This window comes from Papaver somniferum, unplaced genomic scaffold, assembly GCF_003573695.1.
Source record: "Papaver somniferum cultivar HN1 unplaced genomic scaffold, ASM357369v1 unplaced-scaffold_19, whole genome shotgun sequence".
NCBI classification, from domain to species: Eukaryota; Viridiplantae; Streptophyta; class Magnoliopsida; order Ranunculales; family Papaveraceae; genus Papaver; species Papaver somniferum.
Genome location: NW_020628818.1, coordinates 19,183,567 through 19,255,655, shown reverse-complemented (window position 1 = coordinate 19,255,655; position 72,089 = coordinate 19,183,567). Strand labels below are relative to the sequence as shown.

Sequence of the window (72,089 nt, the reverse complement as noted above, 5' to 3'; positions counted from 1 at the left end):
ATGATCTTCACTTTTATTTTCCTCAAACTCAATCTGCATGTATATGTAAATGACGAATCTTTTGAGCCAAATTAAGAATCAAACGACCAAGAATAATAATTGGAAGATGAAAATAACCAGGTACACGCTTTACGTGGTGAAGATAATGATTTTTGCATGTTTAAATCGTCAAATGATGGATAATGTTTTTTTTTTGTTTTTTGTTGCCCAGTATCGTTTTTACGGTAGACAGTTTTTTAACCTTGACAACTACTATCGTCGGTTTGTTGCCAAATGTTGTTAGAGTATAGCTCGGTTGAACTCACCAAGCGTTGGTATGTCAAGTTTGGTTGTCATATTTTAGTATCAAAACTCATCTAGAGTCGCTTGATTAAATACTAGAGTCAACTTGATTTATGTTAGACTAGAAAATCTAGGAATGTTGAGACATAAAAGTATGACTCCAAAGACCTGAAGAATGTGAAGAAATAATGAATACATCGATGACATCATCATTCCACTTGAGGTTAATAATATTGACTTGAACTTGTTTCAATTCTTATATAACGTATCTTTCAAGTCGTGCTATATTGAAAACATAACATGCAAAGTTGTATATGTGTATCGTATATTATACTCTAGTGGAGAGACATGATCATAATAATATGATCACGGTATTAAGGAATTAAACTATGAAGTATAACGCTTATCTTTTGAACTTCATAGATATGACATCGACATAATTTTCTATATATTTTTATGATTGTGTGTATGGATGTATGGTGAAGATTTCATCCAAGGAAAAATTGTTTTACATTTGTTTAAAGGAAGTACATTTATGAACTTGTTTCATGAATCGAAAGGGAAATCAATAGGTTTATTGGTCCGGCTATTCATTGCATATTTTTTGATGACCAATATTTTGGAGTTAGTTGAACCAATCTTAACTCCGATTATGTATCTTGGCATAATAAATCACAATACTAGACTTGTGATTTGATATGACCGGTCCTGGTAATTTGTGTAACCGATCCTAACTAATCACCATGAGATGGTATGATTGATACTTGTAATTGGTGTGTCCGATTTTAGTGATTGATGTGACCGATCATAAGAGTATGTGACCGATCCTAGTGACTGGTGTGGCCGATCCTAGTGATTGGTGTGACCGATCACAAGTAGATACCATGTATAAATAGAACCGATTCTAGTGATTAGTATAACCGATCTGATCCGATGTATGTGACTTGGCAGGAACGATTACAACTAACCATTGTGACTTGGTATGAACGATCACATAGTAGTCTTGGAAGTCTGGTAGAACCAATTCTAAACTTGTTTGGAAGTGTGGTAGAACCGATTCCAAGATGAAAATCCATGTAAATATGAAATAAGAATTTGTAGTGTAAAAATTTCAACATTCTTTGAGCACGAGCAGTAACTCTTATCATTTAATGTTCAAACATATTCCTTGGTACTTAAGGTGATCATGTGCCTAATAAATTAAGAATCTTTTAATTAAGGTTTACGATTAATTTTATATGCTTTAATACCAGTAATTAATATATAGCTCTAAATAATATAATTGAGTAATGTACATTTACTAATTGGAGATTTTCTATTGAGATATTTCGGAAATGTTAAACAAGCATTTATTGGAATTAGGAAAACCGAATTTGGGAATTCATTGCATATCTTGAGAATATTTTTCGGTTTTGGAAATTCCTTAGTGTCCAAACATCCTTGGTCTATAAATACTTAAGTTTTCATTTCTAGCAAGCCATCCTAAGATCCAGGCAAACTTGATTTCTTGTTTTTTTTGGTAGAGTCGTCTAATCGGAGAGGAAAGTATCATAATTAGGTGAAATATTTTACGACCTCTCGTTGAAAGACTTATATGGGATCAATAAGATGTACGAGTATCGTCGGTGGGAAACTAGATAATTGCAGTGTTATTAGTTTTAGATTTGATTTGAAACTCTGATTTCACCTAGTTTGTTTATTCTTGAGAATCTTCTCTTCTGATATAAGATTCACTCAGACTAGACCAAGTATCAACGGGATATGTAGAATTGTTTTTATATCTAAACACATCTTGTGATAATCCATTGTTAACAAGCTCCGTTCTGTGTGTGATTGATCATAATAGGATTCAAGTGTTGTTGCAGGTATTTTAAAGAAATAGAAGATTTGAAGACGAAGAAGATTTCTTATTAGTTTTCATATCTTGTGGATCTAGTGCATCTGTGAATCAGGTTGGGATCCAACAAGAATCGGTGTATCTTTGATAGATTGATTGTATAGTTGCGTGAGATCGAAAACAATCATTTGGTGGCATTCTTCAGTGTCCAAATATGATTTGTTTTAAATATGAACTTGACTATTTTGATAGTTATTGGATAAATTGATGTATACCCGATGAATGAGTTTATTAGATTAAACGGAAGATCTTTTTTCAAACTCAAATTACAAGTTTGAATAGAGTTGATACCAAACAGATTTCCATCCTTTATTGTTTGGAATACAGTCCAAAGGAAATTATGATTCACGCCCGTGACTCTATAAGTCGAAGTTGCAGAGATACTAAGGGAACTAGCTAGGGGTAGTCCTCTTAGTCTCAACTATAAGAAGTTGCTATTGGATTTTTTATAGCGGCTTAATTCTGAAAGTATTCAAAACTGGACTAGGTTCCGGAGTTTTTCTGCATATGCGGTTTCTTCGTTAAAAAAAATATTGTTGTGTCTTTTACTTTGTTTTCCGCATTATAATTGTTATTATAATTAAGTAAAATACACAAGTACGCTAACTCCATAACACTTGATATTTATCTTATAGAGTTTAGGTTATTACTGAACTTATTATCAAGTGAACACTTTGTTGTTGTATTGTCTCGATCTCATATCCATAGACAATCACACAAGGTGTGGTCTCGACGGTGTTCTTGAAATAAAAATATTGTGGTGTATTTGGGTACCTCGTCTTTTCAAATGTGACGAATTTTCATGAGTCATATTCTACCAAAAACATTGGCCCTTGTTGAAGTCGTTACGGTCAATAATGTAAACCATGATGAACAAATGTGTTTCATAGCACAGATAACTGTGTTGTGAATTATATTCTGGTCGACAATGTTTGTATATGTCGTCTGTGCCGACTGTTTTTTGGTCGTCGATGTTTTTATATGTCAACTTTTCCGACTATTGTTTTGTCGTCAATGTTTTATATATCTAACTTGTGATATATATATATATATAAAACGATCATCCTAAAGCTTACAGTGTTAAGGGGACTCATACTTTCGCCTATTATGCTAATGATTTAGAATGGTCGTCTAAAGACGAAGGAATGGACTGGTTTATTGAGAAACCAAAAGAGAAGATATACGTTCAATTGATAACACCCAACAAAAACCTACGCGAATTGAAATGAGTTGTTATTGGTTTTCATAACCATAAAGATCTGCAAAGTGTTGTTGGACCCACCATTTCCAAGTTAAAACCGCACGAGTTCAATCAAGTAAGGAAAAGTTGGGGAATTAAATGTGATGACCTTCCCTTCCACCGATACTATCCCCACTTAGCCACTGCGGATATCCGGGATTGTGGGGTTTTTAATGGTTATCTCTACGGTAATCCAACAACAACTTTCCGGATGGTCACCCATCCTTGGATTACTCCCGCCCGAGCACGCTTTACTGCAGAGTTTTCTGCCAACTCTGGAGCCAACTGTGCTGAAAAAGGCCTCGGTGATAGGAAAGGACAAACCATTACTTAGAATCCATTCGGTCAACCACTGTCAAATATCGGGGTATTACAATACCACCACCTTAAATTGGAATCGTCCTCGCCTCCAGAATATATTCGCAAGCCCAGATCTCCGATGTTCCATGCCCTTCATGAGAAGCACCTGGACCAACCCCGTCCAACGTGCCATCCCACCCTCGACAGGTGAACCCTCGTCGGCTCTGATACCATTTGTAATGACCCGTCCCTCCATAGATATTGTCCCCACTTAGCCACTGTAGTTATCCGGCAGTGTGGGGTTTTCAACGGGCGTCGCTGCGGTCATCCAGCAGCAACTTCCCGGGAGGCAATCCATCCCTGGATTACTCCCGCCCGAACATGCTTAACTGCAGAGTTTTTTGCCAAATCTGGAGCCAATTGTGCTAAAAAGGCCTCGGTGATAGGAAAGGAAAAACCATTACTTATATTCCATTCGGCCAACCACTGTCGAATATCGGGGTATTACATTAAACCAATTGAGATCCTGAGTAATTTCAAAAGGGATGAAAAAGAATAACCTTTCTTCATTGAAAACAATTTATGTGGCCAAAGTAACTATCAGAAGGTTTGAATGGGATGGTAGGAAGGTAAAGCAATAATAACAATGGTTGTTACACAAACAAAACTACACATTGAGACACCATAAAGCATTAAATGGAAATGCGGATCGTACTTTACTTGCGCATCTGAAGATGATTGAATTGACTCGGTGGTTTTACCAAGTTTTTTTTATGGATTGTACTTATAAGACGAATAGGTACAACATGCGTTTGTTGAACATTGTTGGAAAAATCGAAGAAAAACAATCAATCACGACGGCATGTTATTTTATGGATCGTGATAAGGTTGACAGTTAATTTTGGAATTGGAAACCTTGAAGCTTCTCTACCACGAAAACGAAAATCCTGGGATTGCAGTGACCGATAATGAGCAAGAAATAATAAACGCCGTGAGTTCCCAAGGAACAAAATTTTCTCTGCACGTGACACATACAATATAATCTTAGAAAACATTGTAGGCATCATATCCAAAACACAAAGGTAAAGAAAGTTAATAAACGTGCAAAAGAGGAAGATGAACATCTTAGAAATCTAACTCAAGAGGAGAGAAAGGAATATAAAAAAAGAATAAGATGAAGAATGGAAAAAATGTGATATTATTGACCGCGGGAAGTGGGGGATAAATTGGATTGTTCAATGACCGCGGGAAGAAATGAGAGAAACTTGAAGAAGTTTGAGGATGATTGGGACATTAATTATCCCAAAGTAGTGGCATATTGTGAGATACAATGGTTGAGGCCACACAAAGATAGGTTTGTGTATGATTTTACTTATAATTATAAACATTTCAATCTTGAGTCCACAAGTATAGTAAAGCAAGATCATGTAGACTAAAAGGTCTACTTTTCACGAGTCAAAATGGGATTGTGTCGGTACAACATGCTATCCATGAGGACACTAATAATGATCTCGATAAGATAAATAAGAAATTTGAAGAAAGTAGGCAACGCAAGTTGAAGAGTTATACTGGGGAAAATTGGTTTATTATGGAATGCATTACAACGTTTCTCATTGGGAAATACATTTTATGATTCAAGTTGTATCAAAAGTACGATGACCTGACCACTCATTGCAATTGTAGGATAATAAAGCCTATCAGACTTCCTTGTCGTCATATGCTTGGTAGGTATAACTCCTATTTCTATTTAGGATATTGATTCTTATTAGAAGCAATTATATTTTTTAACGAGAAAACCGCAAATGCAGAAAAATCCCGGGACCTAGTCCATATTTGAACATCATAATGTATTAAGCCGCTACAGACACTAGCCTACTCCAAGTTAACTTCGGATTGGAATGTATTTTAGACCTATTAAATCTCACACTGATCAAGGTACAGTCACATTCCTTACGTCTCTGAATCCCAGCAGGACTCTGCGCACTTGATTCTCTTAGATGATCTCACCCACAACTAAGAGTGGGTACGACCCAAAGTCGAAGACTTTAATAAAAAATCTGTCTCACAAAGAAAAGTTTATTGAGATAAATAAATTTGTCTCCCATAGAAATACCCACAAGCGTATTTTGATAAATCAAGGTGAACATGAACCAATTGATATATCAGACTTATATTCCCCAAGAACAGCCTAGAAATATCAATCACCTTTCAATAATCTTAATCGTATGGTAGCGAAACAAGATATTTTGGAATCACAAACAATGAGACGAAGATGTTTGTGACTAATTTTTATCTTGCCTAATGGATGTTAAATCTCGAGAAAATCTTAGACAAGATGGTACTCAATCACGATAGAAAACAACAAGATCATATCATACAACTACAAAGAAAATTTTTGGGTCTGACTTCACAATCCCAATGAAGTATTTAAGTTGTTAACCTATATGGTTTTTGGAAAAACCTAAGGTTGAAGGAGAATCGACTCTACTCGCAACTAGCATCACACATGAGGTGTGGGGATTAGGTTTCCCAGTTGCTAGAGTTCTCCTTTATATAGTTTTCAAATCAGGGTTTTAAATCTAAGTTACCTTGGTAACCAAGCATTCAATATTCATCGTTAGATGAAAACCTGATTTGTTTCAAGCTAATATCTTTTAAACATTATATTGAACTTAGCTTTTTATACACAAATGAAATGTGCCTTCTTTTAGGTATGGGTAACCATATATAAACGTGTACACATGGTTGGTTCAACAATAGTTAACCATAGTTAGCATATGAGCACTTTCATATTAACCTTGTTCATCCCAAACACAACTAGTTCAAATGACTCAAATGAAACTAGTTATGGAGTTTTTCAATTGTTTATACTCTCGTATAAGTATACAAGACACAATCTAAGAAAAATCAATTTTGATTCACATCAATTCATGAACATTATAGCCAAGGTTTTAAAAAGATTGCATTCCTTAATATAAAAATTTATTAGTTCATTAATAAACCGATTTTAGCACTTAACTTACTCATGTACGCATACGGGTACACATACCTAAGTGGTATGGGTACGCATACCACCAACCTCAGTTGAATTTCGGAACTTGAAACCACACCAGTAAGCATACCACTATGCATACTTAAGTTCCCAAACTTTCACTAACCAATCAATACGCATACTGGTATTCATACCATGGTTCCCGACTTTCACCATACCAAGCAGTACGCATACGGATATGAATACCATGGTTTTTCGGATATGGACAACATATATGCAAGTACACACACTATACAATATCCAATCATTGTTAATCATTCTAAACTCCATTTTCAATCATTGAAATATTCTTGGAAAACGAGAATAGATGTCTCACACAAACTATTAGCTTCAAAGCAATTTTCAAGTGATCGAATGATCGGTACAAAACATTCCAAGCCTACATCAAATGATTGTCTCCCACAAATCATGTAAGATGTTACAAGGAAATTTACACATGATCATCTTTTGACTTGCGTCAAGAACACAAGATGAACTTGGTTAAATCAAAAGCTTATCAACACATATTTCGAGAAATATGCAAGCGAGTTAAACTCAGCTCGAAATATCAAAAATGTATAAACTGAAAACTATATCGTTATACGACTTTTGTCTCAAGAAGGATATAGAGTAGAAATAGACTTTATGAGTGATAGATGAGTTCAATTCTTCACATACCTTTTGTTGATGAAGTTCCACAAGCTCGCCTTAGTAGTTCTTCGTCTTCAATAGATGAACGCCGTGAAGTATAAAGCTCAACTACACAATCTATCCTAATCGGAGACTTAACTGTATGTAGACTAGAAATCAATACTTATAGTTTTGAAAACTAAACTTGACAAACAAGCTTGAGATATCAACGCTTGCGAGTTCGACTGAGAAATGCTCTAACAATTCGTTAAGTCTATTATGTCTTTATGCAAATATTGAAGAAAATAGAATGAACTTTTGAATATCTCGCAGTATTGATCTTTCCCTGATCCACTTTTATGTGAAAGTATTGTATGGCTCCGTAAGTTTTCTTATGTTGAGTATTTCCGATTAAATTAATCATTAAGGTCCTCTTGTGGTTAACTTATTCGAGTTTACCGGATAAAAATCCATGTGATTTGTTAATGTCCAAAGAAATCCTTCTTTTCTCGTAAAAATAAGGTCGCTCATGTTGTTATATTGGGAATAACATCATATGGGGGAGAGTTCTTAATTGAACTTGTGCTTAATTGCCATATCTTTGTGGGGAGTACGGCCGTGTAACATTATAGGAGTTATATTTTATATTTATAAACTCCTTGATGAATATACTAAGTTTTGACAATGTGAAATCATCGAAACAAGTTGATATGTTGTTCCTTTTTAGTCATGAATTATCTCTTTGAGAATTTCATTATGATCCCATAGTTTTCGTACCTTTGCCAATTTATATTGACAAAAGGGGGGAGAATTATTTGGTATTTCACGCTACCTACATATGGTTTACGGATCATTATATAAAAGGGAGTGGTTTTTGTTAGAGAATTGCTCGGTTGAACCCACCAAGCGTTGGTATGTCAAGTTTGGTTGTCATATTTTAGTGAATCAAAACTCATGTTAAGAGTCGCTTGATTATGTACTAGAATCAACTTCGTATAGGTTAGCTTGAAAGTATTAGGATATGAGACATTACTAGTATTGCGAAGTCTTGAAGATGTGAAGAAGCAAGGAGCTACAACGACAACAATCATCCTTCCACTTGAGGTTAGTGATATTTGACTTGAACTTTTTCATTCCCTAACGTATCTTTCAAGTCGTGCATATTGAAAACAAAACTGCGAAGCATATTTGAACTCTAGATAAACATAGTATTAAGGAATACAATACGACGTTTATTGCTTAACCATTAAACTTTGTAGATAAGACATCACCATAATCATTTGAATGATATTGTGATTATATATGGGTATGAGGTGAGGATTTCATCCTAGGGAACAATGTTTACATGTGTTCTAAGGAAATAAGTTCATAAACTTGTTTGTGGACCGAAAAGGAAATTTCCAGGTGTTATTGGTTTTGTTATTCATTGCATATCTTATGAACAACCAATATGTGTGATAGAGTATAACCGCTCACAACTTGTTGTGTTCTTGGCAGAACTATTCACTAAGGCCTGACTTATATATTGGTATAAGTTTTATTAGTAAAACCGATCTTAAGTAACCACCTGTGGTATGATCGGATTTTGTATGTTTGACCAATTAAAATAAAAGGGGAACCGATCCTTGTAAGGGGTGCACTACATCAAAGGGAACCGATCCTTGTATGGGGTGCAAAAAGGTTTATAGCAGAAAGGGGAACCGATCCTATGGACATGTGCAACACATATAAGTTAGATACCATATATATATGGGGAACCCATCCTAGTACCTAGTCAATCGAATTTTTGGAAAGTTAGTGTGACTATGCACAGTACTCACATGGAGGTAGAACCGAAACTTATTTTGGTAGAACCGTAAACCCATGATTGTGATGGAATGTTGGTTTGATCAATCATTTGATCAATTCTACTAGAGTCAACTTCGTATAGGTTAGATTGAAAGTATTAGGATATGAGACATTACTAGTATTGCGAAGTCTTGAAGATGTGAAGAAGTAAGGAGCTACAACGAAAACAATCATCCTTCCACTTGAGGTTAGTGATATTTGACTTGAACTGTTTCATTCCCTAACGTATCTTTCAAGTCGTGCATATTGAAAACATAACTGCGAAGCATATTTTAACTCTAGATAGACATAGTATTAAGGAATACAATATGAGGTTTATTGCTTAATTATAAAAATTTGTAGATAAGACATCTCCATAATCATTTGAATGCTATTGTGATTATGTATGGGTATGAGGTGAGGCTTTCATCCTAGGGAACAATGTTTACATGTGTTCTAAGGAACTAAGTTCATAAACTTGTTTGTGGAACGAAAAGGAAATTTCCAGGTGTTATTGTTTTTGTTATTCAATCATATCTTATGAACAACCAATATGTGTGATAGAGTATAATTTCTCACAACTTGTTGTGTTCTTGGTAGAATTATTCACAAAGGCCTGACTTATGTATTGGTATAACTTTTATTAGTAAAACCGATCTTAAGCAATCACTTGTGGTATGATCGGATTTTGTATGTATGACCAATTAAAAGGAAAGAGGAAACGATCCTTGTAAGGGGTGCAGTACATCAAAGGGAACCGATCCTTGTGTGGGGTGCAGCAAGGTTTATAGCAGAAAGGGGAACCGATCCTATGGACATGTACAACACATTTTTTGGCAAAGGGGAACCGATCCTAGACATGTGCAACACATATAAGTTAGATACCATATATATGTGGGGAATCGATCATAGTACCTAATCAACCGAATTTTTGGAAAGCTAGTGTGACTATGCACAATACTCACATGGAGGTAGAACCGAAACTTGTTTTTGGTAAAACAGTAAACCCATGATTGTGATTGAATGTTGGTTTGATCAATCACATAGTTCTTGAAAGTCAGATGGACCAATTCTGAACTTGTTTGGAAGTGTGGCAAATCGGTTTCAAGGTTGTAAGTGTGAAAGAGAACTTACAAAGTTAAGATGTCGACAAACTTTGAACACGTCCTGTGAATGTTTATTTCTTTAATTGTTCAAAGATATCTTAACGGCTAAGGGAAGAGAATCCCAGGATCGAAACATAAGTAAGTTAAGAATATTTTAATTAAGGTTATTAATTTTATTTTGTAGGGAAATTATAGAATTTGTAATGTGCATATACTAATTAGATTTTCCGAGAGATTTCGATCATTATTTTTGGACAGAGCATTTCCAGGAATTATGAAAACCGAATCTATGCTTTTATGAATATCTTGAGAATATTTTCGGTTTTGGAAATTCCTTGGTGTCCAAACTTCCTTGTCTTTAAATACTCGAAGTTTTTCTTTCTAGCAAACTAATCCTTCGTAACAACAGATTTACTCTTTTGTTGTTGTCGTTACTGGTGTAGCCGCCTATTCGGAGAGGAGAGTAACCTAATTAGGCGAAATACCTTACGACATCTTAGTTTAAAGTCTTCTTTGGGATTGAGAAGATCTAGCGCGACCCGTTGGTGGGAAACTAGATAATTGCGGTTTATCTTTTGTTTTCGATTGATTTGATTGACTAACGGTGGTTGAAGTCTGATTGCACCTAGTTTTTTATTTTTGAGAATTTCTCTTCTGATATAAGATTCACTGAAACTAGTTCGGAGTTTCGACAGGGATCTTTAGAATGTTGTTAGTTCTAAAGACGATCTTGTGATAGTCCATTGTTAATAGACTCCGTTCTGTGCGTGATTGATCATAAGAGATTCAAGTGATTGTGTGCAGGTTTTGACTGAAGATTCAATAAGATTTGAAGACAAATAAGATATTGAAGATCTGACTTGGGTTTTATAATCTCTGGTGTGCCCAATACTTGTTTCGGTAAAAGAGGATCCAATTGATAATCAGTTTATCCTTGTGGTAGATTGGATTGATTAATTGTGTAGATCGGCATCAACACGATTCTTCGGATTAAAGGTTTTGTTGGCTTAATCGATTACCTTTAGGTGATTGAATATAAGATAGATCTAAGGGCCTGACGAAGGAGTTTATGTTGAGATAAACGGAAGAGCCTTTGGCCAACTCATATCACTTGGTTGAATAAAGTTGATACCAAAAAGATGTGTTGTTCCTTTTCCTGTTTGGAATACTAACCAAAAGAATTGTTCCAAGTACGTGACTTATTTATAAGTTGGAGGCGTGGGAATACAGAAGGAACTAGGTAAACTATAAGGTTAGTTACTTGGTATCAACTATACGAAGTTAGTGTAATTTTGTGTAGCGGCTTAATCCTGAGAGTATTCAATTCTGGACTAGGTCCCGGGGTTTTTCTGCATTTGCGGTTTCCTCGTTAACAAAATCTTGCCGTGTCATTTACTTTTATATCCTGCATTATAATTGTTTTATTATAATTAAAGTAAATTACACAAACGTTAATTCCTATTTACTTGATAAGCAATCCTATTGTGTTTGGTTAAGTCTGAACCTTTGTATCAAGTAAACATACTTCGTTGTTGTATTGTCTCGATCTCGTATCCATAGATGATCACACGAAGTGTAAACCTATTATTTGTATTGTCTCGACTCAGTCCATAGACAATCACTTTCGGAGAAAGGACTTATAGGTAGGAAAAGTTTTAGATTGAGGTATATTTGGGTACCCTCGCCTTTTCAATTGGTATCAGAGCAGGCAAACACGAAAAGATTTAACAATCTGTGTTTGGTGCAATCCAACCTATAAGAATTGAATCTAATGAATTATTCAGTTGACGTAAAGCAAGACATCAAGAGTTCTGAATTAACACTTGATGATGGCATCTACGATTCAATATCTGAAGAAATCATCTCTAGAGATTCTACGAGAGAAGTTAATCTTGTTAATAACGTAGAAACCGATGACGACTGGAAAATACGTCTACAAGAAGGGTTAAATGAAATTTACGATGATGATGACTCAGATTTTGAACAAGAAGTAGAAGAGGATATCTTAGAATACTCTAAACTACTAGAACCTTTGAAAAATGAAAAGCTGAGAACTTCGGATTTTCTTGGTTTTATGACTCCTCTTTGTCAGGAGAACAAGAAATTGAAGAACATTTTTCAAGGTTATTATATTGGTTTCCAAAACCATGATTATTTTCTTAAAGATCGTACAAACGATCTAAATTCTAAAAAATTAGAATGTGAAAATCTTCGAAGAGAACTGTTTTTGTCGAAAAAGAAACGTGCTGAATCGGAAGCAATGTTTAATTCTTGACAAGTACAGGGTCTTGAAGAAAAAGCCAGTGCTAGTCTCTCTCAAACAAAATTGTTAGAGAAAGAGCGTGATGTTGCTCTAAAAAAAATTCACTTGTTGGAAGAGAAACTTGTTGAATCTGATGCAAGGATTAACTCTCAACAAAAGAGTTTTGAAGAGAAAGAAGGTGTATATCTCTCACGAGAAAAACACCTTGAGGCTGATCTATCCGGTTGATGAACACGCAAGCGTGACACATTTTCACCCATAAATACATTAGCTGTGACTCATTTTATCACTAATAAACTTGTTTGTAGGTATTTTTGGCAAATAAGCTCTTATGGAAAAAGTTGCTAGAAAAAGTGTTAAAAGGCACCCCAGAAAAGGCGCCCTCATTTTGGATAAGGGCACTCCCAGTCATCCCCAGTTGTTAAAGGCGCCCGTGTTTATGATCAGGGCACTTCATCTTCAACAATTCAAATTTCAGTTTTGGCGGGAAAGTGCTGCAGTGAAGAACAGATTTTAGGGTTTTCGTTTTGACAGTGTTTTAGAAGGACTCCATGGCTGAAACTTTATGGGACGTCTATATTAATTTTAACAGGCATGGTATGATAAATCTTTTGGATTGGAATTGGGCGGATAATCGGGAATAATTTTCTCAGTCGCCGGAAAATTTAGGGTTCGACTTCTAAAGGTGTTTAAGGGAGATTAAAGGGCTGGAATTAATTGGGTTTACTCTTCTGGGCTATACGGTGATGATATATGTTTTTATTTCGACTCAGTTGGGTTGAATACTCGGATTCAAAGAAAACAGGGAAGTCACAAAAACCCGAGAATTCTGTGAAGGAATATGGGGAGTTTTGAGAGAGATTTAGTCTCGGATTTGGATTGGAATCAACCTGTTTCTACAAAAAAGGGTTGGTATAGTTGCTTGTTTCGACAAACTTGGGATGCATCGTGGATTGGACAAAACAGAGTTGAAGAGGATATTCACGGGATTGTGTTAGGTGGAAACGTGTGCTTCATATGTCAGAGGTACTCGAGCAACAGTTTGGAGTATGAAGGAGTTATCAAAAGAGAATATTTCGTGAAATAAACACCAGCAGATTCGTCAGAATAAAAATCAAAGAAACAAGAGGAAATAAAACCGTAGAAAAATAATGGAGAATATTTATGTAATTAACACGAGAGATTCGTTTCTGCAAGGTATAAATAGACTGCTGGGATATCTTAGATGGCATGGAGAGTTAGAGGAACAAACAGAGCGTAGAATAGGAAGTTGCAGAGTTTCTCTGCTACTGCATGAAGAAGAAAACACGAAGAACATTGCACTATCCAAGACAATCTTAAACCATTGTCGTATTTCCCTTCAACTGCAACAGTTTTTCAGCGACTGCACAACAGTCACTGCTGCACTTTCCTTTCATCGTTCTTAGCAACAGTTGATCTGCAACGTTTATTTGCATTACAGTTTTCTGTTTTATTGTATTTTCACCTCTTGTAAGCACTTTTGAGCAATGAAAAATTCTTTTGAGCGTGTTTCCAACATGAGGAGTTAAACCCCATCACTGGGACGGCGGAGGAAGCCGAATGTCATACATGGGTAATTTTAATTAATTATTTTTATTACTTTTGCACTAATGAAAATTGAATTATGATTTTGATTAATTAGTTATCATTTTATTTGATGGGTCATGCTTGCTTAAATGTTTAATGTCCCATGCTTACGATTTATAACTAATATTTTGAGAATCTACCTTGGAAAAAATAAGAGTCCATGTTGTTTTATTTATTGAGCGATAATTTTTGTATTACTTTTCAGGGACTTTTTGAGGATGATGACTTCTTTTGAGGAGACGTCACCTAAGATGACGCTGGCAGAATATAAGCGCAAAAATGAAAATTATCAAGCAACCTCATCTAAGATGACGCTTGCTGAATATAAGCGTAGGCAACGGTATGGAGTTTCTGCTCCGAATGAGGTATGTGAAGAATCTCCTCTAATGATATACGAGAAGTATTACAAACACACACCACCTAGTTTGGAAGAAAGACTGAGAATTCTGGAATGCCAAAAGTTATTTAATGATGATGATGATCAGTCTTGTAGTGACTCTCTGTTCCAGACAGAATTTGTATACGACCCTGTGGATGATTGTGTAGATGATTTGCCTAATTCCATAGATGAATCTATCTCACAAGATAATTCACCGAACTTAGAGATTGTTTTTAGACCCCTAGATTTCCAAAAGTTACCTAATTTAGGGTTAGAATTGTGTGCTTCTACAATTTTATTGGAGTACTTTGCATCTAAGTACCCAGAGGACGTCCCTGTTTCTGATACCGTGCATGAGCCAATTGAAAATTTTCTTGTCCCAATAGTATCCCCATATTTTGTTTTATACTCACTTCCATGTGATGTAAAAACTAGGTTTGGGGGTAATCCTCTATTTCAGACAGTTTCAATGTCACCATATTTCCATAGCATAATTGTGAAGTTGTCGTTTGTAAATACTGTATTTTGGGTTGATCCCCAAATTTTCAAGTTGTTAATTTTTGGGGATCCATTTCTGTACATTCCAGTAGGTATATTTATTTTATTTTATTTTTATTTTGATTTAGTTTTTGCATTTCCCATCTTAATATTTGCGTTGGATTACTCAATTACATTGAGGAAAATGTAATTTTTAAGTGTGGGGCAGAGTTCAACTTTTTACTTTATTTTTTAGGAAATTCCTTGCAAATCATGATCAGCTGTGTATCGGGTCTGTTCCTTTTTCTTGCATGTTATGACCAGCTGTGTAGCGGGTCTAAAAAAAATGAAAAATATACAATGAAAAAAAAATTAAAAAAAAAAGGTTATGACCAGCTGTGTAGCGGGTCTTTTCTTTTCTTGCATTATATGATCAGTTGTGTAGCGAGTCTAAAAAAAATATATAAAAAATAATAAAAAATAATAAAAAAATATATGACCAGCTGTGTAGCGGGTCTCTTTCTCTCTTATTATATGACCAGTTGTGTAGCGGTTCAATTCTCCTGTTTTGCTCGAGGACTAGCAAAACGTAAGTGTGGAGGAATTTGATGAACACGCAAGTGTGACGCATTTTCACCCATAAATACATTAGCTGAGACTCATTTTATCACTAATAAACTTGTTTGTAGGTATTTTTGGCAAATAAAATATTATGGAAAAAGTTGCTAGAAAAAGTGTTAAAAGGCACCCCAGAAAACGCGTTAAAGGCACCCTCATTTTGGATAAGGGCACCCCCAATCATCCCCAGTTGTTAAAGGCGCCCGTGTTTATGATCAGGGCACTTCATCTTCAACAATTCAAATTTCAGGTTTGGCGGGAAAGTGCTGCAGTGAAGAACATATTTTAGGGTTTGCGTTTTGACAGTGTTTTAGAATGACTCCATGGCTGAAACTTCATGGGACGTCTATATTAATCTTAACAGGCATGGCATGATAAATCTTTTGGATTGGAATTGGGAGGATAATCGGGAATAATTGTTTCAGTCGCCGGAAAATTTAGGGTTCGACTTCTAAAGGTGTTTAAGGGAGATTAAAGGGATGGAATTAATTGGGTTTACTCTTCTGGGATATATGGTGATGATATATGTGTTTCTTTCGACCCAGTTGGGATGAATACTCGGATTCAAAGAAAACTGGGAAGTCACAAAAACCCGAGAATTCTGTGAAGGAATATGGGGAGTTTTGAGAGAGATTTAGTCTCGGATTTGGATTGGAATCAGCCTGTTTCTACAAAACAGGGTTGGTATAGTTGCTTTCTTCGACAAACTTGGGCTGCATCGTGGATTAGACAAAACAGAGTTGAAGAGGATATTCAAGGGATTGTGTTAGGTGGAAACGTGTACTGCACATGTCAGAGGTATTCGAGCAACAGTTTGGAGTATGAAGGAGTTGTCAAAGGAGAATATTTCGAAATAAACACCAGCAGATTCGTGAGAATAAAATCAAAGAAACAAGAGGAAATAAAACCGTGGAAAAATAATGGAGAATATTTATTTAATTAACACGAGAGATTCGTTTCTGCAAGGTATAAATAGATTGTTGGGATGTCTTAGATGGCATGGAGAGTTAGGGGAAGAAACAGAGCGTAGAATAGGAAGTTGCAGAGTTTCTCTCCTACTGCATGAAGAAGAAAACACGAGGAACATTGCACTATCCAAGACAGTCGTAAACCACTATCGTATTTCCCTTCAACTGCAATAGTTTTTCAGCGACTGCACAACAGTCACTACTGCACTTTCCTTTCATCGTTCTTAGCAACAGTTGATCTGCAACGTTTATTTGCGTTGCAGTTTTCTGTTTTATTGTATTTTCACCTCTTGTAAGCACTTTTGAGCAATGAAAAATTCTTTTGAGCGTGTTTCCAACATGAGGAGTTAAACCCCATCACTAGGACGGCGGAGGAAGCTGAATGTCATACATGGGTAATTTTAATTAATTATTTTTATGACTTTTGCACTAATTAAAATTGAATTATGATTTTGATTAATTAGTTATCATTTTATTTGATGGATCATGCTTGCTTAAATGTTTGATGTCCCATTCTTACGATTTATAACTAATATTTTGAGAATCTACCTTGGCAAAAATAAGGGTCCATGTTATTTTATTTATTGAGCGATAATTGTTGAGAATGAATAATTGAGCCTTATGTTATGAATTTGGTGAACTCGTAGTCCCAGTAACTCTCGCTTTCATTAAACCTTTAAATTTAATCTTCACAAGTCTTAGAGTTCGAATCCTATTTACAACAACGACAATTAAAAACTACATCACCGGTGCTCTTGATAAAATCAAGACGTCGGAAGAAGAAAATTTGGAACTGAAAAAATCCAATGGAAGCTCAAACAAGTTAACCTCAATGTTACAAGCAAGCAGAAATCATCGTGATACACGAGGATTGGGCTATAAGGGAATAGATGCTTCAAATATTAACAAAGAGGTAAAATATGTTAAATCTATAAATTCTTCTCAATCAGAGGCTTCCACTAATGTCAAGAAAGCAACAACGTTGAACACGAAGGAGAAGAAGAAGAAGAAGAAAACTCGTCGAGCTCCAATGCAAGAGGATCCACAAAAATGTAACATTAAAACTCATACTTCGTATATTTATACTAAGAATTGTTATTATTGTGGAAATAAAGGACACTTGCAATGGGAATGCAAAGTTCGTAAGATGCAAGATGCACTTTCTTTTTGTATCAAACGAATTGGCTAAGTTTTCTCCTCATAAGAACTCATATTCTTATTTCCTAAGTTTAGGCAAAAGAATTATTATAATGATAGTTCAAATTTTGCATATCATTCGACAAGGTCATCTCATAAAAGACTCGAATATAGAAAGAGAGATAACTTTGTAAATGCAAAGACAAGATCTGATGTTCCAAATTGGAGAAAGGGTGTTTCGCAAAATATTCAAAAGGGCGATGATCCTAATGGTATTGTGAAGGAGAAAGATGCTCCTGCGAAATCCAACTCTAAATGGGTCCCTAAGTCCTCCATATCCAAGAAGGGACCAAAAGTTAGTTACAAGATCTCTCAGTTGTTAATTGTTGGTGACAATAATTACAAGAGTCTTCTTGAAATGCTAAAGAAATACATTATGTCTGAAATCTCTTGTACTAGTAAAGGTTGTGATAATGACACTCTAGATCACAAGTCAAAGAAGAAAAACAAGAGATGGAACGAGAGAACACAAACCAAGCAAGAGGCCAAGAATGATGATTCCGTTTTAGTCACTCGTGACGAACAAGACAAGGATCAACTCAACACAACCTAGTTGTGTTAGAATGTGCATGCTCACCATTAGTGCTCCATATTTTTAAAAAGTGAGGAAGCACATGAAAAACTGAGCACATGATCTCTCAGTTACTATATGACTAATTAACATCTTTAGGAGATTTCTTTTATTCTATACTCATATTTTCTATATATATATTTGGGTTTTGAAAGAAACGGTGATTGTGAGTTTATGATGTTGATATCTACTGATAATATATGTGTAGGTCTTGCTTTTATGGTCAAAACGAGCCAGAAATCACTGAATTCGGACATCGTATGCAAAAGTTATGTCGAAAAAAGGTTTAGTGTTGTGATATGTCACAAGTAACTCATGGGAACCGATCCTAATACCCTGTCATAGTGAGGGAACCGATCCTAGTACCATGTCATGGTAAGGGAACCGATCCTAGTGAGATGTCCCCTTACGAAGAAGTGTAAAAACTGTTTTGCACATAACTTCTTCGTCCGAACTCGGAATGACCTCATTCTTTTTGCGTTGTTTTCATAATTAAATTTACTATAAGATTTAGGTAATTGCAATACTTTATTTTATGTTAAAATTTATGGTGTATTTCAAATTGATTTATGATATGTTTGATTTCGGTTTTACTATCTTAATATTCGATCTCATATATTGTGAACCATTATGGCTTGGGTGACTTTTTGATTTAGAGGGATTAAGTTCTAGCCCTAATAGATAGGCTTTATCAAAGTATCATGAGGGGTTATGATAGAAAAAATATGTGAAAAAAGTCACAATATGTTGAATCGGATTTGGTTTAGCATAAAAACATATGTTTTCGACGGTTTTCAACTTTTGCTTGCAATTATTAAAACCGGTTTTCAACCTTTCTCTGGTAAAGGTTGAGGTTTGTTGTTATTATTTTGTTTATGCATAAGGATGACAACGTGGTGTTATTTCGATATTAATTCTCCCTGGACGAAGATGCTATCATATTGGAGAAGTGGATGCGAAATTTGAGGTAACAATCTTGTAAGTTAATTGTTTTCCTGTTTAAGAAAAGCCTGAATTTATATTATATATATTTGTTGTTTTTGCTTAACAAAATTTTCGGTTCAATTTATATTTATTTTATGATGTGTGTGTGTGGATGTGTGTTTCAATCGGTTCCGGTTAAGAAAAACTATTGTTATCTTGCTTTATTGTGTGGTATCAATTGTTTAGACTTACAAAATTTTTGGTACAATTGATGTGTGTGTGATTCAATTGGTTCCAGTTAAGAAAAGCCATTGTTATCTTGCTTTTGTATGGTATCAATTGTTTAGGCTTACAAAATTACGGTGCAATTGCGGTGCTTTTAATGTCTATGTTGTTTCAATTGCTTCCGGTTGAGGTGAATAATTATGCAAGTTGATTTATTTTGGTTTGTATGAATTATTTATGTCTTAACGAAATAATCTATGTACGTGATGAGTTGTTTAGTCCAATTCGATTCCGGATAAGAAACTAAGTTAATTCTGATCTTAGTTTGTCTTATCAAAGTGAGGTTTTGGTTATCCAAGTCTAATCGAATTCCTAACAGTGGAATGCTAGTTAACTAACCTAGTACTTGTCTTGTTTAAAATTGATAGGTCTAAGTTTATGGATAATTAGAACCTGATGAGAAAAATGGAGTTTATATTTATTTTGGTCTTATCGAATTAAGCGGTTGTTTTTGAACAATCGGTTTAGCAAAGGGACTAATGTGCTTAGTTGTTTTTGGTTTGCTAAACTAAATTGGAATTCAGACAATTGTTTCCTTGGTAACATATTAAAATAAGACTACTTGTAGTTTCAGTTTTGATATTGATTATCAGAACGTGATGTGTGGAATCCTCGTGCCTAACTCTACAGGTTTGCAAGTCTATTTTGAGATTTGTAAGATTCTTTTCGTGTTGTCCTTTATTTTTTCTTTTCTTTGTCATTTTTGTGACAAAAAGGGGGAGAAATATATGGAGTAAACAGGTGATGCTGGCATTGATTTTATATTGATTGGGATCGCTAGGGAAAAGAACATTGGCACTTGAATGTTTTATCTAACGAAAGAATGAAAGCACAGACTAAGGGGGAGTAACATGTCATATAAATTGGTATTACAAAGACGTGCGGATTGAATATCTACCGATCTTCCTTAGGGGGAGTATTAGCTTTTTTATTATAATGTCAACAATGGCATTTTCAAGGATTGAATGTAAGCAGTTTTATTGTGCTGTTGAATCGGGAATCAAGCGGATTGTAATGAATTCTTGTAATTTGTTTATTCATATGATGTAAGAGATTTGTCACTAAAATTGACAAAAGGGGAGATTGTTAGAGCATTGCTCGGTTGAACCCACCAAGTGTCGGCATGTCAAGTTTGGTTGTCATATTTTAGTGAATCAAAACTCATGTTAAGAGTCGCTTGATTATGTACTAGAGTAAACTTCGTATAGGTTAGCTTGAAAGTATTAGAATATGAGACATTACTAGTATTGCGAAGTCTTGAAGATGTGAAGAAGCAAGGAGCTACAACGACAACAATCATCCTTCCACTTGAGGTTAGTGATATTTGACTTGAACTTTTTCATTCCCTAACGTATCTTTCAAGTCGTGCATATTGAAAACAAAACTGCGAAGCATATTTGAACTCTAGATAAACATAGTATTAAGGAATACAATACGAGGTTTATTACTTAACCATTAAACTTTGTAGATAAGACATAACCATAATCATTTGAATGATATTGTGATTATATATGGGTATGAGGTGAGGATTTCATCCTAGGGAACAATGTTTACATGTGTTCTAAGGAAATAAGTTCATAAACTTGTTTGTGGACCGAAAAGGAAATTTCCAGGTGTTATTGGTTTTGTTATTCATTGCATATCTTATGAACAACCAATATGTGTGATAGAGTATAACCGCTCACAACTTGTTGTGTTCTTGGCAGAACTATTCACTAAGGCCTGACTTATATATTGGTATAAGTTTTATTAGTAAAACCGATCTTAAGTAACCACCTGTGGTATGATCGGATTTTGTATGTTTGACCAATTAAAAAAAAAGGGAACCGATCCTTGTAAGGGGTGCACTACATCAAAGGGAACCAATCCTTGTACGGGGTGCAACAAGGTTTATAGCAGAAAGGGGAACCGATCCTATGGACAGGTGCAACACGTTTTTAGGTAAAGGGGAACCGATCCTATGGACATGTGCAACACATATAAGTTAGATACCATATATATATGGGGAACCGATCCTAGTACCTAGTCAATCGAATTTTTGGAAAGCTAGTGTGACTATGCACAGTACTCACATGGAGGTAGAACCGAAACTTATTTTGGTAGAACCGTAAACCCATGATTGTGATGGAATGTTGGTTTGATCAATCATATAGTTCTTGAAAGTCATATGAACCAATTCTAAACTTGTTTGGAAGTGTGGCAAATCGGTTTCAAGGTTGTAAGTGTGAAAGAGAACTTACAAAGTTAAGATGTCGACAAACTTTGAACGCGTGCTGTGAATATTTATTTCTTTAATTGCTCAAAGATATTCCTTAAGAGCTAAGGAAAGAGAATCCTAGGATCGAAACATAAGTAAGTTAAGAATCTTTTAATTAAGATTATTAATTTCATTTTGTAGGGAAATTATAGAATTAGTAATGTGCATATACTAATTAGATTTTTCGAGAGATTTCGCTCGTTATTTTTGGATAGAGCATTTCCAGGAATTATGAAAACTGAATCTGTGCTTTTATGAATATCTTGAGAATATTTTCGGTTTTGGAAATTCCTTGGTGTCCAAACTTCCTTGTCTATAAATACTCGAAGTTTTCCTTTCTAACAAATTAATCCTTCGTAACAACAAATTTACTCTTTTGTTGTTGTTACTGGTGTAGCCGCCTATTCGAAGAGGAGAGTAACCTAATTAGGTGAAATCTCTTACGTCCGCGCAGTTTAAAGTCTTCTTTGGGATTGAGAAGCTCTAGCGCGACCCGTTGGTGGGAAACTAGATAATTGCGGTTTATCTTTTATTTTCGATTGATTTGATTGATTAACGGTGGTTGAAATATGATTGCACCTAGTTTGTTTATTCTTGAGAATCTTCTCTTTTGATATAAGATTCACTCAAACTAGTTCAGAGTTTCGACAGGGATCTTTAGACTGTTGTTAGTTCTAAATACGATCTTGTGATAATCCATTGTTAACAGACTCTGTTCTGTGCGTGATTGATCACAAGAGATTCAAGTGATTGTATGCAGGTTTTAATTTAAGATTTAAGAATATTTGAAGAAAAAGAAGATATTGAAGATCTGACTTGGGTATTATAATCTTTGGTGTGCACAGTACTTGTTTCGGTAAAAGAGGATCCAATTGATAATCGGTTTATCCTTGTGGTAGATTGGATTGATTAACTGAGTAGATCGGCATCAACACGATTCTTCGGATTAAAGGTGTTGTTGGCTTAATCTTAATCGATTACCTTTGGGTGATTGAATATAAGATAGATCTAAGGACCTGACAAAGGAGTTTATATTGAGATAAACGGAAGAGCCTTTGTCCGACTCATATTACTTGGTTGAATAGAGTTGATACCAAACAGATTTGTTGTTCCTTTACTGTTTGGAATACGAACCAAATGAATTGTTCCAAGTACGTGACTTATTTATAATTTGGAGGCGTGGGAATACAGAAGGAACTAGGTAAACTACAGGGTTAGTTACTTGGTCTCAACTATACAAAGTTAGTGTAATTTTGTGTAGCGGCTTAAACCTGAGAGTATTCAATTATGGACTAGGTCCCGCGGTTTTTCTGCATTTGTGGTTTCCTCGTTAACAAAATCTTGTTGTGTCATTTAGTTTTATATGTCGCATTATAATTGTTTTATTATAATTAAAGTAAATTATACAAACGTTAATTCCTATTTACTTGATACGTAATCCTATTGTGTTTGGTTAAGTCCGAACCTTTGTCTCGATCTCATATACATAGACGATCATACGAAGTGTGAAACGATTAGTTGTATTGTCTCGACTCAGTCCATAGACAATCACTTTCGGAGAAAAGACTTATAGGTAGGAAAAGTTTTAGCTTGAGGTATATTTGGGTACCCTCTCCTTTTCAATTTTCAATGTAAGATGGAGGTATTGACTAAGGGGGAGTGATACATATCACCATAGTATTATTTCAAAGTTGTGATACAATTAGACTTTGATTTATATAATAATAATATGACACAATATAACAATTATTGAGAACATTTGTTTTCTTATTGTTATGGCTATAGATCTTTATTAACACAGAAACCGAGTTGAACACGTACAAAATCGCTGGAAGTACTTGAAGTAGCGAATTAAAGGAATGTTGAAGAGCCAAGGAATTAAAGCATGTTGGATGAGAAGCTACAAAGTCTATTTATTTTTTAATCCATATGTATTGATAGTTTGGTCAATAAATTTGACAAAGGAGGAGATTGTTAGAGCACTGCTCGGTCGAACTCTCAAGCGTTGTTATCTCAATCTTGTTTGTCAAGTTTAATTGAACAAAACTATATACTTGATTTCTATTATACTTATAGCTATATCACGGATTAGGATAGAATGTGTAGTTGAGCTTTAGACTTCACGACGTTCACCAATTGAAGACGAAGATCCACCGAAGAGCTTGGAGGAACTTCATCAAAAAAATGTATGTGGAGACTAATTTTTTTTATCACTTAGAAGTCTATTCTATTTTGTCTTCTAATGAGACTAAGTCTTATAGCTATATATACTTTTCAATTATACACATTTGATATTCGAGACGAGTGTATCTCGCTTATCTATTTCTCGAAATATGTGTTGAAAGCTTTTGCTTTAGCTATGTTCATCACATTCTTGACGAGTTTAGTTGGAAAAAATTTATTTGTTGTGACCTAAATATTAAGTAAAAAGATGATCATGTGAAAATTACCTTGTAGCCATCTTATATGATTTGTGTAAGAAAGTCATTTGATGTTAGCTTGGGAAGTTACGTATTGATCATTCGATCACTTGAAAATTAATTTAAAGCTAATGGTATGTGCGCGCCAGCTATTGTCGTCTTCTAAGGATGATTCAATGATTGAAATGAGATTTTAGAAGAATTAACTAAGTCTCGATACAACACGGTATGCATACCTAGTACGCGAACTGTATTATGATGATTCAGGTCTGAAACTCTTGTTTGCGTACCTAGTATGAGAACAGATTTACATGAGAAGATCTGTAACTCTTGTTTGCGTACCTAGTATACGAATGGGTTTACCTGATTTGGGTCCGGAACGGTTGTTCGCGAACCGGGTTTGCGAACGGTTGGTTAAGGCCAAGGTCCGGAGCTGCTGTTTGCGTACCAAGTTTGCGAACACGGTAGTTAAGTTCTAGAATTGGTTTTATACTCATGTACTAAAACATTTATTATCTAAGGAATTCAAAGTTTTCAAACCTTGGATTAATGTTCATGATTGATTCTTGTATAATTACTTTGTATGATTACGAATCAAACCGATTTTGATTCAATTGGTTCATAAGTATTTCTATGAAATGGTGAAAAATTGAAGAACTCTATGTGAACAAAATTAGATTCATTTGATTATCTTTCATGATTTATTGATCATCATATTTGATCTAGAAATGTTAGATGAATATGGTTAACTTTAAAGTATTCATGTGTCTAACTTCAGTTAACTACTATTGAGCCAACTCAATATACACGTTTAGGTATGGTAACCTATATCTAAATGAAAGTATATTTCACTTGTGTGTAACAAGTTAAAACCATCTAAGGTGGATCTAAGACTTAGCTTGAATCTTAAATCAGAAGTTCATCTAACGGTGAATGCCAATTGATTTGTTACTAAGCTATCTTAACTTTGATTGTAAGCAACCCTGATTTGAAAGACTATATAAGGGAGAACTCTAGCAACTGGAAAACCTAATCCCCACACTTGTGTGTGTTTCTAGTGGCGTAATAGAGTCGATTATCCTTTAACCTAGGTTTTTCCTAAAACCATTATATGTTAACGACTTGGAGACTTCATTGGGATTAATGAAGCCAGATCCAACTATTTCCTTTGTAATTGCGTATTATGATGTTACTTGTTCTACCATATTGATTTTATCTTTTCTAACATTCAATCGAGATTTATCTCCGATAAGTAAGATATAAAAAGTAATCACAACAGTTCTTCACCTCAAACTCTTGTGATTCCTCAGTAAAATCTTCTACCACCATATAACTAAGTTATTGTGAGGTGACTATTATTTATAGGCTTCTCTTCGGGAGTATAATACCATATTATTAGTTGGTTCCTGTTCACCTTGATTTATCAAAAGACGTAACAAAAACTGAATAAGAATAAACATTTCTGTGGGAGACAAATTTGTTTATAAGTCTTCGACTTTGGGTCGTAGCAACTCTTAGTTGTGGGTGAGATCAGCTAAGGGAATCAAATGTGCATAATCCGGCGTGATATCAGAGACGTAATGTACGCAACTGTACCTTAATAGGTGTGAGATTTAGTTAGGGCTCAACTACATTCCGGTACGAAGTTAACTTGAAGTAGGCTAGTGCCTGTATCTACTTAATACAGTGTGGTGTTCAATCTGGACTAGGTCCCGGGATTTTTCTGCATTTGCAGTTTCCTCATTAACAAAATTTCTGGTGTCTGTGTTATTTATTTTCCACATTATATATGTTTATGTAACTGAAATATCACAGGTTGTGCGTAGTTCAATCAGTTGGTAAATTCGACCTTGTTTGTTGGATAGAAATTGATTGACACTTGGACATTGGTTTTTGATACCACCCAAGTTATTTTCATACCAAACAGCTCATGGAATCCATTCTGTTGATTCGCAAATTGATTTGAGAAAGAGACATAACTTTTGGATATCTATCCTTGATTGAGTCTGATTGTCTAGTAAAATTCTATTGTAATTATATTGGAGTTTGGTGCATACAGATTGCCGAATGAAATATTGAATTTGGTTGTTAGACCCCCGCTTTTTCAGTTATTTTTTTCCCTTTGATTTGGAGATTTTGATATCACCTGTTGCTTCTGGATTGTTATTTCCTTCAATCAACCATTTTTTTTTCTGAAAAATCAAAGTTGACGATTTTCAAAAGGATTGATGGAAGACGAAGAAGTGAACAATATTAAGATGTTTAACGTTTTTAGGTTTTAAATATTAACTTTAATTGATTTTGAGAAATGTGGTATATTTTTAAGCTTTTTTAGGTCAAGGCAATAAGGTAAGTTCACCACATGTTACCACCCGTTAGCCAAGGCAATAGATTCATTTAAATTTGGGAACACCCCAATTGATTTAGGTATATCCCAATTCGACGACTCAAAGAAATGAAAATCAATGCCTTTGGCTTGAGTCACCATTTTTTTCTCAGTATTTGACTGTCAGCTTCGAGCTTCAAAATATCTTCAAAATTCGATAATCTATGTCTTTGGCTTGTCGCTTGACAAAATTCAGCAAATAATGTTAATAATACGACATTTGGGTTCCAACATATGGTGTGGGGATACATATTTTAGGCCGGTGGACAAATGCATACGATACAAAATGACTTCACAATATAAAATGGCGGTCGAAGACCGCACACAACTTTTGCCGTCTTTTGCTGCAATATGCGCAAAAAATTTTGTAAAAAAGCGAAGTGCTTAGATAGTGTTTTTTTTGTCAAAATAAAAAAGGATTAATATGTAAAAAACTTGCCGGAAAATGGGTTATTTGTCCAAATATTTTTAAAACATGGTTCTAATGGACGAATAAAAATTAGTATGGGTGAAATTGACACCAAGAAAATAGCAAGGATGAAACTGGATACATCCTGGCTTAAACTTAAAAAATAGCGAGGATGAAACTGGATGCATCCTGATGTAAATTAAAAATAAGAATAAGTATTTGAAAATGGGTAGGATGAAACTGGCTACATCCTGGGTATTTTTACATTTTTATCCATTTAAACAGTATCAAAATCTAGATATCTTTTTCACTTAGGAATTATCGATTTTGGTCTTTTTAACCAATTTTGAAATACCAACCCGAGTATATGTAATTTCTCGTATTATAAGAAGACTTATAAGAATTTCAGCAATTTTTCGGATTGGTTAAAGAACCACAAAATATGCTTAACTTTACTGCATAACCTTATTCTTTTATCTATTTACCGAAAAATGAGGGGGACAAATCTTATAAAATCTCAAATTCATCCGTTGTAATCAATGTAGTCAATATCGGCCGTATCGGCCGATATATCGGGGATATTTCGGATATCGGCCCAGAACAATACGATAAGAAAGATATCGGGGATACGATATTCTCCCGATAATATCGGTCGAATATCGGCCGTATCGGTCGATACGAAATTTTCCTACATTTCCCGATATGAGACGGTATTGATCGTTTTCTATAAATTTTAAGGGTAATTTTGGCGAAGAAAGTCTTCCAGGTGGTAGTAGAGGTGCATGTAGCTCTCGAACCAAGTTACTAAAGTTACTCTTTTGTTTTTTTGATAAAATTGATGTTATCTATTATGTCTTATCCGAAAATGTGTGGAGAAAATGTTTAATATAAAATTATAGTCTCTAAATCTAGAACCGATATTATACCGATATTTCAACGATAATATCCCCGATATAAAATCGTACCAGTGTATCGGTCCGGCCGAGATGAACCGATATCCGATATTAACTACATTGGTTGTAATATACTATACTTTTCAGAAAAAGAAGAAAAAAAAAATACTTGTTTCATTAAAGAAATAGAGGACTAGAAAATACTCGTTCCTACAAATTCATTGATACACAAAATCCACATCAAATTTGAATTTGTGACTAGAAAAAATCTTTTCACAACTTTTGACGTATTGTTCATTTTCTAAGTTGACGGCCTAGTCAAAACCAACTTTGTAGCTGCCTTTTTCATTTGCAAGTGAAGTCCTCAATTTCTTTCATCAAATGTGTAAAAGAATTTCATATCTCGATATGACGTTCAGAGCACTATACGTACCTACCTACACATACAAGATGCATGCTTATCATCAAAAGCTATATACGTCTAGCCGTCTAGGTCTTGGCGTAGATACTTCCACCCCTAGATTCATTCATAATGGGTCATTTGTCCAAATATTTTTAAAACATGATTTTAATGTACGAGTGAAAATTAATATAGGTAAAATGGACACAAAAAAAAAATAGCCAGAATGAAATTGGATTCATTTTGGCTTAAACTTAAAAAATAACGAGGATGAAACTGGATGCATCCTGATATAAATTAAAAATAAGAAAAAGTATTTAAAAATGGGTAGGATGAAACTGTTTATATCCTGACTATTTTTACATTCTTGTTCATTTAAACAATATAAAATGTTATACGGCTTTTTCATCCAGAAATCATCGTTATTGGGTTAATCGACCAATTTTGTGAAACAGGAAAGCTTCATGTCATACTCGGCAATTCATGTTACTGAGATCTAAGGCTATGTAGTGCATGTGTGCTTTATTTCTAACTCTCCGACCAATCCGACTGACTTAATTCTCTACCAAGGAAAAGTCTTTTCTTGATATCCAAAAGAATCCAATTTTTTTCTTCAACTTCATTAGATTTGTAGAATATCATTTTGATGGTTGCTTATTTGACAATTATACCATGGGATATAAGGAACGGTCGTGGACATGTAAAATGCATTTTTATGAGGCATAGCCGCATAGTGCTGTAACCGCTGACTTGAAACGCTTTCCATATGTCTTAGCTCTTTACCTGTAAAGACAAAGGTCCCTTAATCTAACCAGGGAGACAATAGTTCATTGATGGGGCTGCGAGCGAGCCTACGAGAAGTGTCTAGTTTTTGAAACATTAAAACCAAATTCAAAAACCAAAATGAATGATCCAACGAGAAATATCTCATAAATTTCTCGAGTAGGTAATTTGAAGCCAAATTTAAACCCATGACCCTAAAAAGATCCCCATAAGATTTTCTTGACTTCTCTGGTGTAGAATTAAGTCGCTTGAAAATTCGATTCTTTCCTGACCATGTTAAATTCCTTTGATGTGACAGATTCTTTAGTGCTGGTATACTTGGGAATGGAAAGGACTCCACAAACTTATTACCGCACTCAGCAACAAGGGCAGCCATGCTCGTAAGAATTAACACACTTTTACAAGGCTGCTCAGGAATTCGTTTTGAAATATTAGAGGCCATCGCAAAATTCCTCAACCAAAACATCACTCCTTATTTACCTCTAAGGGGCACCATCACAGCCTCAGGTGATCTCGTCCCATTAGCTTAATATTGCTGGTTTACTAACTGGCCGTCCCAATTCGAAAGAGGCAGGACCTAATGGAGAATAACTCAATGCAGAAGAAGCTTTCTCATTAGCTGGTATTAACGGGGGATTTTCGCTTTACAACCTAAAGAGGGTGTCGCTTTGGTTAATAGCACGGCTTTCGGTTCTGGGTTAGCTTCCGTCGTTTTGTCTGAAGCCAAAATTTTAGCACTTTTATCTAAAGTCATCTCGGCTGTTTTTGCGGAAGTTATGCAAGGGAAGCCAGAGTTTGCTGACAAGCATCACCCCGGACAAATTGAAGTTGCAGTTATTATGGAACACATTTTAGAGGGTAGCTCATATGTTAAAGAAGCTAAGAAGCTGCACGAGATCGATCCACTACAACAGTCAAAACAAGACCGTTATGCTCTTCGTACTTCACAACAATGGTTAGGTTCTCAGATTGAAGTGATTAAATCGTCGACAAAATCCATTGAGAGAGGAATTAATTCAGTTAATGATAACCCATTGAAGTGGATCTGATGATGCGCAACGCCAGTTTTTTTCCATGGTTGTAACAAAATCGTCACACCAAGTCACAGTAATAAGTTGCGATGTTTATCCATTGTCAGCTGCTGTTTTATATAATAACTTGTTAAATCAATTCCCTCCACCTTCCCATATTCCCAAGTTTCCCGGTTACCGGAGGTAAGTTCATATATCCGGCTAGAGATTGTACAAGAAGAAAACAAGTAATATTAAGATCACACCGAATCATATGTCTGTCTCAACTATTTATGTTCATATGTCATGAGAATATCACATGTACACATCTTCCCCTTAAAGGTCTTGATAAATAAAGCTCTCACATTAAATGGTGATGAAATCCTCGCTTTCTATTGGTCTAGAAAAGTCTTTTCTAATGTAGAAGATATGGTGAGGACACTTGGCATAACTCTATTGGTTTTAATAATTAAAATTTTGTTAAACTTTATTTACATAAGCTACTTAACTGTTCCTTAGTAACGGTGTTGACAAAAAAATAGGTAGACAATACTTATGTTAGAATTTAAACTTGAATTATTTAGTTACACTGCGTTTACGCCTATACTTAACTGTGTTTTAATAAGGATGGACAAAACTTCCATCCAAATCGTTAAATAAATAAAAGAAAAAAAACGTTCACAGATAATAAAGGTATTCCTGTTAAAAAGGAAATCGATGATTCATTAAAACAGGAAATCGGTTATTAAGGAAATCAGGACAGGAGTTCGTTTTTAAAACTAGGAATTACCAATAGGTACTATTATGGTAGTCTTAGTTAATGGCAGGTCCACCCACTAAAGCCAGTAAGCATAGGTCCATAATTAAAAGAAAACATGAAACTGGACCTAATTTTTTAAGCCTAGGTCCTGTACACGTGCGAGACACATGTGACGTATTATCATAATTCCCAAAACACCCCGCAAGTTTTTTTTAAGCTAAGAAACACGTTCGTTTCTTTTTCATTCTCTCAATTTATGTTTTTAGAGAAGAGCTATGCAAGTGAAGATTATTTGAGGTCCTTGTTCGATTCATGAGTTCGAGCTCTGCAAGTGTAATCGGTAGGTGGATTTTTTGTTCTTACGATATTAATCATCACAACGATTTTTTGTTCGATCTCTGCAAGTTTTATTCGAAGTTTTTCCAGTTTTTTTTGTTCGATCCATGGTCTAATCGTTGTGGTGTTTGATTAAGATTTTGATCTCCATGTTTGATTTCTTGATTATTTACTAGATCTAGATGAATAATCACGTTTTTGGTTCATTTCATTATTAGATTTGATCTAACTAGTTCCATGTTTGATTTCTTGATTATTTACTAGATCTAGATGAATAATCACGTTTTTTGTTCATTTCGTTATTAAATTTGATCTAACTAGTTCCATTTTGTTGTTTTTAGATTTGTTTTTTTGTATGAAACAACAGTACGTATATCCTGTATTGACAGAAACCTAGCTTATTTTGAATGAAGAAGAAGAAGATGCATCGTTATGACTTACAACAAGAAGATTTGTTGTGTTTCCATGTATGTTTTCTTATCATCTTCTTTGATTATTTTTTTCGTTTTTCTTCTATTGATTGTATTATGAAGATGAAATCGATTTTCCTGACGTTTTTATGTTTTCAGGTTTTTTACAGTTTGTTTTTGTGTATGAATTGACAGTACATATTTGGTGTACTAATATAAAATTCTTATGATTTACGAGGAGAATATTTGTTTTCTGTTTCCAGGTATGCTTTCTAATCATCTTGTTTGATTATTTTGTTCGGTTTTCTTCTTTTGATTTGTTTTTTTGATTGTATTCTGATAATCAAATCGATTTGATTGACGCTTTTATGGTTTTTAGGTTTGTTACAGTTGTTTTTCGTGTATGAATTGACAGTACATATATGGCGTACTGATACAAAACTCTTCTAATTTTGTTTTATTTGAAGTTTTTTCAATTTTTTTGGTTCGATCCATGAGTATGTATGTATAATACTGATAGGAAGTGCTATTTGCTGTGTTTTTGCTCCTTTTTTAGTCTTACCCTTCAGTATTTATGTGAAATACTGTAATGTGTCTTTCGATTCTCTTATTTTTCATAGATCTGTCACATGTTGTTGTCATACTGTTGATTTGTAGTTCATGAATCTTCAGTACATATATCGCATACTGATAGGAAGTTCTCCTTGTTATGTTTAAGGAGAAGTGAAGAAGATGCATGCATACAGTGGAGCTGCAATAATGGGTGCTGCTATACAACAACCCAATCTTTTTACTAAAGGTTCTTCAACTTTTTTTCCCAAGTTGGGTACCTTCTCAAGTTAGGCAGACCCTGAAGTACGTTCAATAATTGATAGTGAGAAGAATCGTCAGTTTAACAGCTTGGAGCTCATTGCTTCAGAGAATTTTACATCTCGCGCAGTGATGGAAGCTGTGGGTTCTTGTCTCACAAACAAGTATTCAGAAGGGCTTCATGGTAAAAGGTAAAGATGGTGCTTAATGTTGTATTTTTTCCCTGTATTTGTATTGAAATGCATTTGATCATTTCATTCTGCAATGTAGGTACTATGGTGGCAATGAGTATATTGATGAGCTAGAGACACTTTGTCAACAAAGGTCTTTGGCTGCATTTCACTTAGACCCAAATAAATGGGGAGTTAATGTCCAACCTCTGTCTGGTTCTCCTGCTAACTTTGAAGTTTACACTGCACTTCTCAACCCACATGACCGTATTATGGTAAGTTGAGGCCTCTTTCTCTTTCTCTCCAATTTTTTGAAATCAGTTTTGAACCCCTAAGGGATGTAATCAACTCTCCTTTCAAAATATGGGGCTTGTTCATGTAACTGGCACAGGGTCTGGATCTTCCTCATGGAGGTCACTTATCACATGGATTTATGACTCCTAAAAGACGGGTATCTGGGACTTCGATTTATTTTGAATCGATGCCCTACCGTCTTGATGAATCAACATGTGCTGCTCTGCATTCTTATATTGTGTAATGACTATGTGGTCTATTGTTGTTCATTTATAATTCGTTGATAATTTGCATTCATTACCAAATTCACTTGCATGCCTTATTGATTATGATATGCTTGAGAAAACTGCCACCCTCTTTTGACCAAAACTCATCATTGTTGGTGCTAGTGCTTATCCTCGTGATTTCGATTATCCTCGAATGAGAAAGGTATACACATATCTTTTGATTGTCAAGAGTTGTGATTCTTAGTGATCAGAGAATCAGACTAGTTAACCCATTACGCACACCTAATTCCCTTTCCTGTTATGTTTCTTGAAGATTGCAGATTCTGTTGGGGCTTTTCTCATGATGGATATGGCTCACATAAGCGGTCTCGTTGCTGCATCTGTACTTGCCGACCCATTTGAATACTGTGATGTTGTAACAACCACCACTCACAAGGTACACCTAGTCCCATTCATGAAGTCTGCAAGACTGCAACTACTGACACCAACACAAGCAGCATTTGTTTTTATTGGTTTAGGTTCAAGGGTCATGTTGTTTACTATGTCTTCTGTTTCAATTTGCAGTCATTACGAGGTCCCAGAGGTGGCATGATTTTCTTCAAGAAAGATCATGTTCTTTGGGTTGATATGGAATCTGCGATTAACAATGATGTTTTCCCAGGGTTACAGGTAACTAAAACTGTAGCGGTTATTTGTGATTTATCATTGGTTCAACATTATAACATTTTTTAGGTTTGTTACAGTTGTTTTTCGTGTATGAATTTACAGTACATATATGGCGTACTGATACAAAACTCTTCTAATTTTGTTTTATTTGAAGTTTTTCCAATTTTTTTGGTTCGATCCATGAGTATGTATGTATAATACTAATAGGAAGTGCTATTTGCTGTGTTTTTGCTCCTTTTTTAGTCTTACCCTTCAGTACTTATGTGAAATACTGTAATATGTCTTTCGATTCTCTTATTTTTCATAGATCTGTCACTTGTTGTTGTCATACTGTTGATTTGTAGTTCATGAATCTTCAGTACATATATCGCATACTCATAGGAAGTGCTCCTTGTTATGTTTGATTCAGTACGTATATGAAATACTGAAATAGATGCTCTTTGTTACGTTTGATTCAGTACTGGAATTGGATATGGAGATGATCTGGAGCTGCAGTTCAGAACTTATTGCAAGAAATGACAGATTTTTAATGATAGGAACATGAGTTGTTGTTGGTTCAGATTTGCAAGCTTGTGAAATATGTGGTGGTCTTGATGAAGTTACAAATTGTTTGTGACGTGTGTTTGAAAGAAGGTGTGCTGCACATGGATTTGGAGGAACATAGAAGGTTGGGTTGCTACATTGTATGATCCTACAATGTATGTGATGTAATACGTTTTATAATTTATTTATCATTGATTCTTACAGATTTGTACTCTACCTGGAAGCAGTGCAGCAAATATATACTCGAATTTGTAAGCATTCAGATATATAATCGGATTTGTAAGCAGTACGACAGATATGTACTCAGAAAGATATGTACTCAAATTTGTAAGCAGTGTAGCAAATATTTACTCGAATTTTTAAGCAGTGTACCAGATATGTACTCAAATTTGTAAGCAGTGTAGACACACACGTCTGGTAGTAATGGGCATTATGGACATTTCCATGTTTTAATTAATTTTGGACCTCCGGATAAAAAAAAAGTTCCGGTTGGACCCTACTATAAATAATTATATGGGCCTAGGACCAAACAAGAAATTTTCCTTTTTAAAAAGGAAATCGGTAATTCTTCATAAGCCTTTCTTTAGGTCGTAACATATGATCATGCAGCTACATATTTTCCGCCTAAACCTAAATCATGGAAGCCTTTAATTGCATACCAGATGCGCCTTAAACTCATTCAGTTACACGAGCCCATGAATGATTTTTTTTTTTTTTTTTTACGTTGCGGATGACTTTCATTCTTTCAATTGGTATGGTAATAGAGGTGCTAAACCTAGCAGCTGAATTTAGAGATTACGATGCATATATGATTTTGTTACGGCTTAATTATACATAGCTTTGAGTTTGAATTTTGACTTCACGCCTCTATTTGAATATACATGTCATTGTAGTGTGTGCTGATCTCCAACAGGAAAGGGGATGCATCGGGAAGTTCATATACTCGATGACGAAGTCTTTGGGGTCCAAGAGAAAAGGTAGGTACGTTTTATGTCTTGAATCATAGTGCTATATTTGTGCATGTGATTTTGTTTTTGCTAATTTGTACAGTTCAGGAATGAATTTACTTAGATTTGATGATTCGTAACATTGAGGTCCTTATCTTAAGACTTGGGTTGCAATACAACATGACAGTGTACACAGTGCATGTGCAATCCAGTTTATATCTTTCATCGAATTGACGGCGATTGATCGACCGATTGAGGTACGGACTTTTGGTTTTTTTAGAGGTTTCATACATTATTTAGGTCTTGATTTTGATCAAAAGTTCGCAAATCGAAGGATAGGTTGAATGGTGTTTCTTTCATATCAGTTTTTAATATCCCATCGATGCTTCGGTCATGGAGATGGAGTCATTCTAAAAGGTAACTGGTGATCAATTTTGTGTTCCTTAAATTTAATGTTACTTCCAAATTGTTAATTTCATCTTACACTTCATAGCTTGAGGTACGAATTACCTTTATTTTCTAGACATAAAAGGATATGCTCAATGGTGTATTTATCTTATTTATTCATTGCTTACAACCAAACAACGTTTTATAAGTTCATAGCTTGAGGTACTGAGTGTGGGGGTTGCTTACCATAGTACTTACAAGCCAGAAACTCCAGTGATATACGTTTCATGAATGTCCCCTACGCGTTCACCTGGCAAATGCCATCCATCCTTGGTTAATGGAATCTCCAGGGTTGTTGTCCTGTCCTTGGTTACAGTTCCGCGTTGGTTGTGTCTAGAATTGTGTTGCTCCTAAATACTAATGTTATATTCCTACATGTGAGGATTAGGTGCAACTTCCTTCGCATTTATTTGAACTGCGACACAAGGGCGAAGAGTGGGCAATCTTGGTGCGTGTATACCTATGGTTCTAAATACATTTTTTTAGGATAAGTCAGATATTAATGCAATTTTCAGTTCCACAAAAATATATCTTGGATAATTTAATTCTTGATGTTCTTGCAATTTGTACATTTTGTTTGATGATTTGTTAGACATGTAGTGATTTTAATTTGAAAACGTAAGGCTTGCTTGGAAACTTTGAAGTACAAATTTTCTAATGCTTCAGACATGGCATTTAAAGGATTTTTTGGATTGCCTAATCTAAAGATTCGAAGGCTTAGACAAATAAAGCCCACGTTTAGGCCTGTCAATGGATACCGATTAGCCGACATCCGATACCGATAATCCGTTAGCCGTTACTGCTATCATCCGACATAGTGGTAAACGGATATCCGATACCGATAAGCTAACGGATAATCCATTATTAACGTAACGGTAGTGGAACCGTGTATTTACGTTAGGTTTAGTTCCGTTATCCGGAAACATGCGTACTGCACGTGTAAATTCTTATACCTAGAGTTATTATGTTTGGTTTATCTCATTCTTCACTTCAGTTTTATCGACACAACAGAGAACTCAGAGAGAAAAAGAGAGAAAACTAGGGATGCTGAATCAAGCATTGTCTTCTCTGCCTTAGAAATCATCATATTCTCTGTGTGATTACTGATTAGAAACCAGGGTTCTCTTCTTCAGTTTCCTTTGAGTTTAATTTCAATCTTCAAAACTCAATTTTCAATTTAGGGTTTCTGAAATTAGGGTTCACAATTTCAGATTTGTGAAATTAATCATGTCCCAAAGCGAAAGAGGAGCATCAAACCATGTTGGGTCTTCACAAAATCTCTCTTTTTCAGTTGCATCACATTTACCTACTGCTGCTGCTGCATCCAACCAAGTTCAAGCTTTTGGAGTGAATTCAACATCTGCTTCTATTACACCTGCGATTCGTCATAGAGAAGAAGAAGAAGAAGAAGAAGAAGAAGAAGAAGAAGAAGATGTAGAAGTATATGAAGACCCAGTTATAGTTGAAGAGAAGAAAAAAATGCGCTCAGTAAGGTCTGATGTATGGGTTGATTTTGAAAGGAAGGTTGGAAAGAAGAAAGTAAAAGGTGGGAAGGAGGTTGGGGTACTGATAGCTGTGTTTGGGTGATTGGATGCCACATCTCACAGGAGTTCATTAGCTCCAGACCTTGTTGAAGCATTGCTTTGTTTGGGTGATTGGCTGCCAGATCTCACTCTCAGTGATAGTGATAGTTGTGTTACAGGTACATCTTAATCTTTCTTTCTTTTTTGCAATTTATTGGCTTATTGCACTGACAATGACATTGCCAGCTTAAAATGTCTAACACTTTTGATTTTTCTTTCAAAATACAGAAGTTCAGGACTAAGGAGTAAGGTAAATGCATTTGCAGATGCAGTTGGCACTTGGGACTTGGCAGAGGAGAATCTGGAGATGGAGGAGGAATGCATTTGCAGTTGTTGACTCAAATGGAGATGGAGATGTCTTTTTTTTGCAAAAAAAACATGAAGATTATGGATTTGTTTTCTTGTGTGGCATGAACATTTGTATGTCTTTTTTTGGTGTGGCATGGATTTAGAACCTGTTTTGTTGGATTTTAAAGCTGTTATGTGTACTTGTTATGTGTTTTTAGCCTGTTTTGTGGTTGTCCTGTGACATACCGGATGGCAGCGAAAAAATATCCGTTATCCGGTAAGTCCAACGTAGCGGTAAAGTTTTTGAATTTCCTATTTCCGCCGGAAATGAACGGATAACGGATATCCGCTAACTTTTAATGGCAATGGCAGCGGCAGAGCCTATTTCCGTTACGTTAGCATCCATTGACAGCCCTACCCACGTTGAAATTCTGGTGAAGAAATTTGGTAACATATGATTAGTTTAATCATTTGGTTGTTGAAGCCTTTAGATACATAAATTTAAATATATTAGGAAGTCGTACCTATATCAAATTCGAATTCTCTTTTCCAAATTAATACATAAACAGAGAAACAATGCATTTTAAATATATTTTTTACGAAAATAAAAGGTAAAATAAATAAAATCCATACGTTTTCCTAGTTTTTGTCCACATATTAAATGTATTTGCGCGGTGCATGCCAAATCCAAAAAAGAAAAGCATCTCCACGGGGCGGGGTGAATCTGCTTACATGCTAAGTTAGGGGGGGAAACCCGGTGCTTAGCACGGGCACAAATCTAGTGCCTCCTAATGAATCATGCTACTTTTATTTCTTTTCATATATAAACCACTAGTATATTAAGCTATCTTGTTACTTTCTCTTTTGAAGCATGCAATTTATTGATAGGAAATTAGTTTACAATTTGTCGTGGGTATGTGGTATCCTTGGAATAATGAAATAAATTTGACTAATAAAAAGCTGGATTGCCTGGTCCCATATTTTGGTTGATGAGTTTCCCAATTGACTTCCATCTGTCGCATGATTGGCCAAACCATCTGCTGCTTGGTTTCCTTCCCTGTAGTTGTGTTGAATAACAGCATGTGGGATCTGTCTGAATCTATATTTTTTTCATCAGTCATCCCTGAAATATGCCAAGGAGGTGGAGTAGAGGATGTGATGAAGCCAAAAGGTTTTATGAGTCAGTTTCAAAGAGAACTTTTAGCCATTGTCTTTTTGTTTCCGTTCTTGAAGCCAATGGTAGAGCCCAAGTTTCTGCGGTTAAGGAAGTCATAATTCCCAAAGGTTGAGCTAAAGCCATTAAAGTTCCAGCATCGGAATCTCTGCAGATGAATCCTTCTCCCGCAAAACCTGGGTGACCTGTGGCTGCTCCATCTTTGTTAATCTTAATCCAATTGATGTTTGGAGTTGACCATCCTACTAATATTGTAGATATCCTTTTGTCTCCTCTTGGGTGGTTATATATCGGTGCATCCCCTGATAGTACCGGAGGTAAGGAATCTAGTGCCGCAGTGAACTCTTGTTGCAGTTTTTGAGCCCGGATTAAAATTTCGGCTGTAATTGTTTGTTTTTGGCGGTATATTAGATCATTCCTAGCTAACCATAAGGTCCAAGAAAAAAAAGAAAAATGAGGATATTATACTTGTTGGTGCATATTGTTGTATACAAAATGCATTTTTTTTTAATAAGAATGTTTTTCAATTTTAAGGAGATCAGAAACTTATTAAATATTAAATATTCATATGGCATATGTTATTTGCGTATTAGAGATGGACCTGAGATTAGTTCTAAATGTGGATTTGATCAAGTTTTCCAGGTGTGGTTGTCTTCAAGTTACTAACATGACTTATCTCAAATGAAAAGTTTGAACTTGGACAAATATCTACATTTTCAGTTACATTGTTTTTGGATACGTGAAGCAAACATATACTTAGGATGGAGAAAAGGCATCATAATAGAATTTTGTTTTGTTTGAAATGTTTATACGTTTAACCTACTCCCACATTCAAGTCCTGATCCTACTAAAAATGATGGTGCAACATATGTAACTTTGAACATCCCACGGTATAGTGGCTTTCAAGTTTCAAAATCAAATTCCATTTCCATCGAGAAATTAAATAGTGTTTATCAAAACGAAAATAAAACAGAGGCCTTTGCTCATTTCTTTGACCTGTGGCTCATGACATTCATAAAATATCCGTCAAGGATTCATCATCTCTGATCCTACTAAATTAGGATTCAAGTTACAAAGTAGATATTGTGCTATAGCCATAATTTATGATTTCTTCAGAGTCTTTTTTCTGAGAAAATTGCATATTTACTTACGACCATAAAAGCATTTTTTGAGTATGATTTAGATATTGAATCACAAAAAATACTATGAGATAAATATTGATAGACATGGGTCAGTGGCGATGTAGATTTTGGGTCCCGTTTCTTTCTTCATTAGTGTCACCGGACAAAATTCAGATGGCAAGTAGGTTATTACTAGGCCCAACACAAAACTTGTAGTACTGAAAGTCATAAATTCGGATTTACCACGAGAACCGAGACCCCTTCCATTCAAGACTAAGGCGCTGGATACAACTGAGAGAATATTGAGCGAAGTATAATGAATTGTCATTGTAGGGCAGTACCTAAATAGTTCCTTTGATGTGTAGGTCATCGTTAAGGCGCCAGCAGAAGCTACAAACAGACATACTACTGAAGTGTACCTAAAAAAAATTGACAAAGTTTTAGTAATTTTCACTTGGTAATCTTACCCAGTACTTGCTGCGATGGGTTAGCTGCATTAAATCTTTGATCGCTTTTCTTAAGGAGTCGGACAATGTCTGTTTATTTACCTTGCGTTTTTAGGGGCCACTCAAAAGAAATTAGGGGCCACTTTTTTATTCCCATCCATTGAAGGAGGTTAAGGGATGTCTTAAAAATAAAAAATTGTCTATATTGTCCTTCACCTTTATACTAAATCTAAACCTATATTCTTTATTTTCATAATCATATCATTCCACTTCTTCTTCTCTTTTCCACCCATTGAAATTTTTTTCCATCACTTTAATTTTGATTGAAAACAAAGATCATCGATCAAACAAATGTTATGATTGATTGTTTAAAATTAAAACCCAAAATCCATTAACCTTAAAGTTGAAACTTAGAACATAAAAAAAAAAGGAGTTCAACAAACAAAATGAATAGATGATAGTAGTTGTGATTCAAAATTAGGATTTGATTACTTGAAATCAAAAATTTGATCCGAAAATTTTCTTGGATTTACAGTAGCAGAAACATAATCGGTAGATAACTATCTATTTTACCTACCGATTATGGTTGATGTTCTTGGATTTACACTAGCAGAAACATAATCGGTAGATAATAATCTATTTTACCTACCGATTATGGTTGATGTTCTTCGTTTCTTAAGAACATCAACCATAATCGGTAGGTAAATTGATCGATATCTACCGATTATTCTTGATTCTAAAAATTAAATTTCTCTGTACAAAACGTTACGCACAATCGATAGATAATGAACACCATTAACTACCGATTGTGAAAGTAAAAAATTTTGAAATTTTTGTTAAGTTTTGAAAATTTGAATTTGAGGCCATGAACACAATCGGCAGATAATAAGCATCACTTATTAACACAATTCATTTCCGATTATGATAGTACTAAAATTCGAAAATTTAGTATATTCGGAGGTTAAAGTAACACACTTTACTACCGATTATGGTAGTACCAAAGTTCGAAAATTTTAGGATTTTGGCAAAATCATATTTTGGGGCCAATATGCATTCGGAAGTCAAATTTATTACCGATTATGGTAGTACTAATATTCGAAAATTGAATATATTCGGAGGTTAAAGTAACACACTTTACTACCGATTACGGTAGTACCAAAGTTCAAAAATTTTAGGATTTTGGCAAAATCTCATTTTGGGGCCAATATACGTTCGGAAGTTAAATTTACTACCGATTATGGTAGTGCTAAAATTCGAAAATTTAGCATATTCGGAGGTTAAAGTAACACACTTTACTACCGATTATGGTAGTACCAAAGTTTGAAAATTTTAGGATTTTGGCAAAATCTCATTTTGGGGACAATATACATTCGGAAGTTAAATTTACTACCGATTATGGTAGTACCAAAATTTGAAAACTGAATACATTTGGAGGTTAAAGTAACACACTTTACTACCGATTATAGTTAAACTACCGATTGTAGTATTAACTACAGATTGTGGAAGGGTAATTTTGTCATTATGAAATACACGAGATAAGAGCTAGCTTCAATTTACGTTCGGATGATCCTATTTTGTCTTATTGTTGGCCCCTAATTCCTTTTGGGAGGCCCCTAAAAATGCTAGGTTTATTTAGCCTCGCGTTTTTAGGGGCCACTCAAAAGGATTTAGAGGCCATCAATTTATACCCATCCAAAGACTCTAGTTAAGGGGTACCCTATATGATATTGAAGTTACATAAATGCCCTTCTGGTAAAACCGTATGAAAACAAAATCAAAAAAAATTCTAGTCAGTTCAACTCTTCTTCTTCCAGTTTCATATCTTCCGATTGTGGAAGAAAAAAAACTTTCCCTCGTTCAACTGAAACATCGCCGCGAATCGTAAAATCAAAACATCGTCGATTCGTTTATAAAACAATGGATAAGGGAAATGAAACCCATAGACCTAGAACCAAAAATGTTGCTCGGGGTATCGATCCAAAGATTGGGATTTTAGCAAGAAATAAAGAAATTCTTGCTGCAAATGAAGAAGAACGCGAAGAACAAGTACCCGGCAATGTAGTCGGTGGTGGCGATTCCGATAGTCAAACACTTCGTCAACTTCAAATGGCCCCAATTAGGTAAGAATTTATCATTTTTTGTGTTTATTTCGCTTTAATTCGACTAATCGAGAAAAAAAATTTCTAGGGTTTTCGGTTTTTTGTCCAGATTCGGGCGATGTTCATGCTTATTTACTTCCGAATGTAGTCGTGTTCTTCGTTTCTCAAGAACATCGACAGTATTCGGGAGATATATTTGTTGGTTATCTGCCGAATATTGTTGGCCATATCTTCCTGGATACAAACTGGTAATAATCGGTGGTTTGATGAATTTTTTGGCTTCCGAATATATTTAAGTAGACACACAGTATTCGGAAGTACACTCACTACCGAATATATATATTGAAAAAATCTCAAAATTTCTGATATAGGAAAAATCCCATTTTGGGGCCAGTATTTATTCAGAAGACAATATAATGTTTTATACCTCCGATTGTGTAGGATAAAATTTTAGAGTTTATGAACTCCAGTTGATGAATATTCGGTTGTAAACATGTTTAGTTATATTCCGATTGTTTTTCATTCGGGAAAAATATGTGTCTTCTTACTTCCGAAGTTGTTCATTCGGGTTATAGTTGTGTACTTTGTCTTCCGATTGTGTAGGATGAAAAATTTAGAGCTTCTGAACTCCAATTGATGCATATTCGGTTGTAAATATGTTTAGTTAGCTTTCGATTGTTTTGTATTCGGGAACAATGTGTGTCTTCTCACGTCCGAATGTGTACATTCGGGTTATAGTTCCATAGTTTGTCTTCCGATTGTATAGTATGTAAATATTGTTCCTTTCTTTGTTGTTTATAAAAAGTCGAGAAAGGAAGAAGAAAGTGACAGCTAGTGCTAGGAGGGAAAGGAGCGCCAAAGATAATTCAAGTGCTCAACAAAGCTTACAAGAACAAAGCAGTCAACAAGGAGTGCAACCAAGTGCTGAACAAAGTGTAGAACAACAAGGCAGTGAACAAGGGGTGCAACCAAGTGTTGAACAAGCCGCTCAAAAAAGTGTAGAACCAACTGCTCCACAAGTTACACCCCACCATGAAATTGAACCAGTTGATCCAGTGCCAAGAGTAGAAGAAGAAGGACAACCAAGTGGTACCCAAAAAGCCAAAAAAGGAAAAGATGGTGTAAAGAAGGATATTGCTAAGAAAGCATCACATCTTGTCCCTCATCACTTGAAGAAGAAGGGTATTCTAGCAGGCACAATCCTTGGGCTACCGGCGGATGGAGAAAAATTGTTATTTGGATACAAAGACTCATGGGCCAGAGAAATATACGAAACCGAGGTAATAAAATTACTATTTTTTATTAATGTATTGTCTATGTGTTATATCGTAATATTTGTATTAAGGATTTTTTTATGTACTTTAATAGGATCATCAAGATGCGGTCCGTCTACTCAAACCTACCGTCGCACCAACAAAAATGCTTGCGTGGCCTTTATCCGGTGAATGTGAAAGGTTCAAGTCAATTGTTGCCAACTCGGGGTTAGCTAATGCCGCCGAGAATTCATTGTTGGAACATGATCGTGTGGCCATATCGGCGTTCGTGGAGAGAATGTATCCTGAGACCGATACTTTCCATATGCCGTTTGGGGAGATGACGATTACTCCGGATGATGTTGTGCAGATTCTTAACCTTCCCGACCAAGGCACAGCTGTGAAGTATAACTACACAAAGCAGTTAAGTTGGGCACAACTTTATGCTCTAACTAAAAAGTGCTTAGGTTGGGATGAAGAGACAACAACAACAGAGTTTAGGAGGCATGCAAGTTACAGAACAAGATAGATCAACATTACAGCTTTGATGAATATGTTTCGAGGCACCTTGGAGAAGGAAAAGAATGGAACGTTAACTGGTGAACCACGCTGCCACCGCATATCTCCTTTGTGTATTGCGATGTGTCATATTCCCCAATACTTCTGGCAACCGGATCGACGCCAACCTTATACAACTTTTGGATCCTCTCCATGAAGTCGGTGACTATTCTTGGGGAACGGCATACCTAGCATTCTTGATGGAAGAGTTGAGAAAGGCTTCGAGGCTAGGAACCTGCCAAGTTGCCGGGAACGTGGCTCTATTGCAGGTTTTTTCTTTAACTCTATAACTCACTCTATAGTTATTCGGTAGACAATACATATGATGCATATCCATAACTCCAAATGACGCATAGTCGGTAGGAAATTATCCATCTCTTTTCCCGAATGTTGGTTATTCGGTGGTAAGGTACTTACTTTGTTTTCCGATTATATACAATGGGAAATATTATTTTGATATTAGAACCGAATATACATGCCAGAAAAACTATAGGTTATTGAACTCCAAATGACGCATATTCGGTAGGAAATGATCCATCTCTTTTCCTGAATGTTGGTTATTCGGTGGTTAGGTACTTACTTTGTTTTCCGATTATATACAATCGGAAATATTCTTTTGATATTAGAACCGAATATACAGGCCAGAAAAACTATAGGTTACTGAACTCCAAATGACACATATTCGGTAGGAAATGATCCATCTCTATTTCCGAATGTTTGGTATTCGGTGGATAGGTATTCAGTTTTATTTCCGATTATATATAATCGGAAATAAAGTTTGGAAATTACTACCGAATATATACAATCTATTTACTAAAACTTGGTTTCTTATGTATATAGGCATGGATCTATGACCACTTCCCTATCCAGAAGTTGGCCGGAGAGAACCCGGGGTGGTGCAAAGGTACTCCTAGAGGAACAAAGTATATATTTGAAGACAACCGTTCTAGGACAAAAGAGCAGCAGTTGATTCGCATGAGGGAGATTTTGGACCAATTGAAGGCCTCGGACGTATGCTTTGATCCATACAAGGAAGATCGAGCCAATGGGCATATAAATGTTCGGTCGGACTTGTCCCTTTATTTTGGACCGTTGTGGCACCCCACAGGATATGTGATGTATAACCCCTCTAGGGTTATGCGACAACACGGGTATATACAACAGCAACCTGTGGAGAAAATGGGGGATTACTACAAATTGGAGTTGGAGTTGTGCTCTTCTAGTGGTGATAATCTCACGATTGTTCACACAGGCCCACCTACTGTTCTTGATAACTGGGATAAGAGGAATGACTTCATTATCGACACTGGTAGACGAACCACCCGAGATGATGAAAATTCTCAAGACTATATGAGTTGGTATAACAAGGTATCACATCCTTTGGTTATCCGTGAAATCAAATCCAACACTACTGTGGCGGGTTCAAGTTATAATTGTATCATCAAAGACAAACCAGCTGGTTATGATAGACTGGTGCGTGTTCTTATATTTTTGTTAATTTTATATTACTCCTATAAATCTTAGGTAATTACCGTTTGATGTTATGTCATTACGTATAAAAAACAGGTGAATAGGTTCAAGCGTGTTTCCAAAATGTTAACTGCATGCCTGAAGAGCGGAGATCCCATGCCAGCTGAGAAGATCCAAGAGGCTAGAGATCTAGTTGATAATATGGATAACGAAGATTATGCTGCCCAGTTTGGGGAGAAAGTCACGAAGATGCATCAGCCCAAGGTGGCAGTATCAAAGACGGGTAAAAGAACTCGAGCTTCATCGAGCGCTGAAGATGCTCCAACTGAAGCTGCTCCAACTGAAAGTGCTCAAACTCGTGGTCGTGCAGGACTGGGAGGTAGTCACGGTCGTAAAGTAAAGAAGAGCAGATAAATAACAATGATTTGTGTTGTACATTCGGAAGTTTGGGTAACTAAGTTAGACAAGTTCAAATGACAATGATTTGTGTGGTACATTCGAAAATTTTGGTAACTAAGTTAACTTCCGATTATTTGAATTTCAAAATTTGAAAAGTATCAGTTTTTCCCAAATTCTGATGTTTGGGCCATCGTTCATTCGGAACTTTACAAAAAAAATTATCCTCCGAATATTGCAAGTTCAAAACAAACCATGCCATGGCTCTAGGTGGTTCCAAGGGCCAATATAGAAGGTTAGACACCCCATATTCGGAAGTTCTGGTAACTGAGTTACCTTCCGATTATTTCAAGTTCAAAATTTGAAAAGTATCAGTTTTTCCCAAATTCTGATTTTTGGGCCATCGTACATTCGGAACTTTACAAAAAAAATTATCCTCCGAATATTACAAGTTCAAAACAAACCATGCCATGGCTCTAGGTGGTTCCAAGGGCCAATATAGAAGGTTAGACACCCCATATTCGGAAGTTATGGTAACTGAGTTACCTTCCGATTATTTCAAGTTCAAAATTTGAAAAGTATCAGTTTTTCCCAAATTCTGATTTTTGGGCCATCGTTCATTCGGAACTTTACAAAAAAAATTATCCTCCGAATGTTTTATTCGGAGGGAATACGTGTATCGTTAGCAACCGATTGTAGTGCATCATTGGTACGAAACCTCAACGGCCATATTTTCAGAAACCTCAACGACCATATTTTCAAAAATTAGAGCCGTTGGAACTCTAATATATATAAGGAGGGTAACCCCTCTCAGTTATTATTTAGTAAAAAATCAGAATGAAAAACCTTTTCAATGGCAAGTCCATCATCAATTGACAACATACTTCGAAGATGCAAGCGAACAACTACATCAATTGCAGCAATGGAAGAAGAAATACAAAAAAGGAACAAACAACCCAAAAAAATTAAACCATCATTAGTGGCAACGAAGGAGGAGGAAGAGGAAATCAAGGCTAAGAAGCGAGGTGAAGAACAATTCCATCATAGAGAAAGATTAAAACAAGTTGAGGAAGAGACCGAATGGATAAAAAATTATTACATTGTGAAAGATCTACCCAAAGAACAGCAGGACGATCGTATATTTTGGATTAACGTTTCATTGGGTCCTTTTGTTGGTAAGTACAAGAAGCCACGCCACAATTATGAACCATCCCATGTTTCTTCAAGGGTGCACCATGTTATAAAATTGTGCACCGAGTACAACCGTATTCTTGCTAGGCACAGAGACGACAGGTTTGCGGCACAAGATGCTTATTCCAAGTGGAGAGGAGAGTCGTTTCTACATTTCGAAGCCGCATTGATTGTTGCATCTCGGACTGGAAAAAAGAATAACATGTGATGTTTGAGTGCTGTAAATTCAAATTTTTAATATTAATCGGCGGTTTGATAAAATATGGAATTCCCGAATATGATTAATCGGATTGAAGTGTTATAATACTGTTGTTCCGACTCCAAGAAAGACGGACCATCAACTACCGGGGTGTTCGAAGTGAAATTTAATTGCTTCCAAAATGGGTGAATATCATCGATGTCAATCACTTCAACATACCTACCCAACTTATGACGACACGGGAGTCCAATACCTATCATATCCTTGCAAACACAAACCGTATTCTCGTCATCATAAGTTTTATATAACTTCAATTGTTTGATCATGCGATTTATTGCCCATCTTGAAACTTTATGAACAACTCCCCTTAGAAGAAATTTTTCCTTAATATGTTCCATCGGGAATTGGTGTACACTAAATTGCATACATTTCCTAATCTTTACGAGATCACGATTGGTGAATTCATGGATTGCTTCTTGGATCGACACAACTCCATTTTGACTACCAATTAGTATTTTCTTTAGTCGACCATGAGACCCCTCCGCAATGCTTGTCGCCTCGTTCTTGAAGTTACGATATTCATATGTCCATGCAAACACAAACCTCTCCTTAATCGTTAACCATTGTTTTTTACAATACTCAACCGGTTTTGGGTAGTCCGTGCCGTATTCATCCTCAAATTTCTTCAAGTTACATTCGTAAATTTCCTAGGTCATCAACCAAACGATTTTGTCCCATGCTTTCATGAACATTTTCCAAATAATTCCATCCTCCTTCCACTTTTCTTCAAATAGCCTATCCTCTTCCTTACGTTCTTCCACGGTTAATTTACTAATGCGGTCATCCTCTTCCTTTGACCTCTTGGTACCCTTCCTTGGTCTTTTAGCTTGGAAATAATGATGGAAATTGGTTTTGAGATTGCATTGAATGTGCCACGTACATTGCAAGTTTTGGGCTTCCGGAAACACTACCGCTATTGCATGCATTAAGGCTTGATCGTTATCCGTTACAATAACCCTTGGAAAATTATCACCGTTATAAATGGACATCAACGTCTCCAACATCCAAATGAAACTCACATTGTTCTCATGATCCATTAAACCCCATGCAATCGTAAACGTGTTTTTGTCCGAAGTATGGAAAGCAATGTTCAACAACGGCATGTTATACTTGTTTGTCTTATAAGTAGCATCTATCAACAAAATTTGATGAAAGCATTGAGCCAATTGGATCATTTCGGGATGTGCCAAGAAAATACGAACCACTATACCATCATTTTCTTCCCTTCTCAAGGTGTAGCCGTGTAACTCCGCTAACCACTCCGATTGTTGCATGACCGTTCTACCATCCCATTCAGTCCTTTTGATCGTAGTTAGGGCCGACTTAATTGTAGACAAAGAAGACAAGTTGTTGGGGTCGTCCGCCTTTATTTTACTTAAGATCGCACTCGCTTTTTGGATCCGCATAGACCTCACCGTCTGCATTTGATGTGGTTTTAACTTGGAAACCATTACATGTCCAATTAAATCCAACGGATCATCATGGTTGTGAAAACCGTTATCAACTTTATACATTTTATACTCTTTACCTTTAATACCATCGGGCTTATAGAAGACAATCTTAAATGGGCATCCTATCTTCTTGGTATTGCTTCGGTATTTCCTATTCGTCTTCCGTACGTACTTACTATTCTTTCCCTCGTGACTCTTTCGCGTCCCACCTCGCTCGCAAATCATTTCAAATCGAGTGTCACTAACATGATTATTTTGAACTACCACGCACATGTTATCTTTTGCCTTGTTCATAAGCCATTCCTTTGCCTCCTTCTTACTTCCAAATGTCTAAACGTGCATAAAACAAAACAAATCTAATAAGCATAACCATTTAACATATAAATTTTGAAAAAAAAAAGTAGTAATGAGTATACCAAATCGTTTGCATAGTATAGGGAAGTGTCGGGCCTCAAATAGAAATCATCAACAAACTCTTCATTGGCCTGCATATGAAAGCAACAAATTATTATACAATAATCAGAGGTTATTAAATAAGTCAAATTTCCGAATATACTATATTCGGAATCCTATCGATTATCCAAAACACCCGATTTATGCAAATGAATGTACACAGTTTACTGAGTGCAAAAAATGATATAATCGGAAACTAAAATATATAGTAAAACAGCCGAATATAAATAACCGGGAGATAACTTTAATCGATAAACATCCGATTTTCAAGTTTTCGGAAATTTTATTTTGAGGCCACTGTTATATTCGGCAGTCAAATAATGTTAAACTATTACCGATTGTAAAGGATAAGAATACTGAGTTTTGAAATTTTTTGAGGAATTCGTTTTTGGGGCCATTCGGGGGAAAATAACTCTACATAACTACCGAATGTAGATTTTTTTGGAAAACCAGTTTGGGGTTTTTTCTCATATTCGGCAGTAAACTACTATCTTGGAACTACCGAATATACATATTTGGTACTCAGTGTGTTATATTCGTAAGTTTATTCGAGAAATTATCTACCGAATCTGGATAGTTCATGGCATTCAATGCATGCAATAATCGGTTTTTCTTGTTTACAAAAGCACACAAACGCATGCAAATCGAGTATTTGAGTTTCTTAACACAATACCTGTGTTTTACATGCATCGTTAGCTTCAATATCAGGCGATTCTCCATTTTCTTTCATGAAAGGGTCGTCTAGGTTTTCCTCTCCACAAAAGTTTGGATCATTCAACATATACCCCAAATCGTCTTCTCTAAACGGTCGTGAACCCTCAACATTTTGTTCTTCGCCATGATTCTCACCTTCTTCTTCATATCCATCCATTTTTGTAGTGATAAAATGGGTTTTCCCTTTTTTCCTTCACATTCTTCTCTATAACTCTAACAACTCAAAAATGAAAAAGAAATGGAAAAAATGAAACAGAAATCATTCTAATACTGCACCGACTACAATCGGGAGTCTGGGTAATATTTTGGCTTCCGATTACAATCGGAGGATAACAATGTTATCATATCCTCCGAATATATATGGGTAATTTCGCCATTACGAATTACGCGAAATAAGGGATGGCTACATTTTCCCTTTGGATGACCTTTTTTGTTTTATTGTTGGCCCCTAAATCCTTTTGAGTGGCCCTAAAAACGCGAGGTTATTTAGGTCAAAGGAAAATTTATAAACAGACGACATTTTAGCATAGTTACGTGATCAGATAACTTACCTTACCTGCTTTTTGAAATATATCCTTATTATTTTTCTTGAAATATAGTGTTTCACCAATTAAAAAAAAATCTCACCCAGTACTGCTCAATGCTCATAGTAATTATCATGTCCTGTTTCATACATATTATGGCTTTGCTATAATATTTCTGGCTTTTAATTGCATAAACTTAGCTGTAGTCCTTTCGATGGCAATATCAATTACTCCTGGTTTCTTATCCCAAAAATGTAATACACACAGATTAGCTCAATGACCAACTTTTTCCGAGTTGCTATCATCACTCCTGAAACTATTTCATTCTGAAAATTCCATAAGAAGGAGAATCTTAAAGCAAATTTCCGTCACAAGTAAGTTTTTATACTTTTAAGGTCAAAAAAAATAAAGAAAATCACAAAAATGAAGAAGGAGAAAATCACAAGTAAGTTTTATGCTCTAATTCATTCAGTCCCTTTTATATCCTATCTTCGAACCAAAGAAACAACCAGAAAAGGTATTAACTTTTATTTGGTCTTTCTTCTATATGGAAAAGTATAATATGCGACCTTGAACAACGGTATGGCAGTAGCTATACTAATTAAAGCTTAGGTTTCGGCTAATCCTAAGCTAAGTACCCAATTTCTTAACGGAAAATGGGTCATTTGTCCAGATATTTTTAGAACATGGTTCAAATGGACGAGTAAAAATTAGTACGGGTGAAATGGACAAAAAAAAGTTAGCAAGGATGAAACTGTATTCATCCTGACTTAAACTTAAAATATAGCGAGGATGAAATTGGATGCATCCTGTGTAAATTAAAAAATAAAAAAATGTATTTGAAAATTGGCAGGATGAAACTGTTTACATCCTGGCTATTTTTATATTTTTGTCCATTAAAACAATATCAAAATCTAAGTGTCCTTTCGCCTAGAAATTATTGATTTTGGTCTTTTTAACCAATTTTGTGATTTCTTAACCATGACTAGTATGAATAGTTCTCTATAATAATCTGTAAGGTATTTGTGAAATCACATTTTGAGTTTCATAGGCAGGACGCCACCCGCACCTGTATTTAGTTAGTGGTATTATTTTATGAGTGGGGATCCATCGGCACCGGTAGATAAACATTGTTATACATGATTTTTATCATTTTTTCGTAAAATCCGTACACGACTATGAACTTAAATCTAATATTTTGATGATACCATTTTTTGTTAACATTCTACATTGATACCAAAAACGAATATCAATTGCTAAGAGTTAACTTGGACGGTGAAGTTTGGTATTCTCAATCGTGCTCATTTTTGTAAACAAGCGGTGAGATAATACCAGTTGTATTGGCATGTACTGGTATTTATTTGGAAGTTGATAGTTGCGCCGACTATTGTTGCAATGTTCATAATTTATTCTCACGAGGAATTTCTCACTACATCTAGCTGGTGTATTTTACTTGTTCTAGTTCCACCTCTGATTTGAATTTAAAGTGGAATTCATCCAGCTGGTCTTTGTCTAACCAATAGTGAAAGTAATGGTCAAGCTGACCATGCTTTTCAAATCTTGAGATACTTAAAAAGGAAAAAGTTTAACAGTTGAAAATGCTAATTCCTGCGAATCAATTAATGGAAAATGGGTCATTTGTCCAAATATTTTTAAAACGTGGTTCAAATAGACGAGTAAAAATTAATATAGGTGAAATGGATATAATTTTTTTAGCAAGGATGAAACTGGATTCATCCTTCCTTAAACTTAAAAAATAGCTAGGATGAAACTGGATGCATCATGTGTAAATTAAAAAATAAGAAAAAGTATTTGAAAATTGGCAGGATGAAAGTGTTTACATCCTACCTATTTTTACATTTTTGTCCATTTAAACAGCATCAAAATCTAAGTGTCCTTTTCACCCAGGAATTATTTGTTTTGGTCTTTTTAACCAATTTTGAGATCAATTAAGCTCGGACTCGTAGAATATATTTTGGTTGTATACACGGTGAGCTGGTGCATGTCTTAGTATATTCGTTTTTCGGATCTCATGTGTTATGTTATAACCAATAACTCAATTTAGCACAATCAATTAAGATATGAAAATGGAAATGAAATCATCAAATCAAGCACACACACAACACAAGGATTTATAGTGGTTCGATCAAGATGATCTACATCCTCTTGCAAAGACGACGAAGTGATTCCACTATGATGATCAAACAAGTTTACAAGGTTTTATCCAAATCCCCTCTCAAGAACATAGCCTCCTTTGTGCCTCACATATCTCTCAAGAACTACATTAGTTTCTCTCTCTATTATAAACCCTATCCCCCTTTTATACTTGACCTAGGTTTACAAAAGGGACTAATGGATTGTTGGGCCAAGTCCAAGGAGTAAGCCCAACTGAATACTACACATGTATCAAGGCATATTCAACAAATCTCCACCTTGACTTGAATACTATCACCATTCATCATTTTTCCTCATCGTCTTCGCTTAGCCCTTACAATGGCTCTCAACACTTGTTGACACCAACCAAGTCCAAGAAATGCTTGAACTTGATACATGGAACCGGCTTTGTCAACATGTCTGGAAGGTTGTCCGATGTAGGAACCTTATGCATAGCTATCTTCCCTTCTTCAACGACATCCTTGTCAAGAGACTCAATTTCTTCAATCATAAAAGTTCCCCATTCTGTTGATTCTTCACCACTAATTGCTTCTTCATAGGTTCTTAACTCATCCCTATCTATGCCCTCACCCACTGCAAGTGCATATGCAACCAAATCAGCGTGGCCATATCTCTGAGGTGGTCGGATTTCCCTCCTCAATCTGTCTCTAACAAGATTGTAATGATGATCTTGTGCTTCATATTCCTGGGCCGGCTCTTGCACAATTTCCTGATCATCCTCACCAAAAACAACAGTCTCATTGTTTCCTTGAACTTGTATCTCAAGTTCCAACTTGTCACCTAGCTCCATCTTATCACCAACACTCTCCTCAACTCTTCTATTTAGTTCTTCATTCTTTGGCTTCAACATCGATTGCTCATCAAATGTCACATATCTACTGATAAGAAACTTCTTTGATCTTTCTTCAGGACACCATAACATGTAGCCTTTCACACCCTTTGCATACCCAAGAAATATATACTTCTTTGCTCTAGGCTCTAGCTTCCCCTCATTCACATGAGCATAGGCTGGACATCCAAAAACCTTCAAGTCTTCATAATTAGCATGTGAACATGTACAAACTTCATTTGGAGTCTTACACTCAATAGCAGTCGATGGAGATCTGTTCACTAAATAAGCTGATGTGTTTGCGGCTTCGGCCCAAAACTGCCTTGGTAGCCGAGCATTGGAGAGCATGCACCGTGCCTTCTTCATTATGGTTTTGTTCATCCTTTCTGCAAGACCATTTTTCTGTGGTGTTTTTCTGACTGTGCGGTGTCTCATAATCTCTTGATCCTTGCAGAACTCATTGAACTCACCCCCACAAAATTCCAAACCATTGTATGTCCTCAAGCACTTGATTTGTCTTCCGGTTTGTTTCTCAACCATAGTCTTCCATTGCTTGAACTTGACAAAAGTTTCATCTTTGTGTTTAAGTATGAATACCCATACCTTCCTTGATAAATCATCAATGAATTTCAACATATATCTACCACCACCATGTGACTCCACCCGAGAAGGACCCCAAAGATCAAAATTAATGTAATCCAAAATACCCTTGGTGTTATGAATAGCTGTACTGAACTTGACTCTACACTGCTTTCCAAAGACACAATGTTCACAGAAATCAAGCTTACCAGTTTTATGACCACAAAGAAATCCTTGCTTGCTCAAAACATCCAATCCCCTTTCACTCATATGCCCTAACTGCATATGCCACAACTTGGTAGTATCGTCTTCTGAAATTGATGAACATACAACTGGATTACCTGTTACAGTTCTACCTTGCAGTGTATAAAGACCATTAACTCTTGTACTTTTCATTATTATAATACTTCCTCTTGAGATACGAATAACTCCACCTTCACCTTGATACTTGCAACCGTTTGAATCAAGTGTACCCAAAGAAATCAAATTTCCTCTCAAATCCGGAACATGCCTAACCTTGGTTAAAGTCCTCAAAATACCATCATGCATCTTAATTTGAATTGTACCTATACCCACCACTTTACAAGTGACATTGTTTCCCATACGAACTCTTCCACCTTCTCGAGCTTGATAAGTAGAAAACCATTCTCTATGAGGACACATATGAAAAGTACAACTCGAATCAAGTATCCACCCATTATCCGAGATTTCAGTATAAACCGTGAGAACCGTTCCATCCTCACTTTCCATTTCAACGTTTGCCGCGGTGTCTTGGTTTGTATTCTTCTCAAGATTCTTCCTTTTTGGACAATCCTTCTTGAAATGCCCTTGTTCCTTACAATGAAAGCAATAGAATTTACCGGATTTAGATTTAGACCTTGACTTTGATCTACTCCTATCAAATCCACCCTTTTGGTTTTCACTTCCTCTTACAAACAACCCATCTCCCGGATTATCTTTACCATCAATACCCGTCTTCTTTAACTCCTTAGAGTTCAAAGCCGCCTTAACGTCTTCCAAGGAAATTGTATTCTTCCCATACATTACGGTATCAACAAAGTTATCATAAGATGGTGGTAAGGAACAAAGCAAACCTAAAGCTTGGTATTCATCTTCAATTTTGACATCAATATTTGCCAAATCCAAGAGAATTTTATTATAATCATCAATATGATCTATAATAGACATTCCTTCATGCATTCTAAGAGTATGTAATTTCTTCTTAAGATAAAGACGATTAGTCACGGATTTAGTCATGTACCTTTTATCCAACTTGTTCCATAGACCGTCCGGAGTCGTTTCGATCGCAACTTCTCTCAAGACCCCATTCCTTAAACACAACAAAATTAATCCATGTGCTTTCTCCATGAGTTCTTCCTTTTCTTCATCCTTCAATGTTGTTGCTAGAGACGTTTTTCCTTTCAAAGTTTTCACCAAACCTTGTTGTACCAAAATATCCCTCATCTTTAGCCTCAATAGATTGAAATCATTCCTTCCGTCAAACTTCTCAATCTCATACCTTCCCTCAACTGTAGATCGCTTCTACCCGGAGCTCTGTTACCAATTTGTTATAATCAATGGCTCAATTTAGCACAATCAATTAAGATATGAAAATGGAAATGAAATCAAGCACACATACAAAAAAGGATTTATAGTGGTTCGATCAAGATGATCTACATCCACTTGCAAATACGACGAAATGATTCCACTATGATGATCAAACAAGTTTACAAGGTTTTCCCCAAATACCCTCTTAAAAACATAGCCTCCTTTTTGCCTCACATCACTCTCAAGAACTACATTAGTTTCTCTCTCTATTATATACCCAAGCCCCCCTTTTATACTTGACCTAGGTTTACAAAAGGGACTGTTGGGCCAAGTCCAAGGATTAAGCCCAACTGAATACTACACATGTATTCAAGGCATACACAACAAATCTAATCTCTGTTAAAACCAAGGAAGTTTTATCTCCACCTTGGCGAGAATACACACCACATCGCCACCTCCGTCTCTACCAATCGGAAATTGATTACTGCCACTGGATGCTCCATCTGCGACCTTCCGACTGACATTCCATAACCACTCTTCAGTCCGACTCCCGACAGCTCCACTTTTCTCTGATACCATTTTGTAGGACCCATAAGGACCGCCGGACCCACTCTGGGCTCAGCCACATAACACCAATGTTGTCCCCACTTGATCACCTTGAGGTTAGGTGTGGGGTTTTAATCTAAAAGGCCTCGGTACTATGTAGGAAAATATCTAACTTATATATCACCATATGGAACTTGTTCTCCTCCATGTGGGACTATCCTTAAGCAACCCCATGTGTGACTCACATGTGTGTATTCAGCCATACAACTCCAAAATGTTACTTACTGGTTACCCACTTGGATTTATTTGGTTTGAATTTTATTACAAGAGACTGAGCTTCCGATATAAGTGTTAGCCCAGACCAGATAACTACACTTTATAATCCTCGTTTAATTGGGGCACCCAAAAAACTATTGGGGGCCTTACCCATTTTATTTGCACCCCAAATATTTCAGGGGCGTATTATAATCTTATGAAAATACTATTTTACCATTCACTAAAAATAAATCTTAAAATTCTATTAACTCTTAATCCTAAGCTCCAATTCATTTCTAGTTCTAAACAACAAAATCACTCCTTCCTCTCTCACCCTTTCGACTCTTCTCTTCTCCTCCATTAACAACACCAAGAAAAAAAAAGTTCTTCACCCGAAAATTTTCAATTACAGTAAGAGGATCATCAACCCGACAAACCTAAACCGTAACGATTTTTTATATGCATATAGAGACCATAAAAAATCGTTAGTGTACATGATGAGGAAGATAACGACCCTATTTATGGTTTTTCATGTTTTTTTCCTAGATTAGAGTTGTTAACATAATATAGAAACATATGACGATCCTCTATGAACGATCCTTTTATACGTCAATGACCCTAGATGAAAAAAACACAACTTTTCTGTCCCAAAATTATTCAGAGTCGTCTTGGTATAAACACACAAAATAACGACTCTACCGAGAGTCGTCAGGGTGTATCATATTACCCTGACGATTTTTAATAACCTATAAAAGTTGTAGGTTTGAGTCGTTATTTTTGGTGTCAATACATTGACAACTTTGTAGAGTCCTTGGGGTATACACCCATTGACATTGACGATTCTTTCTCTGTGTAGTGACATATATCCAATCCATGGGAGAATTTAGCATAATCTTACCATCACCACAATCATCTTTATTGTTTGAACCTTCCCCAACATCCTAAGTTTTCCTCTAAGACCCCCTCTTCTTCTTCTCTATTCAAAAAAATAAATAATAATAATTCTAAAATATGATTTTAATCTAACATAATAATTAGTTTTTAATACTAATCATTTAGGAGTAGTTTAGCTATTTTATAAAAATTGGGTTAAGGGGTGACTCAAATTAGGTTTTATTTTTGTCATGTAATGAGAGCCCCAATTGTTTTTTGGGTGCCCCAATTAAACGAGGTTTATAATATTTTGGTTCATTATTCATGTCAGTTTTTAAATTTTACTCTTGCAATAAATTACTTTCCCGTTGTAAGCAAATGAGACTAGCTACAAGCTTTCTTAGGCTAACCCCTATGGTCTTCTAATTTAGCAGCTAGATTGGAAATCCACGTTAGCTACGCCAACCTCCTAACCCCTTGTGGTGTTGCTAGATTAGCAGATAGTCGCTGAACTATTCAGCGCTAAGCGCTGAATAGTTCATCGCTTGACTCAGTCAACTAAGTTGGCAACGCTGTACCGAACAACGCTAAACGCTGAACCATTCAGCGCCCAGAAAAATCGATATCTACGCAGAAGATCGATCTTCTTCCCCATTTCATTTCTCCGCCATTTCTCCCCCTTTCTTCCCGGACATGCATGTCGAAAATCAAGAGTTGTAGAACTTTTTTTCGAATTGCTTCCATGGGTCTATTCTATAACGAATTTGTGATCCACTGAAGGTAGTTTTGTACGATTCCATCCAAGAAATCATTCAAGGTAAGGAATTGAAGTTTTAGGTTTAAAATTTTATGGTTTTTTATTTTTGTTATGATTTCAATCAAATTGATGATTGATATTTCGTTTTTAGATGATGTGTATGACGTATGTATGATTTAATTTGGTTTTTTGTGATGTTTTTTTTAGGGATTTAATTTGATTATGTGTAGTGAATAGAAATGGAATTTTGATTTTTGTGATGAAAATGAATTATAATTTGTATGATAATTTGATTAGTTGTATGATGAAAATTAATTATAACGATAATTTGTATGATAATTTAGTATGGATAATTTAATATGGATGAAAATGAATTATAATGATAATTTGTATGATAATTTAGTATGATTGATATTTTTTTTTTTCGTTTTTGTTATTGATTCTTGTATGGATGAATTGTTAGATCGTTTGGATAGAGTATCGTCAAAGAATTTTGATTACCATGTATGTCAAGATGTTACGAAAGACCCTCGCAAACTAAGATTTAGAGGTAATTTGAATGATATTGAAGATTATTACAAAATTATAGTGAAAGATAATCCGTGAGCACAACGATATTGTGACAATTGTGGCTTTTCTTCTTTATTTGAGTTTGATTTCTCTAATGGGGATAGAGGCTTAGTTGAAGCCATAACTGAGAGATGGTGGTCAAAAACCAAGAGATTTCATTTTAGGTAGTTTGAAATTGGCCTCATTCCTTTAGATTGGTACATGTTAACGGGAATTCCCACTGGTGACCCTAATAAAGAACGAGTAGTTATGCTGCAGTTGGGTGATCTAACATATCCTGCTCTGGAGGATTTATATTTTTTGGATATCAAAAATCATAATGGTGCAGCATGGAACTCTAAGGCCAATTCATTGTCCATGGCTGTCTTGAAAGATTACATTGAAAGTAGAAAAGACCAGAATAATATTGAATGTGCAGAGACATTGATACGAGTATTGTTTATGTGTTGTTTTGGTAATTTTCTTCTAGCGCATTCTACTGGAAGAGTTAATAACGTTGGGTTCTGATGTTGACTGACTTAGATAGTGATGTGGTACAGGTAAGGGTGAAAGAAATACATAGATTGCAGGTGATAAGAAGAGAATAAAAAGATGAGAAAACAAAAAAATCAAAGTTGAGAAAGATAGATACTCTGAAAGAGTTGTTTTTAATTAATTTGATAATAATGATGATGTGTATCACTAAACAAGAAAGCTTATCCTTTATATAGGTTCTCAAGAACCGACTAAAAGAAAAGAAAAATGAATTCTACTTAAATTAGGAAAGTAAAGAACTTGCAAAGAAAGTAAGCTAAAAACAGACGCAACACATCAACAACTATTGTTGATACAACCTAATGGGTCAACTATAATAGTTTATACAGACGAGATGGATCAACTATAATTGCTGATATATACCAATTGGATCAACTGGGACAGTTGATACATTTGAAATAGGCAGATGTCCTACATCAGTCCCTCCTTCTTGAAAGAAACTCGCCCTCGAGTTAGATAATAAGAAAAACTTCATTCTCTCCATATATTTCTCTAGACTTCGAGTTGTCATCAAATAATACGATTTCATTTCCTCCATGAAAAATGTAGATATCACGTTAACCGTCTTACCACGATCGAACACAAAACTCATAGCTCTAGAGATCATAAACTGAAGTATCCAAGATATGTGTCTCAAAGCATTGTTCTGCTTAAATTTCCCCCGATCAAAGACAAAAATCACGTTATTAGGCTTGGTAATGAAAACCATGCTAGCAACGACTTCCACGAGTATAATATATGTGTCTTCAACTTCCGAGATACACCTTTGAAAGTGTATTCGATTAATTCAGTCCTTCTCTGGTCCAAGAGTACCCCTTTCACTCTAGTATCAACATTTCTGGTAGGAAATAGAATCCACAAACCGAGTCTTCTATCCTCCACATAACGTCTGGCATCAACTGTGTAGTCTAAAATTGTCGCAAGCAACAACGCACAAGTAGGTGGAGAAAAGAAAGTGGAAATAATAATGTCATTGAACTGTTTGCCGTTAAATGGTCCAAAATCATTCATATTAAATCCATTATTGTGGAATTCTTATTTTCGCTCCATGAAACTGAAGTGCTAAACTAACCTTTCTAACCATAAATATTTAATGATGCCAAAATTTTGAGCTTCACCTTCGAATGCATATTTAATTTTTTTTCTTCTCCACTGGTCTAAACATTGGAGTATCATTCTCCAACCAAGTCTCCTAAATTCGAGGTAACGCCTAGCAGCAACTGTATGATCTAGTAAAATCGCAACCAACAATGCACCAGCAAGCGGCGTAAAGAATGTGATATTCATGTCTACTGAAAAGACGAGGGTACCTAAATACACCATAATCTTTTTCTTTGATCACAACCTATTCAATATCTATCGTGTATAAACCTCTTGGAGATACAATCACTCAAGGAATATTTCAACACGGTGTCCACTTAAAATGGGTTAGTCCGGACTGGCCTAAAAAGTGAGAATATCAAAGTCAAGTGGAGAGATCCAATACACTTTGTGTGATCGTCTATGGATATGAGACACTACAACAACAAAGTATTCACTTGATAATCGAAACCTTATAAGATAAATATCAAGTGCATAGTTAACGTACAAGTGTATTTACTTTAATTATAATATAGAAACAATTATAATGTGGAAATAAATTAAAGCACACACACCAGAATTTTGTTAACGAAGAAACCGCAAGTATAGAAAAACCCCGGGACCTAGTCCAGTTTTGAAAACTCAATAGAATTAAGACGATACAAAAAGTAAACCTGCAACTTCGTATAGACAATACTAAGTAGACTAAAATCCTAGTTACTCAGCTTCAGCAGTTTTCTTGTTTTGATTATATCTAGCAGAACCGAAGTTCTCTATAGATATTAGTTTTGATAATATCTAGCAGAACCGAAGTTCTCAATAGATATTTGATACTAGATATCCTAGCAGAACAGGCGATCTCTTTAGGAATTAAATCTATTATATCTTCTTAATGGTTCAATCCTTCAATCAGAAAAGATTTCTTTAGATCGTATTCCAAACAGTAAAGGATAAACTGTTTGGTAACAAAACTCACTTTATAATCACAATATGATATAAACACAGTTAAGGATCTTCTATTTTTAAGACCTGTTACCAAATCCGAAGTTCCTCGGTTACAAGATCAAACAAGACTATGATTACCGAAATAATCAGTCTTGATTACAATGGTTATGATAAAATCACAATCTACTTGTTGATCTTAAAAAGGTTTATAAAAAACCTCTTTAATCCCGGAAAATCAAGTCGTATAAAGTTACACCAAGATCAAAACACAAGAACAAAAGTCTTCAAATCTTCAAAGTCTTCAATCTTCGATTTAATCTTCAAAGTAACAACCTGCAACCACAAACTTGATTCCTTATTGATTTGTCGCACAGAACGGAGTCTGTTAACAATGGAAAATCAATGAATTTATCTTACGGATCTAGAAAAACTTAGATCCGTAGAAACGTTGACCTAGTTTGAGTGAGCCTTATATCAGAAGAGAAGGTTCTCAAGAATAAAAAAACTAGGTGCAATCAAAGATTCAACATCCGTTAGTCAAACAAATAAATAATCAAAAACTAAAATAACAATGCAATCTTCTAGTTTCCCACCAATGGTACTAATAGAGCTTCTTGATCCCCACAGAAATCTTTAAACCGAGCGGCCGTAAGCAATTTCTCCTAATTAGGATACTCTCCACTCCAATAGGCGGCTCCACTAGTAATTACACAATTGAGGTAGTTTTGATAGCTCTTAGGATAGTTTGCTAGATATGCAAACTTAGGTATTTATAGATCAAGGAAGTTTGGACACCAAGGAATTTCCAAAACCGAAAATATTTTCAAGATATGCAATAAATAGCAAAATTCGGTTTTCGTAATTCCTATAAATAGGATGCTCAAATCTTAATGTTGACATTATTCACGTTTCCACATTAACCAAATATATTTTCAGTATCTCTAATATTTCTAGAATAATAGAAAATTCGAAAATCTATTTTTGGAATTATTTTTGTGTTAAAAACACAAAAGCGTGCTCAGATCGGGTTGAGATTTTTTGAGGCCGATTGATCATGTTAAAAGTATCGGTTCCCACTTGTTTCACATGTGCATAGGATCGGTTCCCCCTTATTTATGGTAACTACTTGTATTTGGTGCACATGCTTATAGGATACGTTCCCCTAATGTGTTGCACCTCTTACAAGGATCGATTTACCTCTTGAAAATTTACCTGCACCTCTCACTAGGATCGGTTCCCCTTTAACTAGATAAAAGTTGCTATTTACAAGGCATCAATTATACCATATTGAGTGCTTACTTAAGATCGGTTACCAATAATTTAAGTCAGGCATCCATGAATAGTTTTACCAAGTACATAAACATGTTTATGACCGGTTCTACACATCACACATATTGGAAGTTCAAAATGGATTTGCAATGAATAACAATACCAATAATCTTAGAAATTTCCATTTCGATCCACAAACGAGTTTGTGAACTTACTTCCTTTTACGAAGTTCAAAAGATAAACATTTTACTTCGTAATTCAATAAGTTCCTTAGCACTTTGATCATAATAATATAACTCTGCATGTTATGTTTTCAATCTAAAAGATTTGAAAGACAAAAGATAGATAAGGAACAAGTCAAGTCATAGTTACTAACCTGAAGCTGAAGGAGATGTCTATGTTGTCCTCAATCCATCTTCAGATTTTTGTGAGTAACCGGAGCACAATACTTCTATCATTTCTAGTCTAACCTATTGAAGTTGACTGTAGTTTACATATTAGCGACTCGAGTTTTGGAACTAAATATGATAACCAAACTTGACATACCAACACTTGGTGGGTTCAACCGAGTAGTGCTCTAAGAATCTCCCCCTTTGTCAATTTAGTGAGAAAAATCTATTACATATGGAGATAAACGAATTACAAAAATAACTCATACTAATCTGCATGTATTCAAAAATAAATGTCGTTGTTGACATTATGATAACAAAGCTATACTACTCCCCCTAAAGGTAAGATAGGTAGATTTTCAATCCGCACGTCTTTTTTATTTCATGTAGTCCCTCATAACTAGAATCACATGATATGTTACTCCCCCTTAGTCTTTCTGTCACTCTACTCGTTGGATAAAACGTTTTAGCACAAATGTCCTTTCCCTTAGTGATACTAACTCATACAAGCCAACACCACTTGTTTACTCCATATATTTCTCCCTCTTTTTGTCACAAAATGACAAAGGTACGAGCAAATAAGGACAAACCAAAAGGATCTTACAAAAAAAAAACTTGCAAAGCTATACGAGTTAAGCACGAGGGTTTGGCACACCATTTTAGATAACCATTTATCAAAACCGATACTACAAGTAATTTGGTTTTAATATGTTTATCAAGTGAACAATTTCCCAAAGCATTTTTCCTTAATAGTTTAGAAAATTCAAAATTGACTAAGCACCTTAGTTCTTTTGCTAAACCGATTGTACAAGTACAATCGCTTGTTTTGACAAGACCAAAATAAAGATCAGAATTAACTCTATTTTCTCTTGTCCGGAATTCATTGGACTAAGCAAATGATCCCGAAAACATTTTTGTTAAGCCATAAATAATCCATACAAACCAAATAAATCAATTTGCATAATTATTTATCTTAAGTGGAAGCAATTGAATCAACATAGACATTAAAGTACCGGAATTGCACCGAAGTTTCGTAAGCCTAAACCATTGATACCAAACCATAAAGAAAGATAACAATAGTTTTTCTTAACCGGAAATAATTGAATCACACACAAACATCCATACAAAAATAATTGAATAAACATCAATTGTACCGAAAATTTGTTAAGCAAAAGAAAAAAAAATGCAATAAAATCATGCTTTTCTTAGACAAGAAAACGATTAACTAATAAATTTGTTACCTTAAATTTCACATCATGTTTTCCTCATTGTTTTCTCATCCTTTTGCAAGGACATAAGAACAACAAAAGCAACATTTACCAAAGAAAGGTTGAAATGGTTTTTAACTATTACGTGCCAATAGAAATAGCTAATACCACAGACTCATATGTATACTATATACACAACTTATTAGAAATAAAATAATAATAGTAATCGTGACTCACATAAGGGATTAATTGTCATCATCTTTTATGATTATTTGATTAAGGAACCGAAAAGGTTAGATATGAAATTTTCTAAATCAAAAGTCACAAAATCATAAAAAGGTAACTGATATGAGACATAATTATCTCATATAACGATGATAACGTGCAACTACATTCATTTGATCAAGAACGTTTAGCACAATATTTTGAATGTCATGAGTATTGAAACTTATAATTCGAGTGTCATCATTGTGACTGAATTTTGATACTTTCCTGGTTGTCTTTAGAGAAGAATTTGGACTCCATTTAGAAATGGGTTTTACAGGAGCAGCTTTGTTCTTCCTATTATTTCCTCCTGAAATCCAAGATGAATTTCTTGAAGAAACATTAGGGTAACTGAAATGTTGAAAACTCTGATAGTTAGCCTTTCTCCAATTTGGAACATCAGATCTGGTCCTTACAAAGTTATCTCTCCTTTTATTGTTTGAGCGATTGTGAGGAAACTTTGTAGAAGCCAGGTAAGTAAACTTTGAACTATCATTACAATAATTCTTTTGCTCATTTTTAGGAAAATGATGACCTGATTTACCACGATGGGAATTATTGAGTTTGGCCAATTTTGCGGAACCTCGTGCATCTATGTCTTTCTCATTCCTTTTACGGAATCTGCAACCCCTTTCCAGGTGTCCTTTATTTCCAAAATAAAAGCAATGCTTAACTACACACGAATTATGTTGTTTAGTGGTACCTTGTTGTGGATCCACTTGTATTGGAGTTCGACGAAATTTACGTTTTCCATTTTTTACTGAAGATGAAGGTGCTAAAAAAATTTATTTTATGGAGGAGCAATCTTTTGTGGCAAATTTTGAAGCAATTTCTTCAACAGAGTCTTTAGGCTTTACAAACTTTTTCTCCTGTTTAGCATTCAAAGTTTGTTTACCTTTGTAGCCCAATCCTCGAGTGTTACGAGGAACTCTTTTTAACTTCAACATTGAGTCAAGTTGTTTTGTGCTACTATCGAACTTTTTCAAGTCATCTTTTAGACTCATATTCTCTTTCTCCAATAATTTTATTTTTTCGAGAGAATTATCTAAATAAACCTTAAATTTATCAATTTGAACTTTATAATCTATTTCAGATGCAGTAGAATTACTTACCTTAGTGTTCTTTAGATTCTACAACTCTGTGTATAGCTTCACTTCTCGATCATGATTTTCTTCAATTTTCTCTCTATAAATTTTCATGCATTCACGATAATCACCAGCACCAATAGTCTCTATATCGTTTTCCAATTCATCAAGTTCCATTTTCAATCTTTCATTCTCTTCACGAAGATCACAGTTGACTGTCTTTGGCTCTGTACCTGATCGATCATCACCTTTATCAATTTTATTTATGTATTCTTCCAAGACTTCAGGATAAGTTTGACCATTTCTTACACGTTCTATATCCTTATATAGAATCTCAATTTCCCTTTTAAGACATTCATTTTCTTTGCAAAGTTATAACACATTCAAGTGCCTTTGACTCTAAAGTTACTTCAATATCTTTTTCAGGCGTGCATTCAACAGTTGCAGTGAAAGCTTTGCTCTCTTGATCCTTGGAACAATTAAAGATATCACCATCATTTTGTTCTCTATTCTCTACACATTTCTGTGATTTTTGAGAAGGATAAGATGCATCTTTTGAAGAACTCCTTTTCGTTTTTCTTAATAACTTTCTAAATTGTCGTGCAGCCGTGTCAACACTACAATTCTCAGTTTTTGTATCCAAAGAACAAGTCTTAGTTACAGTTTTAAGAGTAATACCCTCTTCATTCTTGAATTGGTATTCAAGGTCAAAGATCTTTATTTTACCAACTAGAGCGCTTCTAGATAGTGTGGAAAGATCATTAGATTTCATGATGGCATGATTTTTAGATTCAAATCTTGATGGTAAAGACCTTAGAATTTTACATACAATATCTTTATCTAAAATAGTTTTTCCTAAAGAATAAGAGGCATTCACTATTTCAGCCAGTTTTTGATCAAACCCATCAAAAGTATCTTCTTCATCCATACGAAGATTTTCCCATCTAGAAGATAGGGTTTGAAGCCTAGTTTCTTTTTCAGAGGCATTCCCTTCAAATACGATATTAATAGTATCCCAAGCCTCCTTTGATGTTTTACACTTGGTTACATGATGATGGAGTTCTCGAGTTACAACATGTATAATGGCGTTTAATCCATAAGAATTTTGCTGCAAATGCCATTTTTCTTCAGTGTTGAATTCTTTCAATTCCTTTAGTCTAAACTCAGTGGTTGAGTTGTTGACCAGTACTTTTGGGTGTACATACCCATCAATAATAAAACCCAAGTGTTCAAGTCATGAGCTTGAAGAAAAGACTGTATAGCCGTTTTACACCATAGATAGTTTGATCCATCAAACCCTGGAGGTACGTTAACCGAATCAATCAACATTTGATTCAACACTTTATAGGTTGGATCACGCCAAACACAGATTGTTAGATATTTTCGTGTTTGCCTGCTCTGATACCAATTGAAAAGACGAGGGTACCCAAATACACCACAATATTTTTCTTTGATCACAACCTATTCAATCTCTACCGTGTATAAACCTCTTGGAGATACAATCACTCAAGGAATACTTTAACACGGTGTCCACTTGAAATAGGGTTAGTCCGGAGTGGCCTAACAAAGTGAGAATATCAAAGTTAAGTGGAGAGATCCAATACACTTTGTGTGATCATCTATGGATATGAAATCGAGACAATACAACAACAAAGTGTTCACTTGATAATCGAAACCTTATAAGATAAATATCAAGAGCCTAGTTAACGTACAAGTGTATTTACTTTAATTATAATATAAAAACAATTATAATGTGGAAATACAATAAAGCACATACACCAGAATTTTGTTAATGAGGAAACCGAAAGTGTAGAAAAACCCCGGTACCTAGTCCAGTTTTGAACACTCAATTGAATTAAGACGCTACAAAAATTAAACCTGCAACTTCGTGTAGACAATACTAAGCAGAATAAAATCCTAGTTAGTCAGCTTCAACAGTATTCTTGTTTTGACTATATCTAGCAGAACCAAAGTTCTCAATAGATATTAGTTTTAATAATATTTAGCAGAACCGAAGTTCTCAATAGATATTTGATACTAGATATCCTAGCAGAACAGGCGTTCTCTTTAGGAATTAAATCTATTATATCTTCTTAATGGTTCAATCCTTCAATCAGAAAAGATTTCTTTGGATCGTATTCCAAACAGTAAAGGATAAACTGTTTGGTAACAAAACTCACTTTATAATCACAATATGATATAAACACAGTTAAGGATCTTCTATTTTTAAGACATGTTACCATATCCAAAGTTTCTCGGTTACAAGATCAAACAAGACTATGATTACCGAAATAATCAGTCTTGATTACAAGGGTTATGATAAAATCACAATGTACTTGTTGATCTTAAAAAGGGTTATAAACAACCTCTTTAATCCCGGAAAATAAAGTCATAGAAAGTTACACCAACATTAAAACACAAGAACAAAAGTCTTTAAATCCTCAAAGTCTTCAATCTTCGATTTAATCTTCAAAGTAACAACCTGCAACAACAAACTTGATTCCTTATTGATTTGTCGCACTGAACGGAGTCTGTTAACAATGGAAAATCAATGAATCTATCTTACAGATCTATAAAGACTTAGATCCGTAGAAACGTTGATCTTTGATCTAGTTTGAGTGAGCCTTATATCAGAAGAGAAGGTTCTCATAAACAAACTAGGTGCAATCAAAGATTCAACAACCGTTAGTCAAAAAAATCAATAATCGAAAACTAAAATAACAATGCAATCTTCTAGTTTCCCACCTACGGTACTAATAGAGCTTCTTGATCCAACATAAATCTTTAAACCGAGCGGCCGTAAGAGATTTCTCCTAATTAGGGTACTCTCCACTCCAATAGGCGGCTCCACCAGTAACAACACAACTGAGGTAGTTTTGTTGGCTCTTAAGATAGTTTGCTAGAGATGCAAACTTAGGTATTTATAGATCAAAGAAGTTTGGACACCAAGGAATTTCCAAAACCGAAATATTCTCAAGATATGCAATAAATAGCAAAATTCGGTTTTCATAATTCATGTAAATAAGATGCTCAAATCTTAATGTTGACATTATTCACGTTTCCACATTAACCAAATATATTTTCGGTATCTATAATATTTCTAGAACAATAGAAAATTCGAAACTCCATGTTTGGAATTATTTTTGTGTTAAAAACACAAAACGTGCTCAGATTGGGTTGAGATTTTTTGAGGCCGATTGCACATGTTCAAAGGATCGTTTCCCCCTTGTTGCACATGTGTATAAGATCTGTTCTCCTTTATTTATGGTAACTACTTGTATTTGGTGCACATGTTCATAGGATCCGTTCCCGTAATGTGTTGCACCTCTTACAAGGATCGATTTCCCTCTTGTAAATTTACCTGCACCTCTCACTTGGATCGCTTCCCCTTTCACTAGATAAAAGTTGCTATTTACAAGGCATCAATCATACCATCTTGAGTAATTATTTAAGATCGGTTTTAATAATAAAAGTTATACCGACAACTTAAGTCAGGCATTCGTGAATACTTTTACCAAGTACATAAACAAGTTTATGATTGGTTCTACACATCACACATATTGGTCGTTCAAAATAGATTTGCAATGAATAACAATACCAATAAGCCTAGCAATTTTCCTTTCGATCCACAAACGAGTTTGTGAACTTACTTCCTTTAAAAGAATGTAAAAACATTGCTTCCTAGGATGAAATCTTCACTCACACCCATATACATAGTCATAGTAGCATCCAATATATTATATTTACGAAATTTAAAAGATAAACATTTTACTTCGTAATTCAATAAATTGTTTAGCACTTTGATCATAATAATATAACTTTTCTTGTTATGTTTTCAATCTAAAAGATTTGAAAGATACAAGATAGATAAGGAACAAGTCAAGTCATAGTTACTAACCTCAAGTCGAAGGATATGTCTTTGTTGTCTTCAATCCATCTTCAGATCTTTGTGAGTAACTGGAGCACAATACTTTTATTATTTCTAGTCTAACCTATTGAAGTTGAGTGTAATTTACATGTTAGCGACTCGAGTTTTGGAACTAAATATGACAACCAAACTTGACATACCAACGCTTGATGGGTTCAACCGAGAAATGCTCTAACATCTGCCATATTAGTGATGACTATTAATTTCTTTTCTCCTCCAACTTGGTTTACCCCAAAAATTTCTTTGTCCAGAAGACTATCCAGTTTATCGTCGGGTCGTGTTGATTTGCCACGATCAAAAATAAAGTCCACTATTTTAACTCTTTGCTGTAGCGTACATTTTTGCATGGTGTACTGTCCATCCATCTTGCAAACAAAGATATTTTTGTCTTTATTAGATAGCTCAATATACTTGCCTCTGTGATGACCTTTCTTGTGCTCTCTTAAAGTCGACTACTGCTCTTTCAGGTACGAAAAATATATATACCTTACAAAAGATTTGTGATATAGTAGGATAATTATCACCCCTTTTTCTTCTCGCAGTAATATTTGAAACCATTGCAGTTAATGTAACTGCTTCACTAATAGCTCCGGCCAAAACACTCTTGTTAAAACTTGCATAATTCAAAGCTTGTTTTGAACGCGAACTTCTTTTGCCTCTTTCGTAGTAATTATCTTCTACGAACACGCTCCTTTGACCAACACGGTGATCGCCATTCACTTCAACACCAGATAAAATCAACTTAATCGTAGCAAGGTGACAACTTTCCTGAACTTTGCATGGCGTTCATATAATACCTTTTGAGACGTGCCAGAGGGTTCAAAGAGTGAATTATTAACAACTAGCTTTCCATTTTATCGAACACAATAAAGTAAAATTTCCCTCCAGGCTCCCATGTAGCTTGCTGAAAATTGCAGTTTACCGACAATCCTAATATTAATCTTCCGGTGGAAGTTGAGCCAGGTATTGCATCTGGGTGCGAAAATATATCTCAAAGGTAAGATTTCCTCTTCGACCCTTTCTTCCAAGGTTGGTATGTCCACAAAATTCTAATAACGAAGAAGAGTAGAATTTTCGCTGTGTGCACAAAGATTGACGAAAGGAATTCGAAGAACTTGAAAAATATTTGAATGTATTTCTTCAAACTTCCATCCGTTCAAAAATTCAAACATCCTTGAGAAACACAGTGATTCTTCACAATGTATGAATATGTTGTAACATCGTCTTCATACACTGGAAAATAAGAAACTTCACTGCTCTCGGTAGTATAAGAAGTAGGATATCCAAGAAAATGTGAAATACCCATATAAATTACTGCATAGATTCCTTTTGAGTATAAGTCCATCGTAACTTTATCACCACTTATATAATTGCATCATCGTATTTACAAGGGACTGTGATGTGTTGGAAAAGGATTAACAAAAAAATAATTTTTTAAAGTTTTAATAAAAAAATTATAATTTATTGTTTTATTTTGTGAATGAAACTTTTTAGTCCCACATCGTGGAGTTTCCAATTTTTAGTAGTTTTAAGAAATTATATAAACCTTTTAGTTCCACATCGGGGAGTTTTTCTTCTTAAATTGTTTTATTCCATTATATAAAGAAATTCACTACTTTTGTAAAATCTATGAGAAAGGGGTTGCTCTATATTTTAGAGGGACCTCTAAGGGAAAATATTTTATAGCGTTTCTTAAGAGTTCGCGATTTTCCTTAACGGTTTTTTCGGAGTTGCCAAGCTCAAGTTGAGCATCTACTACATATGCTAGTAGTAGGTGTAGTAGGGTGTTTTATCCTGGAGATATCCGTCCTGTGAGGGCTATAGCATCACTCTTGAGTGTCGCCGGGCGCTAATGTCTTAAGGGCAACGTGTTGAACACGTGACTCACTCTGTTTTTCCAAAGTTTTGCCTTGTTGCTGTTGCGGAGATATAGGGAGCTCATTCGTTTCATTAAAGCGATCACTTCCATTATAAAGGAGCTAAGTATCAATAACTTTTGCTTATTTGATTTTTCCTTGTTTTTGATTATTGCACCCAAAAATCTTAAGACATTATAATTTGTAATAATCGAAAATGGTTGGTTGGTTTGTGAATCATGGATGTTAATTGTGGAGTGAAAAACAAAAATAATTTTTTGGTCAGCTGTAGAGTTTCGAGATTATCTCTTAACCTAGAAGGAATTTCGATGAACCCTTTTGAAAAAACGTAGTAGACATCCTGATAGTTACCCACGTAAAATTTCAGAATTTTTGGAGTTGTAAAAGTATTTTTTGATATTTTACAAAACAGACAAATGTTCCTGAAAAATTCTGACGGGCAAACTTTTGTTGTTAACTAAAGTATTTTTTATGGGGTAATCATGAGTTTTTTGATATGGTGGTTCAAACGAAGTTTGTAAATCTAGATATTATCTTCAAAACTCATATTTTATCTTCCGTTTCGGAACTAAGGTTTGTGAGATGTGGTGTATTAGGTGATTGGGAAATTACCGTGTCCGTGGTCAG

The 72,089-nt window shown here is 35.2% G+C and overlaps 2 pseudogenes; both read left to right on the top strand.

Moving 5' to 3' along the window:
• Positions 1-16,271: 16,271 nt before the first annotated feature.
• LOC113338636 lies at positions 16,272-30,200 on the top strand (annotated as a pseudogene).
• Positions 30,201-32,516: 2,316 nt separating this feature from the next.
• On the top strand, positions 32,517-33,831 carry LOC113338690 (annotated as a pseudogene).
• Positions 33,832-72,089: the final 38,258 nt, after the last annotated feature.